This window comes from Centruroides sculpturatus, unplaced genomic scaffold (genome assembly GCF_000671375.1).
Source record: "Centruroides sculpturatus isolate CEXI.00-Female unplaced genomic scaffold, Cexi_2.0 scaffold523, whole genome shotgun sequence".
Taxonomy (NCBI): domain Eukaryota; kingdom Metazoa; phylum Arthropoda; class Arachnida; order Scorpiones; family Buthidae; genus Centruroides; species Centruroides sculpturatus.
The window spans coordinates 454,180-526,268 of NW_019384774.1; the positions used below are offsets into that span (position 1 = coordinate 454,180).

The following is a 72,089-nucleotide window of genomic DNA, read 5'->3' on the forward strand; positions in this document are numbered from 1 at the left end:
TATGAGCTACAATGTACTGTATATACTGCAAAATACATCTGTGCCTTAGTAAAATAAAAATTGTTTCAAAGCATATCATATGTAAATATAAAATGTCAAATAATGTACAAAAACAGTCAAATAAACCATTTTTACATGAACGGAAAAGTTTGAATTTTGTATAGGTAGAGAACCATTGTGTCATATATGACACATACATTTTTTAATGACCAGAACAAAAAAAATTTAGAAAAACAATTTACTAATAAGTGACACCTAAAGGTCAAAAGCATAACAAAACTTCAATAAAAAAATAGTTTTTTCAGTAGTTAATCCCAAGAGGTTAAATTTTGTGTAATGAAAGTATTAATTAGTGTAGAGCATTCCATTATTTTTATCTTTTGTTTGAAAGTACATAGTAGAGTTAGATCGACGTGCACTGAATGCATCTATTGTATTTTGAATAGTTTCTATGACAAAATTTTGTTTAAACTATAAAAAATTGAAACTATCGTGACATAGAAAGAGACCATTGTATTTTTATTTGTAGATAGCTCCATCTCTACATTTTCCGTTTTCTGGATTAGTAAAATTGAAGAAAGCGTCAAATTTTTATACAGACTGTGATCATATTTTAAGAAAAGTCTTTTGTCTAAACGAAAACTTAAAATATTAGAGATTATTTTTAACTTAAAATGATGAAAATGGAATATATATGAGAAAATATTGTTATTCTCTTATCTTCTGCTTCTTCCACTGGCAAGCAGAAAACCGAAGCCGCGATATATGGTTTGTTCAGAAGAGTGAACTGTACACTTTTCATATATCACATCGGATAAACTAATTACAAGTATTTAATAAATCTGTTTACAATTATTTTTTACTACAGACTTTTTGTCATGTTTTCTTAAATTGAAACTGCATTGATTGTACTAATTGCTATTGTTTCAAATGTTAATAATGTTAACCTTTATATACATTCACAACCTTTTTACTGATAAAAATCTTTATTAAATAAAGATTTTTATCAATAAAAAGGGATCGAAACACGATAACAGAATAATCTTAGCATATATTAATCTTATGTTAAGTACAGTGCATTGGAAATGATAAGAAACTTTATAAATTCCGTGCAATTGTCTTACTGGTGAAATAAATAAGTATTTATTGTTTTTCTAAGAATACGTAAAAAGTACGCTATACAACACTGAAGAAGGTTAGAGTTTACGTAAATTCGAAATGCATATGTAGATGAATTGAATAAATAGTATTTTTGGTTATTTAACCTGCTTAACGAAATATTATATTTATAAGTACACAATTACAGTAGAGCGTCGATTATCCGAATCAATTGGGGACTAAGGTTGTTTGGATAATTTATTTTTCGGATTACCGATCGTGTACGAAAAACGTACTAATTTACCCCATGTTGAAATTTTTTCGTTGCGTGTCGCTTCGCGTTGAATTTTTTCGATGTTAAGCCTAACAAAGACAATTGTATCGTTAAAAATTATTTTTTTATTTGATAGAAAATAAATATATTGAAAAATATAAAAACAATAAAAAAATTATACTTCAGAAGTTAATTTAGTATCAAAAACGTAAAATATTTGAGTATCCCAAGACGTAGCCAAAGATTGCAGCGCCACAGCACTGGAAAAAATTTAAATTTCCCAACTGAATTCTTTCAGATAATTGACGTTTCGGATAATTGACTTTCGAATAATCGACGCTCTACTGTATTTAGTCAAAACGTTATTTAAATATTATTTAAATAACGTTATTAGTTATTTAAATATTTTAATTTTCGAGTTAGCTTTGCTTTGATACTTCTGGATCCACAACCGGGCCTAAAAATTCTGAAACGGGTCACGATTCAAAAAATTCCTTGAATTACCAGTTTAAATTATTATGTCATATACATAATAATACTACATTAATATTAATATTGAGGCGTGTTTGTTAAATTTCCTTAGCTTTTTAGACAACGTTCTTAGCTTTTCCAATGAAATTCCAGACACATTAAACACAAGCACTATTCAATAATTAATTATTGTCGATTAGTGAAGTAAAATAATAATATACAAAATTTATACATAATGTTAGTTGAACATATTCTGAGTATCTGTCATACATTTTAGATCCAAAAAGAAATACGGTAAAATAATTAATACATCAAGAAATTACTACTCGATATGCCATCGAAATATCATGGAAAATCATTTCTGATGCTCCCACTGATTTCAGACGTATAATCCATTATCACTTTTAAAAAAGTAATAAGTCACAATCTGTTTATATCCTTTTCATTTCCAAATGTAAGCACTGTACTATTGATCTCGCCACTTTCTCCGGCCTAGTATTAAATCTTTTCTATAACAATACTAAATGTCAAAGTTTTGTATTCGTTTGTGGAACTATAATTTCCTGAGGATGGCTTATAAAAATAGGCTGAAAGAGTTTGAATATTAAATTGCAGTAATCTCAGCAAGTGTTCTGGTGTTTAATTTAGTTATAATATTTCAAATCTACTTAAATTCAAAATAGTAATATATAATTTCACATTAATAAAACATCTCAAATATGCAGTTCTAAATTATTTGTTTAATTTTTTCAGTGTAAACTAAATCTAGATAAATAAAAATAAATAGATATATAATAACAAAATTTTTCAAAGGCTATATAAAATAACATGGAGAATAACATGATAAAAAATGGGCTAATTCATTTATTTTAAACACTAGGGATAACTCGTCTTTGGAAAAACCAGTCAGCTGTACAGTTCTTAAAATCATGTTTCCAGGGAAACGGGTACTTATAATTAGCCCTTTTTGAAACTGTCAAGTCCTTCGCCTTTCCAATTTTAATAAACTTAATGACTATATTTAGCAGCAGCATTCTTAAATAGGAGCTTCTGAACACATTGTGACACATACGACTCAAGTGTTTTGCACATAAGCTGCAAAATTACTTTTAATAAATATGCAAGGGGTTTTTAATTCATTGGCCAGTGAGTGTATAAGTAATAAAGGACAAGAAGCACGTATCAAAATGAACTCAAATGTGTTAAACTGCATTTACATATACAAAAGAAATTAGTAAATGTTAGAATTTATTTATTATTAATTAATGTATCAAGAGTATTTTTTGAATGTATGATGTAAATGGGTCATACATTCCAGGTGCAGACTCTCCACTCACATATGTGAAGCCAGAGAATTTACCCTAATTAGAAAATTTGAAATAAATTCTAAAAGTGAACGGTAGTATTATTATATACTATAGTATATAGTGGTTAATGAACAGTTTCGTTTCGTTAGAACTTTTTATAATCGATCTTAAATTTCATATACACTGCATGAGATGTGTAATATGCCAGTTTTATTTAGTGTCGAGATAATTTGACAGTACAAACGTTCTGTGAGAAACTATTATACTTACAATGAATACAGACACATAAGCCACCAAATAATTTTAAAATAAGTGCTATAAAACATTTGTCTTAAAATTTCATTAGATACATTTATAAAAAGCTCCTATGCTACATTGGAGCTATGTACTGTACTTACAAGAATGATAAAACGCGCTACAACAAAAACGTTTGTCAAATTTCAAACATTCATTTTAAGAAGAATTCGTCTAAAAATTCTCCACAACTATTTCGAATCGTAAATTGTGACAACATTCTTTCTTTCTAAAAGAGGGTTACAACTGTACGTTCCCGTCTAACAATCAATTTTCCGGTTGCATTCTTCATTTGGAAAGTTTGGAAAAACCTTTAAAAGTCTGGTATAATGTAACGTGAAAGATAGAAACTTGAAAAATGATCAGAACTATATTAAATAAACGATGACAATGACCAGACTTCTTAGAATTAAAAAGTATATTCCTAAAATAAAAAAAAAGTTAATTCAAATAATAAATCAAAATCATCAATCAAATACAATAAACAAAAAAACAACTTACTTTATCCGTCTCAATATTTCGGTAATCCACAGTAATGAAATAGTCACCGAGAACAGCAAGAAAACTTGTACCATTAAAATACTATCGAATTCAGTGAAGAGATATTCACTTTTGATGAACAATATAATGTTGATCACAGATAAAATAGTGGTGACAGCATACTGGAAAAAGATTTTAATGAAATTAGTTTTCCTTAGTTGAATATATATTTCATATTGAAAAAACATGCTTTTAATGTCTGTGCAGTGTTCATCATCCGTATAGTTTTTCTCTGGAAATAAAGGGGTGGCAAACTGAAAAGTTTCTGTAACTTCAAAGCACACGTTGCGAGTAACACAAGACAATAATAAGATAATCATAGAAATCGCAAATATAGAAAAAATAAAACGACTACTAACATATGACACAGTAACAATACTTATACCATATAGAAGTTGTGTAACTAAAACCAACCACAAATTATTTCCTTCGCTCTTTTATTTTTTTCTTTCCTTTTGACTACATTAATATATTAGCTTAAAATTTAGTTTACATTACTTAAAATGTTATGGCACATTTCAATACTTACATTGTCAAGTCGAGACCCCGAATTAAATATGTAAAAAAATGAAAATTCGAATAATAATCGAATAAAATGATCTTCAAACTCCATTGTGTAAATAGTTTAAAAATTACGTGGTTTGACGAAATTCGTACTTTATTCTCAAAAGAGAGAAGCATACGATGATTTTATACGCCTACGAGGTAAAATTATGCAAAAATATAATTTTATTTTTTCTCAGATCATTATTGCTTTAGTCATAATTGATTTAAAATTTTCCTGGAATTGATAGAAATATTTTAAATTTATGTTAAGCGAATAATCAACATTCATGCTATATTCTGAAAAGTATTTTTTTTATAAAATTACAAAATAATTTTAGAAAAATTTTTATCGGGAATAATTACAAAATTTCGTACAATACCTATCCGGAGCAACTTAAGATTCCTGTGAAAATTTTTGTTTACGTTACTTATTTCCTGACAGATTATTTAATTTATATTTCTAAGTCGTCGAATTATGCAAATTGTTTTCCTCACACAACTCTGTGGACAGAATAAGGGCTTTTTCACCAAGCCCAATCGGCCAGGCTTACAATAGAGAAGCAGGGTGGTGAGTAATGGGACCGGAAATAACGAAGATGGATCAATTCCATAAGTTTCTGAGGTTTTTTCGGATTCGTTCTAATTCCATTGAGCGGTAGGCTAAAAACTTGACCATGTCGCAATTTGGCCATCTACTTGCATTGTACATTAGTGTTTGTGAAAATTGCAACACTATGATTATTCAATTAGAATGAAAGTTATACAACACATTACTGATATCACTGTACATAAGAGGTTACATTTTCAGAACAATAAAATAGCTATTAATTGATGAAATCAGTATTTTGTAACGTCTTCGAGAGTTGCTGTAAGTCGTGGCAATAAATTGAAAAGGCTTTGAACGGTGTCCCGAAAAATTGCTTGTATGTATTTTCGTAGTTTACTGGTACTTACTGCTGGAGAACGTTAATTAGTTAACTGACAGGTCAGTTCCAGACGTGTTCAAAAAGCCGTATCTCTCATGTCTCGAAAAGTCTTGAACATTCCTGGAAACACGTGGATGGCATTGTTCTGCTGGCATATACCGCAAGGAGTGTTTCGTGTGAATTTTGTCAACGAGGTTAATTTTGAGCTGTTTACAAGATGGACTCTTTGGATCATTTTATGAAATTAGTATTCGAATTTTATCTTTTCTACTTGTTTAATTCAGTTTCTCGAATTTACAAAGTAAGTATTGAAATATGCCACCGCACTTTAGAATTTAGTTCGAATTACTTAAAGTTAGTAAATTAATATAATAAGATAAGGAAAAAATGATACGTGATTGGTGTTAGTCATACTTATTGTTACACGTATTGTTAGTTATACGTATTGTAAGAAGTATTGTTTTTTTTTCTTCGTGTATTTCGTGATTGTGTAAAATATATATTTCTATCCATTTTATTTATATCGTTTTCAGTTGCTTCTTTCCACCGTTTTATGTATCATAAACACTGCAGTGTTAATCAGAAGCAATCATCTCTTGACCGTGTATGACGGTCTATTCACGGTTGATGTTCTTCTGTTGATCTCGCTGACTATTTCTTTATTATGGACCACTGAAACGTTGAGACTTATAAAGTAAGTCTGCACACTGGTCAGAACAATTAGGGGAAACAAAACATTTGTATAGAAAATCATGTCAAACGAGCAACTCTAAATGTCAGATGTTATTGTTTAGGTAAGATTCAGTAAAACATATCTTACTGTGTGAAAAATATGCATTTTATTTTTAGCACTAGTTGCAATATGCAACAATATGTGCACCTCACAACCAAACCGAATGACCTTTTTAGATTTTTGTGGTGACTTTGGCTAAGTGTATATACGTGAACGGCTGAAAATTCTTTACATCTGTGTGGCATAGAATCAGCATAGTTACTGATATTACGTAAATTTTTGTCATTCCTCATTAACAGCTGTCACATGTTTTTCTAATTGTTTTTTAAACAGTGCATTTTAATACTTATTTTCTTTAATTTTTTTTGATGTGGTATTTGTATTTTAGGATTACAATTTTTCCTTGTAAAAAGTCTTTTGGTCACGATGTCTTCAACGTAGTTCTGATAATTCTTCAAGTTTCTACATTTCATTACACATCGTATTGGGTTCTGACAGGTATTTGCGAAGTTTCCATAGCAAGAAATCGACAATTAAAGCAGATTACAAATCTTCCTTTCTACGAAGAAGAAGCGTTGCAACGCTATTTTAAAGTTATAGAAAAGCTTTAGTGTGAACCTAACCTGAAAATTTCAATTTTTTTTTAAATATACGCAATGAATATTAAGACAGATATTCTGTAGCACTCTTTATATATAATAATTCCTAATGAATATTCAGATTTGTATAAAAATTTATATGTACTTTTCAGAAAGTTCTACGAAAGTTCACCTTGATGAGTGCATCAAAATGTAATGACAATTGTATTAATAATATTTTATTAAAGTGCATTTTATAAACCACCTTTATTTAACTACTATGATATTCCTGAACAAATCATTCGCTGATAAATTCAAGTAAAATTCAATCGGAAATTCGAATTCTCATACTTGCCCTGTTGCAAAATGCTTCCCAAATACAGAATTTGAATTAAAATTATTTTGGATTTAGCTATTCAAATTCTCTATTTAAAAAAACTGCAATCGATTTCAAGGAATTGGTGATTGGTTATGACGACGTACGTACAGCTAGAATTCTTATCTATTGTTTATCAGAAGTCTAATTTGGTAGAACAGCATATGAAAACTGAGAGAGAAAACAAATATATTTCTAGAAAACGTCAAATTATGCATTTTACAAGTATTTTCAGTTGCAGTTTGAAAACTTAAATAAAGTTGGTTTCCCTTTCAGGTATTGGAGGCACGCGTATAGTATTACGCATCAATAAACAACATAAGCTGTACAGTCGACCCCCCTATAACACGGTAGATACGTTTTGGTTTTTATGAATACATCTTTTACGAGTCCAGCCAATCACAGCCCGGCACGTGTGCAGTTTACGGACTACGGCTGTTTAAAAGATTTCTTCCATAAAATTAATCGATTCTAGACTAATTCGACTCAACATTTCCAAAATACGTAAAATTTTTTGGGAATAATCCGTATAAACTATGCTATAAACAAAAAATTGTAGGATTACTTACCGAGTGTGCACCGTTCGACTACGCCGTTGCTTAGGCTTGTTTTCGTCCTGGAGATTGTCATCGAATGGCGCTCGCGTGCTTCCTGATAAATTACTTTTATGCGAAAAATTCCCTGAACTTAGAGACATCACTAATATAAATATAATTTTTATGGACGTTAAATAATAAATGTTTTTTAGTAGATCCGCTGCTCGTTTAAACTCAACGATTTGTACAATCATGTCGCGACACGAGTCAGCAATGACGTTTTACCGAATTATAGGAGTTTTTTAGCATGTTTGTACTGCTAAAAAACTTGTAAATACTAAAAAACGAATACTGTCGCAATTTTTTCGCCGTGATATAAGAATCCGAACTATAGGAACCCGTGTTACAGGGAGGGTCGAATGTATAACATCTACATAAAGATATCACTGTTTCTTCTCATCAAAAAGTGAATAATATTCAATTCAAAATTATATCTACTTACAGTAATATTCTGTATTGTGTTTTATTAAAATTTTTAAAATAAGATTTTAAAAAGCAAAGATAGTCAACACTCCTATCATTCAATCCGTTTCTTATTTTAGTAGTGAAAAGTCTTGCTACCGAAAATTCCCTTTCCGATTCAATTGATGTGAGTAGAATCGTGTTTAATGCATTTAAGAGAAGTTGTGTTTTTCACCTGTAGCATGGTAAATTTCTACTTCTTTTTCTCTCTAATATTTTTGATTTGTTACCTCGGCTGCTTTAAAAAAAAGCAACCGGAATCTCGTTTGAGTAATCCCAGCCAAGAGAACAGTTCGTGTGAAATTGACTACGTCATTGCTTAATACAAGAATTTATAGATTACCACTTTTTTTCTACATAAAATATTGCATAAAATTATTCATGAAACTCAACACGTATTCTCTAATTACAGGAATATTATCTTCATTTAAAGTCCTAAATTCTTCAATAGAAATAAAGCGATTTGTTACAGTTGCAAATAAACTAGGAAATTAAGAACTAAACGTTTAGATGTTTGGAATTTTATAGCATAATTCGTTCCAAAATCTTACTCGTAATGTGAAACTGTCGTTAAGCGAAACAATATTTCTGAAAAATTAATGTAAAATACTGTAATGCATTCCATGCCAAAAAAATACTCAAATATTTTATGTATGATGTTTATTCAAAGAAAATAATCATCGCAAGAATCATCTTCATGTTTTTTTTTTTCTAGCGCGGAACAAACCAATCTGAAATGCGAATTCTATTTGCAAAAACAAAAAAATTACAGATAATGCCTGATAAACACTCCAAACGATATGCCAAATTCTTGGGATACGTGAAGGCTATAATTTAATATTACAAATTTATTAATTTGACTAGAGGTAAGCAGGTATGCTTCCATATCTTATTAAATTTAATAATTAGAAATAAATAATTTATAATATTTAATTATAGCTTTCACATAGCCCTAGAATTTGGCATACCGTTTAGCGTGTTTATTATAAAACGGGCTATGGTTGTTGATGTTTATATGTAATATGTGTGAACACAAGTTTAGAAAAATGTGTGATCACAAGCGACACTAAGATTATAGAGGAACAAGCGCTGAACACAGACTGATAGAGCATGCATACAATGAGAAACTTCTCCTATCCTTGTCACTCGCTATGCGAAAAACCGCTCATTAAGCGAGTGATTTTTATAATTTCTTTCGCTTATTATGCGTGGTGCTCGTTAAACGAGATTCCACTGTACAATACTGTAAATACTAAACCAAACTTTCTCGTTAACTAATCGGGCTAATTAAGTGCTCTTATTAATGATTAAGTTATTAAGTAATTTCGTACTAGAGGTAAGCGTTAGACGCCATCTCTTATTAAATTACATAATTATAATATTCACAAATAAATTTAAAATATTCTGAAAGAAAAAGAACCAAAAGTTGCGGGTTTGAGACAGAATTCAGAATTACAGATTTTTAACGAATATTAAGTGTTTGGTTCTATGTAATTTTTTCCAGAGTTTTTTAGACATTTTCTCAGATATTTTTAATGCCATCTACTGGAAATTGCGTATGTAAATAACGAGGTCACTAGAAAGCGGCATTAATTAGTCGTATTATTTACATAAGATTCGCTTTTATATGTCATTTTGCATTGATTACGAGTACCCGAGAATTGTGTGAGTGCGTACAATAAGGAACGAATTGCACTGATCATCTGAAAACAATTTAAATACTTAATTAATTTACATAAATGTTTAATATTTATGTAGTTAATATCAATTACTCTATTTACAAATTTTTATCTACGTAAAAAACCAGCGATTGATATTCCAATTGGAGATCTTGTCTTGTATCAGCTAGTTGAGAATGAGCTTCTATGCTATATCGCCCCATGGTAAGTTGGGACATAATTGTCACGTAATAGCAGTTGTATGCATTTGTGACAGTGGCGTGCCGTGATATTTGACTATCTTTTTCTCACCGGCATAAAAATATGCCGGTGAGGAAAACATGTTCTGAGAGAGCACCCTTATGAAAAAGTCATCAAGGTCAATCTACTAATATTATTTTAAAAATTCGTATAAAATCAAATTTTTATAGTAGAAGTATGAAAAAAATAATACAAATATGCAAGTCTGTGTAGTTTTATTTGGTATATTTTTTTATTTTCTTGTATTTTGTAGTTTTTCTGAAAAAAATTCGTATTATCTCGATTACAGTGTCCACTTGTAAATTAATTACAATTTTATCTAATTTAATTTAATTTTAAGTCAAATTAATGTACTATTTGATAGTATACTATTGTTACCTTATCATATTTAAGTATTAGTTTATTGCATTTATCGTAAATTGTTTCAATTTTAATTTTAATTTATTATTTTAACGGTTTTTTGTTGTTGAACTATCCAGTCGACAGTGCTGTCACTTTACGTACGTATTTACATATACGTATATTCTTTCATATACGTAAGGTTTATTACAATATATAATTAGTTTATTTAATTAATTGATGGATATTTATAATATACAAATTGCATGTTTTCAGCGATATTATAATTTTTTAAAAATTTTATTTGTATTAAATTCATGTATATATTTTATTTAATATGTTTTTGTTTTAGAGAACAAGTAACCTCCGTATAACACGGCACTTCTATAGCACGGATTCACTCTAACACGGTTCGAGAATTGGTACCACCCCCCTATAACACGGTACTGTTACAGCACGGTTTCACTTTGACACTGTTGGAGAATTGGCTAAAACCCTCCTACAACATGAAATGTAATAAATTTTTACATACTTAAGTAATAATAGTTCACGAAAATAATAATTTTCGTCAACTATTTGTACTTAAGTACAAAAATTTTCTTTTCTCGCCTTCTGTCCATACACATGGTCCTTCTAGAAACTTGTTTCAATGTTGCCAGATTTCGACGCTTTGCTTCTGGTGTTGCCAGATGTTTATTCCTTATTTTATACTTGCTTTAATTTTCATAAGTGCTTAGCACCATATGAGGAAATTTATAAAGATCTTTTAACTAGAAGCAAGCAATCTAAAATCTCATACATTTTGCAAAAGGTAAAGCATGGATCTGAAGATAATGCAGAAAAATGCTCAGAGGATAAGGATAACTTCCCGTTTTCTTTTTGGCAAGTTATCCTCGGTTAATAGTGCTTTTAGTGATAACGAAGAAAACATTATTTAATTTATATTAATATGTATCACTTAAATATCTTTATTAAAATTTTCTTATCTTAATTATGAAAATATAATAGCATGTTTTTTTAATTTTTGGAACCTAACCCTCCTTTTCGTACTAGTTCTTTGTTTCGCATAACACGGATTCGCATAACACGGCAATTTTTTGGAACGTAACTATCCTATTATACGGGGGTTACCTTTATTATTAAATTGAAATTTTCATGTTATTACAGAAAATTTTAAAATTATAACAGTTTGTTCAGAATTTCCTTTGTCCTTTTAAATTAGACATTTAAATGTAACTGCTCCTGACGTAGGGGAAGTTCTGTTCACGTGACTGTTTTTCGTGTTTCATTCACGTGATTATAAAGATATTTTATTCTTTTATAAATGTTTCAAATGATTTATTTCTTAACAAACGAATAACTTATTATATATGTTTGTATTAAAGTACAGTATATCAAAAATATTTTTAATATAAATACTTAATTATTTAAACATGGAATTTGATCTATAATTATTATAAATACAGTAGAGCGTCGATTTTCCGAAAGTCAATCATCCGAAACGTCAATCATCAGAAAGAATTCCAGTTGGCAAATTTAAATTTTCGCCTGAGCTGTGGCGCTTCAATCTTTGTCTATGTCTTGGGCTACTCAAATATTTTACGTTTTTTATACTAAATTAACATCCGAAGTATAATTTTTATTGTTTTTATATTTTTCAATATATTTATTTTGTTTGTACAAAATAAAAAAATAATTTTTAACGATACAATAGTCTTCGTTAGGCTTAACATCGACGAAAATTCAACGCGAAGCGACACGCAACGGAGAAAAATTTCAACATCGGATACGTTAAACTATTTTTTCGTACATAAATCGGTTATCCGAAATATCACTTATACGAACAACCCCAGTCCCCAATTGATTCGGAAAATCGACGCTCTACTGTATGTATTATTGTTATTTTTCAAGAATGTAAGAACTATTTTTATCGTAAATTTCTTATCGTGACTAAATTTTATTTACGATTTTTCGAAATACGTTTAAATAATTTAAAGCATTTGCGATAGGCGAGTCATTATTCTTATACGAGATATATACTTATGGGTTACCAATAACCTATGCAAAAAATCTTTATTTTCATACGATCTTATGTAACTGAAAAGTTTTGAATACCATGTCCAAATATTTTTTTTTCGCCGATTCAAGTTAAATTATTTTTTTAAATAAAAATGAATTTTATTGTTTATTAATTCACATGAAAAAAAATTAGTAAAGTAAGCTTTTTCTGTGGTGTAAAGAAATCTTTATAGAAAACTGAGAGATTTCGATCAACAATGATTTAATTTGTTGGTAATTTAAATCGTTGTTTACAAAATTTTGTTTGTTTTTGTAATATCATTATCTATAATTCGAAATTATGCTGAGAAATTATTGTAAAATATTTTTAATAAACGTATTTCGTTTATATTATTTTGACACCTTCCCATTGAATATACATCGTTTTACATTTCTCGGTGTATGTGTAAACCGTTAAATAAGTTAGTAAAGTCAACACCAAAAACTCTACTTTAAAGAAAAAATTTATTTAATAATTTTTGTACAAAAATTTCAGAAAACTTTTTTTCTTTCGTTAAAATATATACAGTAGAACCTCGATTATCCGGACCTCTATTATCTGGATTTTCAATCATCCGGATTGTTCAAAATAAACAAAAATTTTACGAACTTGCTGATTTGCACTTGCCAAATTACGATACTGTTTATGTACTGTACCTGATAAATGCATAACTTTTTTTGTTTCAACATCTCATCCAGCACAGTGGTCGTAAACTCTTAAATATATTTTGCGTCATAATGAAAATATAACTTGGCATACGTATTTATAAATAATTTATATTCAAATTACATCATTTCTATGACCAAGGGCGGCGTATGGGCAACGTAGTCCCTTACCTACGTCTTGCAGTTTGAGGGGTCTCGCGCCTCGAATGTTTATGCATTACTTAAAAGCCGCGAACGCGACGAAAAAGTTTCACTCGTCATAAAACGATAAATAGTTTGTCAAATTTTAATTCATTAAATTGCAGTTTTAACTGGTTTTTATTTTATAAAATCCGTCTTCTTGCACCACCAGAGGGCCTTNTAAAATAATAACATAACTGAATGTATAATTTATTACATTGAATGCAAAATGGTATACTTTCTATTATTGAAAAGTACTCTGTTTTCTTTCCCATTCAGAGGCCCGCTTCTCTTGTTTTGACTAAAAAAACATGGTGGATAGAGTTTCAAGTTGCTTCGGTCTGGTGGCGTTTCCGCCTCTCTATGTTTACTCTACCTCGGTCCCACCAGTGGTCAATCGGTTCTGTTCCAAGAACACTGGGAATTCGGCCATGGGTTCGCGCCTCGCCAGGACGGGCTGGCCATGTGGAGTTTTCTGGGTTTTCTCCACGTCTGTAACGCCTGAACAGGGACCAGTTACCCTTAAACGACCTCTCGGAGGGTATTATTTCCCGAGTACCAACGAATATAAAATATATAATTACTAACCACGTTACATAGCAATTCTGTTACACTTTACTAGCGGGCAGCAAAACCAAGCAGCTCGTTACCTCGTTGGTTAACATACATTAACATACTGATAGATTTATAAAATATCTGGAATGTTGATAAATAAATGGACAAAAATGCAAACAAAATTATAAAAAATTTTTAAACATTTTTTAAATATCCTCAAAATATTTAATATTTATTGTTATTATTATATCTATAAAAACTCAAAAAACTTTTCGATAATTGTATTTAATATTTATAAAATATTAGTGTTGCAACGAATAGTATATTCGGCCGCAGGGCGAATACCGGCCAGGAGCGTGGCCGAATTGCCGAATATTCGGCCAAACTATTCGGCTTGATTAACGCACGTACGAAAATTGGCACGCAAACCTCATTATGTCAAGGACCTTTCTTTCTATTGCCCCCCCCCGCTGTCACTACGCTTCGCTAATCGCGTTAATTTTTGACAGTTGACAGACAACAGCGTCATGGCAGTATGCGATAAATGATGATATCAAATGTGAATAACAATGAAATGACCTATACGTGTAAATAACGGAAAAAGAACAGAGAAGGACCGCGAAGTGAAAATGGGAAAAGAAATATGAAATTGAGTAGATAACATAATCGAACAAGTCGAAGCAGCTTATTAGCGAGAAATTTGCGGCCTTCAATGACAAACAATTGTTGTCATAGACTTCGGAAAGCTAAATGCTTGTAATGAAAGTCACTTAGCTTGCACGGGCGAAACCCTGGGACCGTTCGGGCTACCAAGCTGTCTCGAATCTGTGAAATCATAATTGTAACATATACCGACGTCCTATCTGTCTCTTTTCTCCGTTATCACTAAGCTATGAGTCATGTAATTATAAAATGAAAAAACTAGGACGGAAAAGTGACGAATGGAAAGTATCGTGAGCGCGTATTATGATGTATGCATAGGCATACGTGGACTAGAGAAATGGAGGAAACAGAAAGGAAAGAACAAAGACGAGCGCTTAAAAACGATAGGCAGGGTCAGACCCTCACATGTGTGAAACGATTCTCTAACGAATGGTGTGCACTGTACGTGTGCTGATCTTTGTAATTATAAATTGTGAATACATGTGACTAATACAGGTAACCCCCGTATAACACGGCACTTCTATAGCACGGATTCACTCTAACACGGTTCGAGAATTGGTACCATCCCCCGTATAACACGGCACTTCTATAGCACGGATTCACTCTAACACGGTTCGAGAATTGGTACCACCCCCGTATAACACGGTACTGTTATAGCACGGATTCACTCTGACACGGTTCGAGAATTGGGTAAAACTCTCGTACAACATAAAATGTAATAAATTTTTACATACTTAAGTAATAATAGTTCGCGAAAATTATTATTTTCGTGAACTATTAGTACTTAAGTATGTAAATTTTCTCTTCTCGCCTTCTGTTGATACACATGGTCCTTCTCGAAACTTGTTTCAGTGATGCCAGATCTCGACGCTTCTGCTTATGATGTTGCCAGATGTTTTTCCCTTATTTCATACTTGCTTTATTCTTCATAAGTGCTTAGCACCATATGAGGAAATTTATAAAGATCTTTTAACTAGAAGCAAGCAATCTAAAATTACATACTTTTTGCAAAAGGTAATGCATGGATCTGAAGATAATGCAGAAAAATGCTCAGAGGATAAGGATAACTTGCCGTTTTCTTTTTGGCAAGTTATCCTCGGTTAGTAGTGCTTTTAGTGATAACGAAGAAAACACTATTTAATTTATATTAATATGTATCACTTAAATATCTTTATTAAAATTTTCTTATCTTAATTATGAAAATATAATAGCATGTTTTTTTAATTTTTGGAATCTAACCCTCCTTTTCGTACTGGTTCTTTGTTTCGCATAACACGGCAATTTTTTGGAATGTAACTACCGTGTTATACGGGGGTTACGTGTATTATGTTCTTTTTTATTTTGTACATGTTATAAGTTATAAATAAATATAAACAAACAACAATAACCCGACAACATTAAATCTAAATACCAAAATAATTAATTTACTGTGTTTTTGTTATTTCTTACTCCTGTTTTTAGGTATTCGGTATTCGACCGAATAGTGATTAAATATTCGGTTTTCGGCCGAATAGCGAAAAATAGGCCGAATAGTAACCGAATATTCGTTAAATCACTATAAAATATATTATTTCATAACGAAATTGTTAGGGGGCGCTGAACGTCTTTTCTCTTCTATTGGCGAAAGAAGATGGTATATTGCCAATGGACGAGTAGATCGGAAGCGGGAAATTTCTCTCTTGAGATTTTCTTTGTGCCCAATTTTTAACATTTTTGAACTACAAAGCTTGATATGAATGAAATGTCTAGTTTTAGAAGTGCTTTAATGGAATTATCTACATCCGGTTCGTTTATTTTCTACCAAATTTTTCATGTAGTAATTTAAGATAAATGAATTTAATTACCATATGTTTTTTTAAATTGCATATAACGTTAAAATTGTATTTTTTTCAAAATTACATTTCTACGTTTAATGATAAAGTTTGATATGAACAGATATTTAAAACATAATGGCAATTTATCTATAAGTTAAGTTAATTTAATAAAATTAGAATTATTTTATCAAGTTTGATGAGTTGTGCTGATTTAACAAATTAATGTGTTAACCTATAGTAATATCGTAAAAATATATTTACAAAATTTGTTAAACATAACAGACTCATTGTTAAAATAATGTTTTTATTTTTCAACAAAATTGCAATTAGGAGTTTCTTGTTCTTATTTCATGATTCTACTTTCCCATGAGCAAGGGGCCTCAGGATTATCGACCCTTCTATACAACAGTCTCCTGCTTACAGGAAACTAGAATTTTTATCAATCAATATTTACTCATCTTGTGCAAATATCATTTTAAGAAGTGGAAAAGAATTATTCCTTTTGTTTTAACTTGCATTTTTTTATATTAACAAGTTCCGTTTTATATTTGAAATTTCATACACAGTATATTCATCAGATGAAAAAGATGAGGAAATAGGGTTACCAATTGGAATTTTGGGTATTTTTAAAAAATTGTTTGGAAATGTTCTGTGTTTGAGAGAGAAAAGAATGAATCTATAAAAAATGGCACTACAGGACTTTTTTTTTTTTTTTAAATTCCTTCGCTAGCACTGTTGATTTATTCTTTTTTCTCTTGAGTGTGTTGGTGTGACTTTCGTACTGTTTTTATGTTATTTTAGAAAATGTTCTGATTAATGAGTTTGTGGGAGGTGGGTTTATATTTAATGAAAGTTCGGTATCCTTAATTGTAATTGCAATTAATTATTTTCATTTTGGCTGGTTTGCTTTTCTTTTTCATTTTTGTCTACTACCTTGTTGGCTAAGAGAATCTGTTTTAACCGTATTCGTTGTGGGTTTCGCTCTCCCGTAACTCGATTTCCGACCGGATGCGGTTGTTTCGACAACTATCTGCATCGCTTTCAGGACATTCAATTTTCAATGCTGAGTAAGCGCTGATCTTGATGTTCATTAAAAATTGTTCCTTTTTTTGACGTTGAAGTGGCACTGTTGTCAACTCTGACTTGACTCAACAGATATGTTGACCACTACTTTCCAATGAATTATGAGTAATTGGTGTGCCATTTGAATGAAATTCATTTTGCTGAGAATGGAATTATGGGAGCACCTTGTACTCAAAGTTGGAATGTCATTGATGATGTCAAATTGCTTGTTTCAACACTCAATACTTGTGTTGAAAATTGGAATGCCCCATTTGGCTTCCAGAACAGCAATCAGTGCTCCACCTGTAGAGTCCCAGATGGAAGTGATCACTATATTTTCCATTGCCTAATATTACGAAGAGAGTGACTATAAGTCTAGCTATTGAGTGAAAATAGTGGAACTGTCTGGCCATGTAGCCATAACACTCTTATGATAAGACAATTATATAAATGCATTCATCTGGTTACCTACCAAACTTTGATCTAGTACATGACATCTGATTGCTGCCCTGCAGTTATATACAGTTTGAGTACATTAAATAAAACTAAGAACAAAGTAAGTAAGAGGATTTCTAATCTAATCTACTAAACTAATTTGGTGAGAGAGCATTTACATAACAAAGATATTATATTACCTGACATTTGCATAGGTCTGAGGTGGAGATCTGAAAATAAGAAAAGGTCTGTATGAAATGAAATACGAGAATGAGATTGAAACACTTTCTACATCAAATTAAATACAGTGGGTGATCGGTTAATGAACATAATCTGATCCAAGACTTTGTTAACTGATTATCGATTTGCCATAGGTTTTTATGGGAATTTGATTAATTCATTGCAGAGACTTCAAAAAATAAAAAATAAATACTTTACTACATTTATATATATGTAATAGTAAAAGTACATATATATGCAGTCTTTCATTTTTATTAGTTGTGTTTTTTGTTTGTGGGAGTTAAAGAATCTGTCCAATGTCGATTGCTTTTCTCTTCAAGATTTTTCAGAAGTAATTAACAGTATTGTAATTGTAGAGATCCCCAACCCCATTAACCTTATTTTGATTTGGATGCCACTTGTATGATCATTGTTCTGACATCTCCCACTTCTTCAAAATATCTTTAGTAACATATGTCGACATCGATATGTCAACCTCTTTCGTCTTCCTCTTTTTCAAAAGAAAACACATCTTGTTGAGTTTCTTGATATTCTTCATTTGAGAGTTCTTGGAGTTCTTCTGTCATCAGATCAATTTCAGGTTCCATTATGAGCTCTAAAATGCTCTATTTCTTTCGTAGCTAAGATTGTGCCTACTGTAGATCTGTTCAAACCATACTGCCTAGCAACATCAGACATCTTGTGCCCACTTTCTACCTTGGCTATTAACTCTTTGGTTTCTACGGTGAGCACAGTTCTTGACACTCCTCGTTTTAGGCTTCATATTATCAGTTTCTTTTTTAAATAAAAAGTTCAGAAAAGCACTTACAAAAATTCAGAGAACAGAAATCAACTAGTCCACAAAAAATTATTTAAATGCAAGACCTGGATGAAATTCAAAATTTGGTATTAAAACGTTAACGAATATCTGATTGGACAGTTAAACTTTCACCTTTCTTAAATAAACCCCGATGCAGAACTTAACAAGTGCCCATCTGACAGTCTCGCAAAGACTATAAAAAATTATTTGTCAGAAAGGTAAACAAAAAGCTGGAATTACAAGTGAGAGTTTCAAAATTAGGAGGAATATTATCTAATCTGTATTGGGTTGAGCATCAATGTTGACGTCTCCTGTGTTCCAAAAGGTTTCGAATTGTCTATTCAGAGAAAGAGCCTACATGGTTAATATCTCCATATAAAACCGTGTAGAAGAAGAAGGTTTCGAATTGTTACCTGAAGACAAGGGAAAATCAATCGGTATTCATTATTTTCCATCTCTTCTTTTTATGTTTGTTCAGTAAAGTGTTCATTGTCCGATCAGAAAAATCTTTCGCGAAAGTGTTTGTTATCCAATTTGTTTGCTATCCAAACTGTTCGTTAACTGATCACCCACTATATTATAAATGACACCACTGTGTGATTCTACTTTGGTCTTTCCTTCTTACACCAAGTAGGTTATGCCTACACAAGTTTTGAGTGTTTTTGGATGGTAATAAAACTGTCTTGTATGTGAGACTAAGAGTAAGAGGATGGAGTAGGAAAGGATGAGAGTAAGTTGGAATTGATTCATTCAACACAATTTACTACACTTAAACATTTATTAGAAGGCATGAAAGTTGGTACAACATGTTACACAGGGTATTTATGGTTTTGCGGCAAGAGATATTACAAATTTTTGGTATCTCGCAAATTGGAACTAGTTGAGGATCTTCAGAATGTAATCTTTCAGTTAGCAGTTTGGGAGAAAAGTAGAAGGATGATGAGGAATCTGAGGACATAGAAGAGCACTAATCCAAAAGAGGCACATAAACACACTAAACTGAACAGATGAAAGAATGGACAACTGACTGGAATCAGCCATTTCTCATCATATTCAAAGCAGCAAATACCTTAGAGGTGACTAAAAGTCGTAGGAAAGGTGTCACTACCAACTCTGAGAAAGGATAAGTTGACACATTTTTAGGTCAGAAAATTGTCATATTAGCTTCTGATGAGGTCATTCCTGAGTTGTTTTCCTTTTACTTGTTTGATTCTCACACAACCGTAGTTTTAATTTAGTACCATCAACCATACATGAAAGAACAGAACCATGACCAGTGGTTTTCATTTTTTTTTTTTTTTCTTTTTTTTTTGATTCACAGTTTGATTCTCTGGCATGTCAAAAGTAATAGGCATTTTGTCCATGTACCAAATACACAAGTCATACATTTCATGAACTTAGTGCACTATCCAGCACTTGCTTTAAAACTAAAATTCCATCCTCCTTTGATTCCTTTTATGCATGGATTTGTATGACTTCATGAGTAACACTCTTTCCATCTTGATGATTTTCAAGTACCCACTCTTCAAACTTTTTTCTCCAATTGTGGCCATATGCGAGGTTTAACCTCTGTTAGCACATTTTCTTTTGGTATTATCTGAAGTTTGTTTGATATCTTTCTCCAGTCTCTCTGAAATTTCTTCGAAATACAAAATTGTCTTGCTGCTACATAGTTATTTGTCTTCTCAGCAACTTCAATAACTTTCAGTTTAAATGCTGCTGTATATTTGTTGTTTTTTCTAGAGGACATTTTTATGTAAAATGATGGAGAAATTTTAAACTTTAGTTGTAGATTTGTGTACGCATGTGTTCATGTCAGTGGTTCCTGGTCCTGACATGTTGTGTGACTCTGTTTGTGGCATCTCCACTGAGATGACTGCTACCACTGTCATACAAACATCTAGAGCCCTGGTAAATCTTAGTTCTAAGTTATGCTTCTATGGTAAACATTGCCAGTTATGTGAACAGTTATGGATATGTCAGTTTCAGGTTGTAATTACACGTGGGTCTTGTCTTTGTTCAGTCTTGGTTATTAATGGAATGCAATATATGAGCTTATCATTTGTTTATCATAATGTCAATGTTGTTGAACTCGTTACATGTTAAATAAAATGGAATGTACTTCATGTGGTTTAAAATATACTAGTACAATACTTGTGTTTTCTATTCATAATTATAAATTATAAAATGCTTTGTTCGAAATTATTAGTTAAAAGTGAAAATAAAATAAATTTATGAATTACCTTGCTTAAAAATGAATTATTCTATAAAAAATTATGGTAAGATTATCAGATGAAATTACAAAACATAAGGGGACTTAAAATTTGATATTTTACCACTGAGAGAAGTGCTATTATTAGTAGTAATTGAACGTTCTGTAATATGCATAAGTAAGTATACAGCCTAAAAAACATTACTGTTTGCATTAATTATAAATTCATTACTCACATAACATACATAACCATCATATTGTTGGATAATATTATTTTAGAAAGGATATTTATATGTCTGAATATTATTAGTTATAAAAATGTCATGTACCTTGCCAAAATGTGACAATATTTCTTATTTTTTCTGATATTCACTTAAACACAAACTACATTTAGATATTTTTAAAACTATCCTTGCTATAATCCTTTTTATCCTCTCTCATGTATTTGCTTAAACTCTACTTCTCATTGGTTTTCGTCTTATATTATGGAATACTTATAAAATGTACATATTAGATAACTAAATATTATAAAAAACACACCTTAAACAATCCAGCAAATAAAATTTACTAATATGTTATACGGTAGAGTCTCAAACTCGGCCTAATGTGGACTGAAGGGTGGCCGAGTTTGTGAAAATGCCGGGTTATCGGGAATGGGGTTAAAAAATAAGTATGAGTGTTTTCTCAGAAAATACCGTACTGTACTTGTATGTATTGTTTACTTGAGAATNACATAAAAGATTATTAATTAAAGTTCATACAACATATATATACAATTTATTTATCATTGTTTTTATTTATCTACAAAATCAGCCATTTTCTTTGGAAATGTGAGCAGTGGAGCGGCGATCAAACTTGCTTCAGTAGAAAAGGACTTGAAGCCTTTCCTTCTACACTTATTGAGCATGTTTGATTCAAAACTTTGAGTCCAAGCTGTTGCAGTGCATCTCTTTGTAAGTGACCAAGACATCAATGCCACAAATTGTCTTTAGCTGCAGCATGACACTCTTCTTTAATCATACTGTCTACTTCCAAAGTATAGACTACATTCCAACTCAAAATTATTTCCAGAAATTGTATATTTCTTCTCCACCAAGATCCAATGTCCTTTTGAGGTAATTTTAGAGAGTGACAGCAAGTTGTGCTTAATATCAGGACACATTATAACCACTGAGTACCTCAGTGGTTATAGTGTCCTGACATGTTGCCTGCAACTCTCCACTTTTAATTGTTTTTAAAATTTCATCATTAGCAATATAAATAATCACTTTGGGATTCATTGACAAAACATTGTACATGAAGGGTTATAATTCTTGTTTCACAGAAGGATTACTCACTCCTGAATCCAGAACAAAGATAAAATAAGAGCGTCAATTATCCAAATCAATGGGGATGGGTTTGTTCGGAAAATCGATTTTTCAGATAACCGATTATGTATGAAAAAATACATTATTAATATAATATGTTAGTATATCCCAATAATAATATTTTTCAGATAACCGATTATGTATGAAAAAATACATTATTAATATAATATGTTAGTATATCCCAATAATAATAATATTAATTTGTCCCATGTTTAAATTTTTCTCTGTTGTGTGTCACTTCGCATTAAATTTTCGTCGATGTTAAGCCTAACAAAAAGTTTTGTAATAATAATAATAATACTGGCTATTGTATCGTTAAAAATTATTTCTTTATTTTGTACAAACAAAATAAATATATTGAAAAATATAAAAACAAAAAGAATTATACTTTAGAAGTTAACCTAGTATCAAAAATGTTGATTGGCATTTGGATAATTGATGCTTTACTGTAATACTATTAGAATTGTTTTTCTGGTTACAGATGTTTACTGCATACTAAAATTTTCTTTTCTTTACCACAGGTTTGTTGCCTTTATTACAAATATCTTGAGCTCTAAATTTTTTTTTGTTCTGCCCTGGAGACCTATTCTGAACTCTTCCGATAACTCAATGAGAGCGATACACAGGACATTCTATAAGTCTCCTTAGCGAAAGGCAATTAATGAACTTTAGACAAATTGCTATTCTAAGCTCCATGTTAAAGTGGGTTTTGCTACAGGTAGTCAGTCAAGATGCATCTGGGTTCCATGCTATCAATAGCTGTTATGCTTTAACCAATCACAGTTTAGTTAACATTGTATTTTTGTCACATGACTGCAGCACACCGTTTTTTAAGCTGAAGCACGATTTTAGTATTGTCATGTACTGTACCAGCACTAGTTAAATAGTTTTGTGTTAAAATGTCATCAAAAAAGGGACAATGCAGCCAACGAACTACAACTTGTCAATTCAAGATATTAGTTAAAACACTTTGGTTCTATTTGAGGCCAGCTTTAGGCATTTTGAGGCCCTAAGCTGAACTCTGTGTGAGGCCTCTTACTAACCCTTTACAATTCTAGAAGTCAATCATATAAAAAAGAAAATTAATATAAACATATTAATTTTAATAATAATTGTTTTGTTGTTAAAAAGTATTTGCAGCATATTNACCTCTGTTAGCACATTTTCTTTTGGTATTATCTGAAGTTTGTTTGATATCTTTCTCCAGTCTCTCTGAAATTTCTTCGAAATACAAAATTGTCTTGCTGCTACATAGTTATTTGTCTTCTCAGCAACTTCAATAACTTTCAGTTTAAATGCTGCTGTATATTTGTTGTTTTTTCTAGAGGACATTTTTATGTAAAATGATGGAGAAATTTTAAACTTTAGTTGTAGATTTGTGTACGCATGTGTTCATGTCAGTGGTTCCTGGTCCTGACATGTTGTGTGACTCTGTTTGTGGCATCTCCACTGAGATGACTGCTACCACTGTCATACAAACATCTAGAGCCCTGGTAAATCTTAGTTCTAAGTTATGCTTCTATGGTAAACATTGCCAGTTATGTGAACAGTTATGGATATGTCAGTTTCAGGTTGTAATTACACGTGGGTCTTGTCTTTGTTCAGTCTTGGTTATTAATGGAATGCAATATATGAGCTTATCATTTGTTTATCATAATGTCAATGTTGTTGAACTCGTTACATGTTAAATAAAATGGAATGTACTTCATGTGGTTTAAAATATACTAGTACAATACTTGTGTTTTCTATTCATAATTATAAATTATAAAATGCTTTGTTCGAAATTATTAGTTAAAAGTGAAAATAAAATAAATTTATGAATTACCTTGCTTAAAAATGAATTATTCTATAAAAAATTATGGTAAGATTATCAGATGAAATTACAAAACATAAGGGGACTTAAAATTTGATATTTTACCACTGAGAGAAGTGCTATTATTAGTAGTAATTGAACGTTCTGTAATATGCATAAGTAAGTATACAGCCTAAAAAACATTACTGTTTGCATTAATTATAAATTCATTACTCACATAACATACATAACCATCATATTGTTGGATAATATTATTTTAGAAAGGATATTTATATGTCTGAATATTATTAGTTATAAAAATGTCATGTACCTTGCCAAAATGTGACAATATTTCTTATTTTTTCTGATATTCACTTAAACACAAACTACATTTAGATATTTTTAAAACTATCCTTGCTATAATCCTTTTTATCCTCTCTCATGTATTTGCTTAAACTCTACTTCTCATTGGTTTTCGTCTTATATTATGGAATACTTATAAAATGTACATATTAGATAACTAAATATTATAAAAAACACACCTTAAACAATCCAGCAAATAAAATTTACTAATATGTTATACGGTAGAGTCTCAAACTCGGCCTAATGTGGACTGAAGGGTGGCCGAGTTTGTGAAAATGCCGGGTTATCGGGAATGGGGTTAAAAAAATAAGTATGAGTGTTTTCTCAGAAAATACCGTACTGTACTTGTATGTATTGTTTACTTGAGAATACAACAGAGAATAAACTGCCCAAATACCCTTAAACAAAGGAAAAGTATATCCTTTATGAAGGCATAGAGCCTTTACTACATGAAAATGAAAATTAATGAATACACCGTGTACAGTAATTTACCTGATAAGACAGACCTCAGAAAAATACTTTGAGGCATAAAGCTGTCTATAATGAAAATTAATTAACTAAGGATTTTTTTGCCCTGCCAGGGTGTGGCCGAGTTATCCGGACTGCCGGGTTATCGAGTGCCAAGTTTTCGAGACTCTACTGTACATCATTCTCATTGAATTTGAGAATGAGGTATATTTATTTACAAGGAAGAGACGTATCTATGGGTAGTCTAACATCGGCAATTCTTTGTGAGTTGGTATTGTGACAGCTGGAAAACAACATTCTATCCAAATTTCAACACCATATTGTTTGGTGCGCTAGATACATAGATGATATATTCATCCTATGGCTGAAAAAAACCTAACCTATAGCAATTTTTGGAAACAATCAAGAATAACCCCTATGGTTTATTACTACAAGTGGACCAGGAGATTGATAGTAATGTAAATTTTTTGGACATTTTCATCACTTGCAAACAAGGGGAAATTTGGACCAGTGTGTACAGAAAACCATCTATGCAACCTACTTTAATCACGCATAAATCTGTCAGTCCTCATCACATCAAGTTAGTGGCCTTTAGATCCTGGATAAGAAGAGCTTATATGCATTGTACAAACATAAATGACACAATAACAGAGCTAAATTACACTTTAAGGATAGCAGAACAACAAGGATACTGGAGAGAAATGATAGAGAAACTAATCACAACGTTTCAAACAACAAAAAGTCAGCATAACAAGTTAGACCGAAAACAAAGGATACAGTAGTTTTAAATTATATCCCATGTTTAAGGGAAATGCATAAAAAAGCAGACAAATCTAATAATCTCCAAGTGGTATATTGACACAATCCTACAATTTTCAGAATCTTAAGAAATGATAAAAAAATTATATGATCAGAATTTGGCCACAGTAATCTACTCTGTACCACTGTACAACCAATGTTTAGATTCTAAACTTGTCTACATAGGAGCCACGATGCACAACTTGCACCAATGACTCAAAGAGCACAAATATTCAATTGATAAGAACCCCGACAATAACATGGTATCAGCTTACACAAGACAACAAGACATTAAAGTCCAATGGGATCAAGCGACAATAATCAATCCAACAACAAATATACACACGATAAAATTTCTTGATAGGTTAGAGATCTTTAAGGCACATAGGAGAACTGTGGCCGTATTCTGGTTGCCATCTCTCGTCTCTCACAAGCCAGTCGCTGATTGGCTAAGCCAAATGATTAGCCAATCAGTGACTGGCTTGTGAGAGACGAGAGACCAAAGACAGTGACCAGAATATGGCCGCTGGTTGCATCAACCATAGAGATGCAAACAAATTGGCTACTTTATGGCGGTCTTTTTACAAAGATTAATGTTATTAAGAGACATTGTTTGTTTAATTTTATTTTTATTTTATTAAGTGACATTTTTGTCTTATTTATATTATTTCTGCATTTATTTATTATATTATTCACATCCACATGTTTGTTTTTTTATGTATTTATTTCAAATTTTCATTTCATATTTGTTCTATGTTAATGTTCTATTTTGAGTTAACTGAAGAAGATTGGTTAAAACAATCGAAAATGCTTTTAATTTAGTAAATTTTATTTGCTGGATTGTTAAAGTTATTTTTTTTTTTTGTTATATTATGGAAGATAGCAACTGATCTTGTCTCTTACCCCATCAATGTCCATAAGTGTGTCCTTTCCCAAGATAAAAAATGTGAATGCAGGAGAGTATAGGAAATGCTATGAAACCTTGCATCAGTTGAAAACAGAAATACTGTACATGTTAAATGAACATTTCCACAATGAATACTTTAAGTTAATTCTTATTCACTATGAAAAGTTACAATGGATGACATTGAAACAAATTGAAGAAGGCTGACTTTTAGGGAAACAAACACAAACAAATAGTTCTGTAAGCCTTAAAATTTAAACAATGGTAAACTGTTGCTGTGTTTACTGTTGTAAAAATAATGCAACAGTGGAAAAACTGTGATTTTTTTTTATTTTATTTTTTTATTTTGTAAGTTTCCTAGAAATGCCAAGTTGGCAAAGATATGGAAAATTAAACTTAGAATGGGAAAATCTCACACCAAAAGCATTGTATAATATGTGACCAAGATTTTGAGAGTATCAAAAGCTATCAAAATCCAAAAATTCAGGTATGAATTAGAATATAATTTTACATGCATAATTAAAACATAGTTTACCTATTAATCCAGTAGGCTTATAATTTTTTCATTTCAGAACATTTAACATTTAAACCTCAGTTAAAATCATTGGCAATACCTTCTCAAAGTCTGCCTTTAAGAAAATTTGAACATAAAAAAAAGAAACCTGAATTTAATAAGAGATTTCAAATTAACAAAAATTTTAAAAAAGGAATAATAAAGCAGAATCTTTTGCACCTTTAACAAATATCATAATAGGAATATCTGAAGTAACAAAAGGGTAAAGTTTTGTTTTGTGTTAAATTTTGAGTTTTGAAATGAAATAAATATTTAAAGTGCACTTGAAGATTCTGAAGAAAATTATACAATAGCAAAAGTGTCCTACTGCCTACTGGAAGTGAAGTAATAGAAAAGTTTAAGAAAACAATGGATAAAGGAGTTATCAACACTTTATTAATCCATAGTTGTATCAACATTAAACAGCTCATCAATGATTTCTTTAACTGGCTTGCATTTTTTAACTTTATTTTAAAAAATTTTGATTTAATTAAAGTAAATTTTTCAAGCTATATTATGATTGATCATGAATGTATCAGATGAAGTGTTTTTAACATTCATAAAATTAAAATTAGGAATAACTTTCAGTGCTTTGAGTGCACTTTTCAGTATAAGTTGTGTGCAAACTGCCAGTCATTTTAAGCTCACACTGTTACAATTAGTATCAGTGCTTGAATGTGCCATAATGTTTTGCAGAATTTGCGAATAGTAGAATGAAATTTGATTGCACTGAAGTTGAAATTGAAACACCAGCTTGTTTACAGTGCAAAATAAAAACACATTCTCATTATAAAAGCAGGAATATATGCAAAATATTGATAGGAATGGCTCCAGCAGGAATCATTACATATGAGTAAAGTTTCTTGGAACTGGTGAGCTTCTGGGATATAGCTAAAATCCCACCTAAAAGTGTGATTTTAGATGGATATTGATTTACAAATGTAGTGGGTGATTAGTTAATGAACAAATCGGGTAACACTTTCATGAAAGATCTTTATGTTCAGACAATGAACACCTCACAGAACAGACACAAGAAGAAGCGCCGTAAAATAATGAATTCCGGTTGGTCTTCCCTTGTCTTTGGGCAACAATTTGGAAGTTTTGGAGCATGGAAGACGTTGACATCAATGCTCAACCTGATATATACTGATTGGATAGTATTCCTCTGAACTTTGAAACTCTCTCTTGTAATTCCAGCCTTTTATTTTTCTGACAGAAACAATTCTTTTATAGTATTCCTGAGACTGTCAGGCAAGCACTCGCTAAGTTTTGCATCAGTTATTATTTTCGAAAGGTGAGAGTATAGCAAAGGTAGAGAGTGGGCAGAAGATGTTTGATGTTGCTGGGCAGTATGACTTGAACAGGTCCGCAGTAGGCCACAGTTCAGTCTTATCTAAGAAATATACAATATAATCAAGAAGATTCAAGCAGCTAAAAGAGTAACAAACATCACATCTGAGAAATAAAGAATATTGAAGAGCTCATAATAGAACCTGAAACAGATCTGACGACAAGAACGCCAAGAACTCTTGAATCTCAAGAACAAGAAACTCGGCAAGATGTTTTCTTCTGAAAAAGAGGATTAATGCCGATATCTGCTATTAAACATCTTTTGAACAATGGGAGGATGTCAGAACAACAGTCTTAGAATGGCATCCAAACAAGGTTGAGGTTAAATTAATAGGCTTAGGGATCTCTACAATTACAATGCTATTAATAATTCTGAAAAATCCTAAAGAAGAGAGAAAAGCAATTGACATTAGGCAGATTCTTTAACCTCACAAACAGAAAAAAACATGACTAATAAAAATGCAAGACTGTGTATATATGTGTTTTTATTATTACATATAAATAAACGTAGTAAGAAGTATATATTTTTTATTTCCTGGGGTCTCCAGAACGAATTAATCAAATTCTCATAAAAACCAACTGAAAATATCTATGGTAAATTGATAATCAGTTAACAAACAATTCGGATAGTGAACAGTCTTGGAATGGATTATGTTCGTTAACTGATCACCCACTGTATTAACATGATGGATAAATTCTAGAAGACCTTTGTAATGAAAGCAATCTTGAATTCATCAGGCCACCATTTTAAAGAAGAAAAATTTTCAACATAACAAGCATTATGGTCTTCCAAAACAGCTACAACTATAATTCATGTTGAATGAACTATTGGTAGAATGATATTCAACTGCTTAAATATAAAATTACCCATAGATTTACTGCCCTATGCAGATTCAATTTTAATTTCAGCTATTATAAATTGTCAAAATTAAATTTGACATTTTTTATTTACATATTTTGATAAGCTTTACTTTGTAATCAAAAGTTAGAACCAGGGTTAGGGAGTTGGCATTTTTTTTCTTTACTAATTCTGACTCTGGAGTTGATATTTTCAGTTTGCCAACACTGACTCTCTACTACTAATATATTATCTACCATTTCATCAACATTGACATATAATTTGTTAGTTTGATTTACTAATTAGCAATGCACTAGTGATCTAATAATAGAGAATTGTAGCTATGGTTTTTTTTTCATTTTATTCAAAAGACAAAAAATTACAATGCTCCACATATAGAAATAACCCCACCAAGTTTAAAAATTTGAGGTTTATCCAATCCTCAGATACACAGTGCGGCAATTAAATTCCGGGACTGAAGCTATATCTCAGCAACCAGTAGCGACATCTGTTTAAATTTTATGTCATATGAAGTTTGAACAGATGTAGCTACTAACCTAAAACTTTTATTTAAATCGGTTGACATTTATCGTTGTTTTTGATATTTTGTTTATCAGTTTATTTTGTTACATGTTGGCAAACAATAATGGAACAACATGCTGTTATTAAATTTCACGCTAAACTTGGCACAAGTGCCACAGAAACGTTCAAAATGATGCAGAAAATGTATGGAAGTGAGTGTTTATCACCACCTCAAGCCAAGAAAACATGAAAAGTTCCATCAAAAATCAAGACGATGTTCATTGTTTTCTTCGATAGCAGGCATCATCCACCGTGAGTTCGCCCCACAGGGTCAAACAGTTACTGCTGCTTTCTACTTGGGAGTCTTACAACGATTAATGGGAAGAATTCGTCGAATTCGACCAGAATATTGCAATTCTGATGACTGGTGTTTGTTACACGATAATGCACCGAGTCACACATCATTGATTGTTCGTCAATTTTTGGCATGAAATCAAGTCTGTGTGTTGAATCATTCGTCGTATTCCCCTGATTTAGCACCATGTGACTTCTCTTTATTTCCAGAAATGAAAATGAAGTTGAAAGGACGCATTTTAATGATGTTGAAACCATCCAAAGAGAGTCTACGCGCATATTAGAGGCAATACCGAAAATTGAGTTTGAGCAGACATTTGAATCACTATTGAATCACTGTAAAAAGTGTATTGAAGCAGCAGGAGAGTATTTTGAATAATTTAATAAAAAGTTTTGAATAAAATTGTTCTGTTTCATTTTTATAGATCCAGTCCCGGAATATAATTGCCGCACTGTGTATAGTGCAAAATGGACACCTATCCCATACAATATTTTTTTTCACATGGAGTGTCAAAACATCGAAAAAATGCAAATTTGACCATTTACTATACTTTCCCTTTGTTATATTCTATAACAACCAGAAAGTAAAAATTATGAAATACAGTCAGTTAAGGAGTCAGCAAAAAAATTTGCTGATATCAGCTTTAACTACTGACACTGATTCCCAGCTTTTGTTAGAAAATAAGAAAATTTAATGTAAATAATGAAATTACAGGTGCCTTTTTATGCATGTAATATATAAAACAAATAGATTAATGAAATTACATTTAATTTTATCAGTCAGTAACACAGAAAATTGTATGTTTTAGTAAACATTTTTTATATATTATGATCATTTTATTGTTTTTCACTCTACTTCATATATACAGAGAAAAAAGTAAAATAAATTATTTACATTTTTGAAATAAGAGTATCAATAAATTTGTTTTCCGAGAATGTTAATAATAATGTAATGAATTCGAAGACAACAATAATGTAATCATAATCTAATTTAGAATATTACAAAATGGCAATTATTAAATCCTGTTATTGCCAGACTCATTTTCACTTGGCCATAATTATTTGCTTTGGTCTTAAAGAAATTATCTTTATTTTGACTTTTTACTAGGTTTTTTTTTTTCTGATCAGAAACTTCACCAGTATAATAAGTCCTATTAATAAACGAAGTCCGAGTAGACAATATAAATATAAACACAGAAATGTAAAAAGTAAGGACAAAAAGGTAAAAGAATTAGTTTCTTTTAATTTTAGAATTTTCACTTTTGTCTTCTCTTCCATCTTTTAGCTTGCTATTGTAGTTATTTCTAGTATTCTTTCATTGTCTTGCTATTCTTCCTCAATACTGGGTATAATTACAATTGGGGGAAACTACTCTCTCTCCTATTTGTTGGTCTGGCTTTTTTGTTCTCTCTAAATTTCATATAGCCTTCATCAAACTGTATTTCTGGTGATCTTGCTATCATTTCTTCTGTTGGGACCCACAGTCTATAGCTTCTGCCACAATATCCTATCATAACTGCAGGTTTTGCTCTTGGTTCTGGTTTTTGTTAGGATGTACAGTACCATGCTCAACATCCAAATATTTTCAGCTTGCTGAGATCATCCTATCCATGCCACAGAAGTGGTGGTGTTTTCTTTCTCTGAAGAGTGTTTTCTGGAGATTTATTTAGTTCGTATGCTGAGCTCTTTAATGCTTCTCTCTATAATTCCTTTGGGATTCCTGAGTCAGTGAATTTTGTATGGATCATGTTTAATAAATTCTTATTCATGTATTCAGCCTTTCCTCCCATCTATATGCTGTAGCTCTTAGTGTATTCCAATAGTATGCCATTGTGTTTTGCAAATTCTTTAAAATTGAACTGAATTTGCCACTAAATTTAGTTGTCTTACAGTCCTTAATTATACTTTATTACAAATTGTCTATGTGGACATAACTTATTAATAGGACTTTATACCAGTATGTTGGTTATCGACACAAAGATGAGTTCATAATCAGAAAAATCAAAAATTCTTTATTTTATCATCACAAGAAAAACTACTACAGGTGATAAAATAAAGAATTTTTGATTTTTCTGATTACGAACTCATCTTTGTGTCCCGGGCTGGATCATCTCATAGACAAATGAGACAAATGTCTAGGCTCGGTCAAACTGTCTATTTTGTAAAGATTTGTAAATAAGATAGTTTACTTTTCTGTTGGACAACTGTATATAATAAAAATTTAAGATTTGTTTTAGTTTTTCACATTATTTAGTTTTGTTTTATTTATTATTTTATATTTTTTATGCGCTCTCAATTTCTTGTGGGAGAGGGAAGGGGCCCAGTAAGAAGAAAATGTCTATGATCCCACAGTGGATTAATCCGGCCTGTTTGTGTCAATAACCAATACACTGGTAAAAAATCCTATTAATAAGTTATGTCCATTTAGACAATTTGTAATGAATTTGCTACCATTACGTAACTGCAGTCTTTTCACAGTAAGACCATGTTGAGTTTTCATTTCTAAAATACTAGTAGTCCAGGACGCCCCCTATTGGGCATTGTTTACAAATTTCCATGAAACACAGTTCCTTTGACTTTTTTGTTCCTATCAATATGCTCTACAGCTCTGTTAGTCCCAATGGTAAGATTAGGTAAAGAAGTGGTGACCCCCCCCAAACTGTAGCCCCCTGTGCGAACAATAAAGGCAAAGGAACCATACCCCTACTCGCGACCCTTCGAGAGATATAAGCCCCTGAAATAATAAATTCCTATTACAAATACACTGAATTATTTATATTGTTATATTGACCAAATAATAATTTATTGGCCAAAATGAATAATAATAATTCATGTTGTTAATTTAAATAAGAATTAAAATTGTTAATTTGAATGTTTGAAATATGACACACGATAGGGGCGCCTCTAGTGTCCGTTATCAAACGGTTACGGGACAGACGGACAGTTGAATGGGTTATATATATAGATATCTTAATTTAAGCGTACAGAAACGTTGCTGTTGTTCCAGCAAAAATCTTGATTTCACTTTACCGAGTGCCTAGTAGGTAATTTGCAGATTACCTAGATACTCTGCACATAGGTAATTTGAGAAATGGAATACTTTTCGCAGCTTTAACGGATCACCCTAGTTAATNTTTTTTTTTTTTTTTTTTTTTTTTTTTTTTTTTTTTTTTTTTTTTTTTTTTTTTTTTTTTTTTTTTTTTTTTTTTTTTTTTTTTTTTTTTTTTTTTTTTTTTTTTTTTTTTTTTTTTTTTTTTTTTTTTTTTTTTTTTTTTTTTTTTTTTTTTTTTTTTTTTTTTTTTTTTTTTTTTTTTTTTTTTTTTTTTTTTTTTTTTTTTTTTTTTTTTTTTTTTTTTTTTTTTTTTTTTTTTTTTTTTTTTTTTTTTTTTTTTTTTTTTTTTTTTTTTTTTTTTTTTTTTTTTTTTTTTTTTTTTTTTTTTTTTTTTTTTTTTTTTTTTTTTTTTTTTTTTTTTTTTTTTTTTTTTTTTTTTTTTTTTTTTTTTTTTTTTTTTTTTTTTTTTTTTTTTTTTTTTTTTTTTTTTTTTTTTTTTTTTTTTTTTTTTTTTTTTTTTTTTTTTTTTTTTTTTTTTTTTTTTTTTTTTTTTTTTTTTTTTTTTTTTTTTTTTTTTTTTTTTTTTTTTTTTTTTTTTTTTTTTTTTTTTTTTTTTTTTTTTTTTTTTTTTTTTTTTTTTTTTTTTTTTTTTTTTTTTTTTTTTTTTTTTTTTTTTTTTTTTTTTTTTTTTTTTTTTTTTTTTTTTTTTTTTTTTTTTTTTTTTTTTTTTTTTTTTTTTTTTTTTTTTTTTTTTTTTTTTTTTTTTTTTTTTTTTTTTTTTTTTTTTTTTTTTTTTTTTTTTTTTTTTTTTTTTTTTTTTTTTTTTTTTTTTTTTTTTTTTTTTTTTTTTTTTTTTTTTTTTTTTTTTTTTTTTTTTTTTTTTTTTTTTTTTTTTTTTTTTTTTTTTTTTTTTTTTTTTTTTTTTTTTTTTTTTTTTTTTTTTTTTTTTTTTTTTTTTTTTTTTTTTTTTTTTTTTTTTTTTTTTTTTTTTTTTTTTTTTTTTTTTTTTTTTTTTTTTTTTTTTTTTTTTTTTTTTTTTTTTTTTTTTTTTTTTTTTTTTTTTTTTTTTTTTTTTTTTTTTTTTTTTTTTTTTTTTTTTTTTTTTTTTTTTTTTTTTTTTTTTTTTTTTTTTTTTTTTTTTTTTTTTTTTTTTTTTTTTTTTTTTTTTTTTTTTTTTTTTTTTTTTTTTTTTTTTTTTTTTTTTTTTTTTTTTTTTTTTTTTTTTTTTTTTTTTTTTTTTTTTTTTTTTTTTTTTTTTTTTTTTTTTTTTTTTTTTTTTTTTTTTTTTTTTTTTTTTTTTTTTTTTTTTTTTTTTTTTTTTTTTTTTTTTTTTTTTTTTTTTTTTTTTTTTTTTTTTTTTTTTTTTTTTTTTTTTTTTTTTTTTTTTTTTTTTTTTTTTTTTTTTTTTTTTTTTTTTTTTTTTTTTTTTTTTTTTTTTTTTTTTTTTTTTTTTTTTTTTTTTTTTTTTTTTTTTTTTTTTTTTTTTTTTTTTTTTTTTTTTTTTTTTTTTTTTTTTTTTTTTTTTTTTTTTTTTTTTTTTTTTTTTTTTTTTTTTTTTTTTTTTTTTTTTTTTTTTTTTTTTTTTTTTTTTTTTTTTTTTTTTTTTTTTTTTTTTTTTTTTTTTTTTTTTTTTTTTTTTTTTTTTTTTTTTTTTTTTTTTTTTTTTTTTTTTTTTTTTTTTTTTTTTTTTTTTTTTTTTTTTTTTTTTTTTTTTTTTTTTTTTTTTTTTTTTTTTTTTTTTTTTTTTTTTTTTTTTTTTTTTTTTTTTTTTTTTTTTTTTTTTTTTTTTTTTTTTTTTTTTTTTTTTTTTTTTTTTTTTTTTTTTTTTTTTTTTTTTTTTTTTTTTTTTTTTTTTTTTTTTTTTTTTTTTTTTTTTTTTTTTTTTTTTTTTTTTTTTTTTTTTTTTTTTTTTTTTTTTTTTTTTTTTTTTTTTTTTTTTTTTTTTTTTTTTTTTTTTTTTTTTTTTTTTTTTTTTTTTTTTTTTTTTTTTTTTTTTTTTTTTTTTTTTTTTTTTTTTTTTTTTTTTTTTTTTTTTTTTTTTTTTTTTTTTTTTTTTTTTTTTTTTTTTTTTTTTTTTTTTTTTTTTTTTTTTTTTTTTTTTTTTTTTTTTTTTTTTTTTTTTTTTTTTTTTTTTTTTTTTTTTTTTTTTTTTTTTTTTTTTTTTTTTTGTAGAAAATTTTGCACTTTAGACTTGAGGCCCTAATTTTCTCTCTCTCCAATTGTTGGTGAGTGATATCCGTACATCTAAAGTCGCCATGTTGTTCTTTCATTATGTTCCTAAGACACCTTGAGAATGATTGATAAGAAAAGCTTAGTTATTGCATGTGGCTATTGGAACCGAAAACTAAATGTACGGCTTGGAATAGCATTTTCACAGTTGATTAAACATCAATCACATGGTTTTGATAGAAACTGATTTTTATCATATTCATTAGTTTAATGATACAACTAAGAATAGGTTCCCTGGGCATTGTGCCTGAAAATGTTATTTTCTCCCACATATGTAGCAACCTCTATTGTTTGCCTTGATACTGACTTCATTGGTTTCCGGGCATAAATTATTTTCTTCATGAAATTTTAATTTTATTTTCTTATCTAGTAATCTTGCTTTGACAAAATCCATTTTGATTTCTGCCATTGTTTTTAAAGCAGTCACAACTGTATCATACTTGGAGGGCAGGGAAAGTAATAAATGACACATATCTTAAGCAGTTTCGGATCTGAGATCTTGAAGGTCTATCATGATTGTATTAAACTTTAGAAAACAGTCTTCCAGGCTTTCTTTCTTACAGAAGCGTAAGTTCAATAGTCATCTTCACAATGTCAATTTAGCGAAAGAGCTTTTTTTTTGAAGAGTGTGTCTTTCAGAGCTAGTAACTTTTGCAGTTTTATAATCCTTAATTATATCCAAATGTTTATCTGAGATTCCTTGTATTATTACTGACTGTGCCTTTGCATCTTTCATCATATATTTTTCTTTCTTTCAGCTTCCTTGTCTGGTGGATCACTGTAAATCACATCCTTGCTCTGTTCTCTTTTTAGAGTAGATATAATTCTAAATTTCCAGTTATTGAAATTATTTATTTCTAATACTGGCATGACTGTTGCAACTCTCTTCATTTTGACTACTTGACTAAACAAAGTTACACTAGATAAAATTTAAGTAACTTACTGGAACATCTGGGCCCATAACCTGTTAAAAGTGAAGAAAGAATGTACAGTGGTACATTGCTTTAACTGTAAACTGTTTAATAAATGAACGAATACAGAAAGAACAGCAGAACAGCACATTCCTTCTGTGCTACAGTACGGTGAAGTACAGCAAACAGTGTGGGAAGATTCAATGCCCCCTGGCAGTTGAGAGGAGCACAGTATGAAATTTACATTCCTTGACAGTTTTAATTTAGAAAATCACGACTTTCCATCCAGACTGGAAATTCATATATAGTTAATCATTTCCTCTGGCCCCTAAACCTTCCAGTCTTGATTTTTATCTAATTAACTAACTGTTCTCAAGATTAAGAAAGGAAGACAGTAGTGAGGTTCTATAGATCTGGAATTTGAAAACCGCAGCCCAATAACTGTTGGCAGTGATTTGCCTAATAATGACAAAGCAGTTTTTGATTTGATTTGTAAAACAAAGGCTATTAATTTAGCATCTCTTATACGAATTGGAGCCTATTGCTTGCATATTGTTCAATGTATTTGTGGTAAAGTTAAAAGAGTGTGGACAGCAAGCTATTTAACAACTAAAGTGAATTTCCTCATATTCCAATACCAGAACATGAAGCTTTCATAAGAATTGTTTATAATGGTGATGACATATTTAACAAATATGGCAAGCTACTTCCTGTTTCTTCCTTAACTAAGCAATCAATGGCTGATGTTTACTGGTTAATACCTAAGTTGATTCCACAGACTGACTGTAATTATTGAAAAGCTAAATTTTACAAAATGTGAAATAATGGAGTTTTGTGATATATTTTGATTTAAGTGGATAAATGTTAATTATGTTGTCCTATTTTTAACTATATAATCTTTCATATGCATCTACATAGTTTCTAAATTAATTTTCAAAAACAAAAACTTTCAATATTAACTTATTGAAGAATTCAAATTTATCTGTTTATATCAGGTTTGGAAATTAGAAGTCTGTCGTAAAGTTCTCTAAGAATTAAATTTTATTAATAATAATAACATTATAAATTTATTTTATAAAATTTTATTGGTTTATTATTTATTCAAATATTTTTAGCATTGAAAAATAATAATCATATGATTTTTAAATTAAACAGTGACACCTAATAATCAACAAAATATGTTGTGGCATTCTAATTCCACATCTCCAGAAGAAGAAGTAATTCGTCAAAGAGGTCGACGTAAGGCTGCCCAAATAGCAGCTGGTAAGCCATTTAAATTATTTAAGTAACTGAGGTTTAATTAAAAGAATTTCATATTAATTCTTTTAATTAAACCCTACTTCTGAAAACAAAACAGATATTAAGTTTTACATAATAGATCCCTATTTTTACAATCTGCCAGGTGTCTGAAAAACACTGAAGTAACCTATCCTATTTCCTATAGACAGTATTGGCAGAAATTGCCATTATGTGTAGCTTGAGTAAGTGAAAAAATACTCTCAGTAAAAGAGCATTGTTAAGTATAGCCAGTTGACCCAGCCCATGCATAAACGATGTCTACAGCAAGAATCTTTTCATTGGTGAACCAACACTGATATTTCTCAGTGATTAAACAATATTAAATCATATACTGGTAGTGCAATCTCTGATAATGATTCTTCATGCCTCCTTGTCAGATGCAAAATACTTGTCTTTCATCGGTAATAGAAATAACATGTGACCAAAACTGGCAAATATAGGGATGTGACAGACAGTACCTTAACTCTAATTATAATGCTGGCTGCACAATGTTCGTAGTTCGTGGTTTACCATTATCATGATAATGGTAAACCACGAACTACGAACATTGCTAAAGTGAAATCATTTGCTAAAGTGAAATCATTTCACTTTAGCAAATTCTGGACATTTTTCAAACAGTACAATGGAGTTTGAGAATTTCAGTGTTATCTCTTGGAGCACAAAATGTGTAAATAGACAATTGTATTCTTTAAATACTTAATTTTATCCTCAAGGAACAGAAATGCTTTAAAGTATCAATGACAAACTATTCAAGAAACAATTGAGACTGATAAACTTATTGGGTCTTATCATGAGAATTCAGAGAGGCTACAGCTGAAATTTTTCCATTCACATGGGGAAAAATGGAAATGATCAGCTTTTGTATATTTAGATGTTTCTTGAATTTTCATGTGTTTTTATTTTTATAGCAAATATGCAAGCTCTGACACCACCCAAGACTCCTAAATCTCCTCGAAATACTAGAACACCTAGTAAGTTAAATTCTGGAACTCCAGTGAAAGCTCTTCCAACTCGCACTTCACCTAGAAAACGTTTGAACCTTGGACATGATGTATTATCAACTGAAGAACTCTATAGTCAATCACGATCTAAAAGACTAGCTAATGTAAGTATATTTTAAACTGTAACTTGCAAATTACAGAATTCAAAAATAGTAAATAGACAAACAAAATTAACAATCAATTACAAATTTATAATAATTTTTATTTCTAAATATGGAACTTACACAGTACCTTAACTCATATAGAAGGGTTGGTCAAAATTTATAGCTCAACCTTGTATACGTGAAGCAGAAAAACATAACCATTGAATGAATATACAGTACAGTGGAACCTTAATCCGTTCCTGATGGACTTATACCGAATAGGATGTATACCAAACCAACCTTTCCCATAAGAAGTAATGTAAAAATGATTAATCCATTCTCATGTAAAAAAAAAAATGGCTGGCTTTAACCCCTTTTGCAATGTTAGCAGATTTAATAATGTCTTTATTTTTCACAATTGTCGATATCGTTGTTCTCGGAATGCGATATGCAACAGTTAAAATCTCGAACATGCCACCTTCATATTTCTCAACAATCTTTTTTTCAGTTCCATTGTGATTGTAGTTATTTTTTTAGTTTTTCTGTTGCTTCTCATTTGCCTTTTTGCAATTCATGATTAATAAAAATAATAAAATTTTACTTACAAATTAAAATCAGAAGAAATTTAACAGTTATAAACTGTGGCACCGCAAACGTCTAGTCTGGTCTAGTACACCAATAGAGCTACTTGTTCATATATGGTACGTATAATTGAATTAAGTCGTATACCGAGCAAAATTTGTTTCGTCCAAACAGGATGTATTTTGAATTGGACATATTCTAAAGAAGATGTATACTGAGGTACCACTATATTTGAAAATAACATCAGCGTACAACCAAAGATAGGCCATTTGCATATCATAATATTTAAGTCATTTCCTGAATATATTAGATAGGTGGTCACCATTACAAGCAATACATTCTTCCAAGTGTTGGATGAAAGCTGCATTACATGATCCAATCTATCAGAGAGAAGGTTCTGCATGGATGCATTGCAGATGTACTGTACAGTTAGTTCTTCAGGTCCAACACTTTCGCAAGAGGAGTTTGTGTAAATCTTTTTACACGTGCTCCAAAACTTCTCTTGTGAGAGTATTGGAAACAAACAAACAGGGCTGTAATTGATTCTCCTGACACTCCCAGGCTATTTGCATTTGCCAAAACCCACTAGGATACTCCTTCTTTGAGACCTGTCCTTGACAAGGCTAGATCCCCAACTAGGGCTTTAGAAACTGCTTATACACAAATGTGTATAGTTCACAGCTTGAATTATTATCCATGGACAATCAAGAACCCCATTGAGTTAATAGACACTTTGAGACCCCTTACCATAACTGAGCAGACCCACATCACTATATTTGATTTTGTTTCATTATACCCGTCAATAAAAATCCAACCTTTCTTTTGTGCAATTAGGGATCTACTACTAAACTATCATGGTACTACAGCACACAGTAAACACACATTAGAACTGGCCGACATTCTTTGCTACACATCCTTTTTTCATTTCAACAACAAGACTTACATTCAAAAATGTGGTCTTCCTACAGGCAGCCCACTATTCAGGATTTATATGAATTAGTGATTAGACAACTTGAACAAAGAATCATACCCCTATTTATGCCAAACATCCTTATATATAAAAGATACATGGATGACATCCTTATTTTATGGAAAACTGAGTCCAATATTAACCATTTCATGGGGGCAATGAACAATAACCCATATGGCCTTTGTGTCAAGTTAGACCAGATGAGCAATGCAAATGCAAATGTTTTGGACATCAATCTGCAAATGGAAGGCAGCAAGATATTAACTACTAAGGTCCATTACAAGTCATGCTACACTCCATTATTCATCCCAGCCTGTTCAGCAGACCCCTTCTCTTATAAAATAGCTGGCTTTCAGGACACTAACCAAAAGAGCATTCAACTACAACTCTAATTTTGAAGACACTCTTTTTGAATTACAGCACAGCCACATGACACAGATATGATAAAAAATTAATTTATAACATTGCATGGGTCTATTCTTCACAATTAAACCCTAATAACACATATAAATAATACAAATAATCGCACTCACAACATAGGTAACAATAGGTTCCTGGCTGTGGTTGAATATAACTACCACCTTGACTCTATTTACAGAGAAATTGCAACACATATATACATGAAAAAAGATTTCTTACAAGAGACTTAATACCTAAGAGACCTAATATATAACCTTCTTCATAATGGCAAGGACAAAATAAAGAAAAAACTTGCTCCAGAGGTATATTCTATACCTTTATGGGATACAAGTTTCAAAAAGAGCTTGTGTATGTTGGGTGAATGAAATGATCTCTCAACAGGTGTCTGCATGAACACAAATATGATATTGATCACAACAAAGATAATACCGCCCTATCCACTTATGCCTCGACACCTGGCATAAGTGCTGACTTTAACAATGCCAAACTGATCAGACTCTCAAACCATTTGGAACACTTATGATCTCTAGAAACCCTTGAAATATATAAGGCCAGATTACATACTAACTGCATCAATTCCAAGGATGCTATTAATATATCTCATGCTTGGAAGTTCAGGTACGAATGTGACGACAACCCCACACAACACGGTTTAACTCGCACATCCATCTGTTTATAATACACACGTGATATATTAGTGTATTTAGTATGCACATTTACTTTCATTTGTACGTTGCGTGATGTCTATAGCAACGTTATGTCTGCATCCATGGCAACAACAGTTTTGTACGAAAGATTCAAAAATTTCTAAATGTTTAAATCGTATCATGAAACTGTTCTTAGAATCTCAGTAATTGTAAACCTGATGAAGACCGATATTTAAGGTCAAAAACGTTTGTTATCTCAATTAAATGTTTTTACTGGATAATCAAAGGTTTTAGTGAGTCACTTTCATATAATTTCCAGTATCCTTTATAAGGTGATGATGAATTTACCTCAAACTGATGTGTACACCTCATAACAGACTTTTCTAGGCAGTTCCAACAGAAGTACACTACAGGGAGGATAACAAATTCAAACTCCAGCAGTAGCCTACAAATACAGGAAAATTTTTTAATCAATGTGGATTTTTTATCATCATCCTTTAAAATATTGTATTAAAAAAGTTAAATCAAGCACAACTGTCAATTATTTTAAGCATTTACTAAAGGCACAAATGAAAATAAAACTGAAGAGAAAGTAGAGGAAAACAATGGTGATTTAAGTCCTGACAATGTCGGTGTCCAATTTCAATGCATGGATGAAAATTGATGAAGGCATCTATCTACACTGAAGAACTCTTACAGAAGAAACATGTTCTGTTATTACAGCATGGAAGAAGTAGCTACGATGCACAATACTGATATGGCTGAAGAAAAATTGATGATGAGGTTGATATAACTAACAATCCAACAATGAGAGGCTGAAAGTGTGAAGGTCTTATAAGGTGGAATGCAATATCAAAGAATTTTGTTCCAATATTCATATAAACGGTTTATCATTGACTTAATATGTAAAGAATGTAGTCAAAAGTAAATGAATCTTTTATTGCTTGGTACAATATAGGATGTTTCATTTTTTTTTTCCAGTTATTTAATCATCGACTATTATGATCACTTGGTTGGGACCCAACCACCTTACTGTGTTATCAAATTGATGAAAATTTTATTTTTGTTTTATTAATACATTTGTAAACGTGTAGTAATTAATTATTTTAAACTGCTAATATAATTTTAAAAATTTTAGATTGGTTCTCCAAATAAACGAGCTCGACTCCAACATTCTCCAAAACCAGTTGTTAGTCCTGAAATTGCTATTAATGCATTAAATCAAACCCAATTAGTTCAATTAGTTCATGAACTTATTGAGAGACAACCAGATATAATACAAGTAAATTAACATAAACTCTTATTTTTGTATATTAATATTTTTTTATATTTTTTAATATTAAAAAAATTATAATTTTCTAATATAATTTTTCTAGGTAATAAATGACATTCTTCCAGCAGTTGATATACAACCTCTAGAGGCAAAACTTTCCTATTTACAAAAGAATATTTTAAAATCAATTCCCAGAAATGTTTGGTCTGCAGATAAAGATGTTTATTGCTATCGCCGTGTTTGTACTCATTTGGATCTTTTTAAAGTAAGTATAAAATTTTTCTTTAACTAACATCAATTTGAACATGTTACAAAAATAAAGCATTTTAACAGTAGATTGAGAAATTAATCTGATTAATTTCAATTTAGAAGAAAATACTATTTAAAAAACACCTACTTTCAGCTGATGACATTTTATTTTTCAAACATTTACAGTTCATAAGTGATATTATTTCATTCCATATGGATTATTATATTTATAAAAGAAAAAATACTAGAGAGCTTGTGACAAAGTTCAAACTTTAAACTTGTATGACAAACAGAAGTACAGTACATGTTTGATGTTTGAACTCCAAGTAAAACTCGTGCCACACATTTACATTGCGCACTGATTCATAGGATATTGTTGAAAAATGGCGGAAACATTTAAGAATGACGAAGGTTACCAACAAATGTAAATAAACAAATTAGACTACAGTAGAGCGTCGTTTATCCGAATCAATTGGGGACTGGGGTTATTCGGATAACCAATTATGTATGAAAAAATATATTAATTTATCCCATGTTGAAATTTTTCTCCATTGCGTGTCGCTTTGCGTTGAATTTTCGTCAATGTTAAGCCTAACGAAGACTATTGTATCATTAAAAATTATTTTTTTATTTTGTACAAACAAAATAAATATATTGAAAAATATAAAAACAATAAAAAATTATACTTCAGAAGTTAATTTAGTATCAAAAACGTAAAATATTTGAGTAGCCAAAGACATAGCCAAAGATTACAGCGCCACAGCACTGGCGAAAATTTAAATTTGTCCACTGGAATTCCTTTGGATAACCGACCTTCGGATAAACGATGCTCTACTGTATTTTAAAATATTTAGAGGATATTTAATAACACTAAATAATTATTTTTAACTTAGCATCATTTCTCCTACCTTACGATATAGTAGGACAATTCTGATGCGTTTTGCCTGTTCTCACAACATACTTTTGTTGAGGGAAGTAGTGACTTGTATAAATTCATATGCAGATGACAATCCGAATGCAGCTTGGGAAATTATTTTTAGAAATTTACAAATGTATTATGCTGTCAATGGTAGAAAATGCCGTGAAAGAACAAACCTATTTCTATAGTGTTATGAACACAAATATATAAAAATTATATAGGCACTTCATATCACTTGCAAAAAAATTAAATAATTTCTGGATTAAAATCATCTGTTTTTTAAAATGTTATTCATAAATGCTTAAATAATTATTATTTTAATAAAATGCATCATAATTTTAATGCAAAACATAGAAAAATGCAGACATTTAAGCCAAACTTCTACTCACCATGCTCGACATTCCAAATGCCATTGTCAAACTTCTAGTATTATAAGATGGTGGCGCTCAACATCTCTAAAACATGAATGTCAGAACATTCATGTTTTAGAGATGAAAACCTTGGCCGCAACCTCTACCATACACCAAATTGCCAGACAATGTTCTGATAAATGTGTGCCACCAACAAAAATATAAAACAAAAAATTTATTCATTTATGTTTAAAGTTTGGAATATTAATGTTTTATTTGATTTGGAGTCACCTCCATGATTCTTGATAAGAGCAAAATGTGCAACAAAAACAAATATTAACTCTCAAAATGCTTTCAGATTTCTTTAGTCTGACATTGGGATGAGACCATAACAAATCAAAATTGAACAAACAATTTGAAAATTAATTGAAGTAAACATTCTGGAATGCTTTAATAAAAATTAAGGCATTCCAAGTTTCATTAATAAATTAAATTTGATATGAATTATACAGTTTCCCTCTATAATAAGTTCCAACTATATTTTTTTCATTATCTATTCTATAAAATACATTTCTGAATTTAAAAAGTTTGTATCTTTATTTTTATTTTAGAAAGAATGTATAGAACAGTGTAGCCATCTGATTAATGGTCATCAGTGGAAAGCAGTAATGGATTATGTTTTAATGGCTTGGAAATATGTTTGTAAACTGCCTAATTGGGAAGACAAATCTCATAACAAAATTAAAGAAATGTGTTTTAAAACTTTAGCAAGTCAATGTATGAATGCATTAAAAAAAGGAAGTTTTGATTCTGATGAATTGGAATTATATGAAGAAAAGTAATTATATATCTTTTTTTATAGCTTTAATGTTATTTTATAATGTTTGAATATAATTTAATGACTTATATACTTAAATCTGGAAAATAATAAGATTTGTCTTTTAAATTCAAAGACTTTAATATACTTTCTAATGAATAATCAATTGAATATTATAGCAGGATTCAGTTGCTTGAGGGAAAACCTGGAATACCAGGACAGTTTAGAGAATATCAAAAAGATTAATTGGAGAATTTTCAGGCAAAATGATTTTTGTATATTATGAAACTTGTACTGTAAAGGAAGATTTTATTTTCAGGAAAATATTTTAAAATATCATCTAACTTTTTAAATTTCCAGTGTCATTATCATGATGCTTTATGTTCAATTCAGCTTTTCTAAGTATTGGCCATTTGGAAGTTAAACTAATAATAATTAATTAATTATGTAAAATTAATAACTAAATATAACAGTATTTACAATATATATATACACAGTTGTCACTTGATAATCTGACAGGTATGGGACCAAAGGGGTGTCAGATTACCGAACGTGATTACATATTTGGCATTGTTTTGCTAGCAGTAGCCTACAATATTCCTACATTTTGAGTAAAATGCTGCCTAGGTTAATATGGAAATGAAACACCCATTTTGGTTAACTAAAACATGTTTATTAAAAGAAATATGGAAGCCAATAAATGTACATACATTATGTATAGGCATAAATAATACAGTACATACAGTAATTTATAAACATTATAAATAAATGCCACAACATAGGTATGTAAGTATGTACATACTGTGCTCACACTTTGAAGAAATCTTTGATTGTCTTTTGCTTTTTCTTGTTTAGACAGTCTGTCATTGCTTGTTCTTGTCATTTTCTGTCATATGCTCTCTCCTCACACCAATGCATCAAAGTGTTTGCAGCCAACACAGCATCATTACATTGATGGTGAAAGATTTTTCCTCCTGTGCTTCCTGGGTCGCATTGTAAAGTACTATTTTTAGCTTATCACTCTACAACGAATTTCATTCCGGAAAGAGCCAGTACCCTGCGTAAAGTACCCGTTAGGTACTTTACGCAGGTTCGCGTTTGTTAGTTTGCCAGGCCTGGACTTTCGCGTGCACCGAAATAAAATTAAAGACAAGTTAGTCAAATCAATAAAAGTATTTAATAAAGATCTAGGAATAACTATTTACAAATATTTATAACAAAACAACAAATTTATTCAAACAAATAAAATCCAAAGGTCAACCCGACAAAATTCAATCTTATTCTAACTTAGAACTATTCCCCTTGGAATTCCGACAAAAATCAATCCTTAACTTAAGGTACAGAATTTCTTACAACTCTAAATCCTAACCGTCATCTCAAGTATACTAGGAACCTTTTTCCAACTCAAGACTTTCNGAGTCAGATGGTTTAACACGATAGTTAGTTATTAAGCATCAAAGTGGTTGAACTAAATCATGTCCCCATATACATTCTAGCATCTTAGGTGAGAACATCTTAACGGGTTTTACTGTACTATTATAAAATGACAAAAAAGCTTACTTTGAGGGTAGAGACGAATTTTATTGTTTTATTTAAATTTTGAACGATAATAATGAGTAAAATATTCATTAAGAGATATGACACATGACCACTTTTATGTCTTCACCCTGTCGATCCTTTAATTATGAACCAAAATTTAATAGTACAGTAGAGCCTCGAAAACTTGGCACTCGATAACCTGGCACTCCAGATAACTCGGCCACACCCTGGCAGGGCAAAAAAATCCTTAGTTAATTAATTTTCATGATAAAGATAGCTTTATGCCTCATAAAGTATTTTTCTGAGGTCAGTCTTATCAGGTAAATTACTGTACAGTGTATTCATTAATTTTCATTTTCATGTAGTAAAGGCTCTATTCCTTCATAAAAGATGTACTTTTCCTTTGTTTAAGGGTATTTGGGCAGTTTATTCTCTGTTGTATTCTCAAGTAAACAATACATGCAAGTACAGAACAGTATTTTCTGAGGAAACACTCGTACTTATTTTTTTTAACCCCATTCCCGATAACCCGGCATTTTCACAAACTCAGCCACCCTTTGGCCCACATTAGGCCGAGTTTTCAAGGTTCTACTGTATTAATGCCTCTTTATACGCAAGCTACAGTGTCACATTTCGTTTCTTAAACTTTACCCATTCTGAGATAATGTTTAATATCTCAGAATGGAAAATAAAGAAACTAAACAAATTAGACGCCAACACACACAGGCGCGCGAATTTTGCCCTTTTATTGACTTTTTTGAGGGTTCGGGAGGTCTCCAAACATGTAGTTTTGTAAAAAAGAAAAAAAATTGGAGGATGAAATTTGACACAATTTCAATACTATTCCGTTTTATATACATAACAAGTTGGGAAGTAAAAAAAAAGAAAAGGAATTGGAGTCGGCGGATTTTTTGACGACTCTGGCTAAAACACCAAAACTCCACGACTCAGACTCCACAGTCCTGATTGGCAGTTTTGATTTTTAATTCATCCTTATCAGGATGTCCTGGAACATTGTCTAACAAGAGGTGAGCTTTCTTTGGCAGTTTTTTTCTTAGTTCATCTTTAACTTGCAGGACAAAGTTGTTCTTGTACCAATCCAGAAAAACTTCTTTTGTCACCCACGCACAGTTTTGGTACATGTACGTAACTGATAGTGTCAATATTTTAACACTTTTGAGGGCACGAGGTTTTTTGGACATACCCACAACTAGCAGTTTTAACTTGTGGGTTCCTGATGCATTCGCGCATACTATGAGAGTGATACGTTCTTTCTGAAGTTTTCTACCAGAAACTTTTTTTTCTTCTGGAGTGATAATTGTCTTTGTTGGAAGTTGCCGCCAGTTTAGACAAGTTTCATCAGCATTATAAAGTTGTTCAGGAGTTAGGTCTAATTCAGTGATCCTCTTGCTTAAAGTCTGAATAAATTCAGATACCTCAGACTCATCTGCACTCAACTTTTCTCCACTCATCTGCAAAAATTGTAATCCATACCATTTTTTGAAGTTTTTGAACCAGCTGTGACTAGCACGAAAATCAGTTTTCTTTGTCAATTCCTCAAAAAAAATTGAGCTTTAATTTTTAAAATGTCACCTAAAATAGGAGCATGTCTGCTTCGTTGTTGCTTAAACCAGATGTACAGAGCTTCTTCAACTTCAAGGAATTCACTCATTTTAAGGGTTTTTCTGTCCCTAGAATCATCTACAGATTTCATAAATTTTTCGATTTTGTCTTTGTTTTTCATAACGTCATAGACTGTAGCTTGTCCAATATCATAGAATCTAGCTATTGCAGTTGGAGTTTCACCACACTTGCGCCTCTTAATAAAGTCCCATTTATCTTTTATGCTTTCGTTTTGAACTTGTGCTCGCCATTGAACTGAACTTTCTAAACGAATTAAATAAAAGTTTGGCACTAAAACCTTTTTTTTTTTTTTTTTTTTTTTTTCTTTCTAAGGTGACGGGTGAGGAAACCTTCGTCCTAACTAAACATAAGCCCCAAACAAAATATAATGAAAGCAAAAGAAAAGCAAAAATAAAAATAACGCTCGGACTTGGTTCCTTACAGCGTCTTCATCAGATTCTGTCACTTCCTTAATTATTTCTTCATCTGTTAAGTCAGCGTTGAGATTGTCATCTAAAATCCATTTTCGTAAAGTTCATCTGATTCTGATGAATTCACTTCGTTGCAAATTTGAAGGGCAGCATCTAGTACAACTTGCAAGGATTGGTCGTTGGATTCTTTGTCAACTTCTATTGGAAGGAGTAGGTTACCGGGCCAAAAATTTTTCCATGATTTAATCAATGTAGTAGGTTTAACTTGCTGCCAGGCAAATGCAGCATTGATAATTGCATCTTTGATGTTAAACTTTTTCAAAATTGATGTGATGTTAGCATTAGGTTGACTGACAATATCCATAAGGAGTTGCTTCTTGTAGTGTGCCTTGAGAGTTTTGATGACGTTTTGATCCATGGACTGAATCAATGCCGTAGTATTTTTCAGTAAGTACATTGCCTCGATATATCCATCGGCAGCAGGGGTGTGGAGTCACGTAAAAATTTGCCGACTCCAATCTGACTCTGACCAGGGGTGGATATGTTACCAAAAGATACCTGGAAATTCTGATGTCATCACGTGACCTCAGAATAAAAGATTCAATAAATAGAGTTCTAATAAAGATAGAATGTAGAAGCTTTTTATTCCAAAGCTAAAAGACTCCTCTAAGTAATATATAAATATGTATTCAATAATTTTTGCTTTTTCAGCTGTTATATATAATAGAGGGAAAGTGTAGCGATTGGTCAAAAATTGACCCCTCCCAAATTTTTACATTTTTGGACTCGGAACACCTTGAAATTTCAAGATATACAAAAGATTCTAGGATTTTTCTGTGTGTGAATGTTAGGCTGTGTGTGGGGGGGCATGATTTTGTTCACCCTGTTTGAAGCCTAATAATTTCTGTGGTCAGAATCGGAGTCAGATGGTTTAACACGATAGTTAGTTATTAAGCATCAAAGTGGTTGAACTAAATCATGTCCCCATATACATTCTAGCATCTTAGGTGAGAACATCTTAACGGGTTTTACTNATATCAGTTTCTTATTTCAGATATATATAAAGGAAAGAAGACCATTATTGATATTTTAATATAAAGAAAAATGTGTTGGTTGTTGGTAAATATTCCATAATACTTTTTAAAGCTTTTATGTGTATGTATTTCTTATCTCCATATTCACAAATGTGCCTTATACATCTCTTTTTAAATATAAATGTACTAAATGATTTTAGATTTTTAATACTATGTTGAAATTTCATTAAATAAATCATCATAAGTATGGCACAAAGTTTATCAAATAGTAATATTTTTGTGCATTTTAAATTATAAAATAAAATTTATTAGCTTATAATGATGATTTTTTTGTTATGAACTAATGAAAATTATATAAAATGATTTTTAATATATATTCATGTTGCTTCAAAAATGTGGAGTTACCAGATTCATAGCCAAGACCATCTAAATATATGGCCTGTGGCATGAGTTGGTGATGTCATCATGGAGTGGATGATCATTAGCTGGAAATAGTTTGAATAAATGTTAATTGACAGTAATTTTTTTAAGGTGTCAATGTGGAAAGTTCATACAATATGCAAAACTCTGTATTGTTTAAATAAAGTAACAAAGCACTGTATTAAATTTATAAAATAAGAATGATACTTAATATCTAAATTTATGTTAATACACACACATTTTAACTAACAAATTATTCAGGTGTTATATTTATTAATCAAAATTGAAACACATTCAATTTAAACACTACAATTTATAAAAAAAAAAATTTATTTAATGAACAAATAACATTAATTTTTTTATCGTAATAAAATGTTATGTCCAAACAAAAATGTCAAAATGCTATAAAAACATTAAAATTTATTCAGTTTTTTTAAAGCACTATTAATATTTTATTGGTATTGAAATAATTTAACAATTTACATAATTGCGAAATTTATTAGGATACATTTAAAAATTAAAATTTAATTGGCTGGAGTTTAATTTTCTATTGATTTTAGATTTTTGTTTACAATCATCATTTTTCTTTCACATAATTATTTTAAAATATTTTATTAATAGTACAAATTGTGGATTTAAGTAATTCTCATAAAGAATGATTGATTACAAAGAAAAACTTGTTCAGTATTACTTACACAAACATTTATTAAATAGTTTTTCACAAATCCAAGTTAAATTTCCAAGTTGATTATTGGAATGATAAAATTTTTTCATACAGGAAATAACTACTTTAAAGACCCAAAAACATATAACTGCAACAGTAACAGTTAAATATGTTGGTTCTTTACAGCCAATTTTGATGTATATATCAATAAAACTCAAACTATTTTTGTCTAAGATTACTTTTTTGCATTTTTAACAACTAATTTTTGTTGTTGTTTTATTTCAAGCATAACCTGCAATATATAAAAGTAATGGGCTAATTCTGGGTTATATTGAAATTTATATCCACTATACACATTTGATTTAATAGAAGTATATTATAAATTTCTGAGTAATTACTATCTTCACAGAATGTAATTACTCAGAAATTTTTTAAATTGTGAGAGACATTTTAAATTTTCAGATTTGGTTGTAAAACAAATAGTAAACTTGACTTTTTTTCTGATTTTAATAACAGCTAAAGAAATGTGATAATTATCATCTGATAATAGGTATCTTTCTAAAGGATCAGTTTGAAACTTACCGAAGAAAATATACATTGTTTTAAAAGAATCAAACATATAAATATACTTATCAAATAAAACAAGTATTTAGGACTGGTCTAAATCTCTCATTTTTGAAAGGACTTTTAACATTTATTTTTGAAAAATAGCGGAGAATAAGGAAGTTGGAAGCCTTTCCCATTATTTAAGTTTTAATATTTAGGATTCATTTAAATTTATATAAATGAATCCTAAATGAATCAAATTCATTTAAACTTACCATGTTATCTCTATTAAATGCTTTAGAGCTAATTTAACAATTTTTAACTCAATTTTGATAGGATGTAATGATTTTGATGTTAAGCATTTGCTATATTTTAAAATATCTTTTTCTAATTTATATAAAAAACAGATTGATAAAACTTGCATTTTGAATAATATGGGAATTGTCAATCTGAAAAAATGTACTTATTATGGGGAAAATAGAAACATTGAGAAAAAGAAGAAACGAAGGATTTGATTACTTTGTATATAACCTACTGAAGTTGATAGAGGATAACACTTGTGGTAAGTTGTCTTTAAAAAGAGACATTATTAATATTGTTACAGTACTATTAAAAACTAGTATCTAACACCTTAACCTTTAGATCTTTTCCAAGGCTTTGACAATCATTGTAAATTTCATTTTGCTGATCGACAAATGGAATTTTGGATCTCTGCCCTGAATATTTAGCTTGACTTTTTAATCAATCAAACTTGAGGGACACATCTTAAGTTAGGAGTTTTTATAAGTTCTTAAGAACTTTGTCATAGGCTTTTGTTCTAGTTTTGATGTCCAAATATATATATTTTAATTACCTTCAAATTATCTTGACTACCATCATTTCTCTCCCTGTCTACAGGGATATAAACAATTATCCAAGTACAAAACCCAACTATTGTATATATTCTCCCTCCATACATCGAAGAATATTACTACCACCATCCTCTTTCCCACATAAATTTCACAATTCCAATTGTCAGATGTACAGTACAGTACAACCAATTAGTGTCATACTCATGATTTTTTACTTTTGTAATTAATTTTTGTAATTTGTAATTAATTACTTGGGCCATGTAATCACCAATCCTTTCACACTGCAGCTGCAATATTGTAGCATGAAATGGAAAATTCTCTTGACAGCAGTAATGCATGTGCAGTATCATGGCAGTTGGACATGCTCTACACAAGGGTGAAAAATTAATTTTATCCATACAATGTATCTATCATAGCCAAAAATTAGTTTCTGGCAGCAGTGATAAGCAAAAAACACTTGCAACATCATTCAAAGTGGTATGGTATGGCTTCACACCATCCTCTATCATGGTCTTTTTATCCTTTAATTAATCAGGGTCAGTATCATGATCCGTTAATACTGTGAGTTAAAGATGTGCTCCATAACTGTCATTCCATTATTGCAACAGAAATTGTCTGAACACGCCAATCTGTATGCAAGATTGGTGCTTCCCCACATATTGACTTAAACTGCAAGTCCTATTTTTAAAACAATATTTTTCATATAAGACTGATTAGCAGATCAATTTCAATGTTATGACCGTCGTGTCACCCTTGTGTCTTTTGGTTTTGGGATAATTAGCCTGGTTTATCAAGGCAATGTCCCAACTTAGCTGCCTGAAAAGACAGAATTTCACTTGGGTAAGAACACAGATCAAGCGTTTTGTCCTCTAGTGTGACAGTTTCTAAAGTCAATGTTTCAACAACTATTTTTACTGTTTATACGATTATTCCTATGAAAAGCAGCTACTGTATTTGATATGAGAATTTCCGGTACCTTTAAGAACGTTTGCCGAAAGTTAAAGAAATTTATAAATCTTTCATAGCAAAATGAAGTAAAAACATTAAAATTTTAAATAACATAACTATTGGATAGAATATTTAAATATAATGTAATTAAGAATACATTTCAAACACAAACGTAAATTATAAAAAAGTATCATATAACTTCAGGTTTGGATCAGTTTTTTTTTTAATTGAGATTCTACAGCTACACAAAAAATATGCAAAGTAAGGAGACAATAGCGCCAAATTTTGCATTAGCGGCTGGTTTTACATTTTTTCCAGAAATCGAACTGCATAGGTAGGTTAATGTGTTTACCAAATTTGATTGATTTGCCCAATAGTTCTACAGAACTCTAGAGAGCATTAAATCGTCTTAATGATCATCATATATATATATATATAGACCCTAACAGATTTAGGGCTTTAGTTCCTTCTCAAAAGTAATCGCAAACTCGAATCATTTTAAAATTATGAAATCGTGGGATACGTTCGTAAAGTCGAATGAGTTTGACTGTTCTAATTCGTTTAAGTACTACCGCTCAAATGCATGCTCATAAGTTAATGCTATTCTGAACGAAGTTCAAGAAGGAAAAAGTTAGTTCCATGGATAGCGCTACGATGGAATGCATTGATCATTGCATGATTTTTAGCACGCTCCACTATAGTGATGAAGTGCTTATGTTGAGACTTTTGTAGGTCGGTCAGATTTCCACGCGCATGCGCAATAACTTCACCTGTAAAAACCTTTCAGGCTTGTATTTCTATCTTAGAATCGAAATAAGTCAATTGAAGTCTTTGTATAAATGATAACATTTCTTCACATTCAATTTTTATTATTTTATATATTGAGCTTTAACTGGGTTATTGTAAATTAAAGACAAAAAACCTATTCCAGCAACTATTCTTAATTTTATCTAACGCTTTCGACTACCTGTGTAGCCATCGTCAGGATCGAACACTTTGAATAGAATTCTTTAACGTTTAAATATTACGTTTTAAACCAGGCCTGGCCAACCCAAATTGTTTTGGGGCCATTTTGATCACGCGTAACGATAAGCCATTTTGATCACGCGTAACGATAGGCCACAATTTAGGCAAACATGCTTTTAAAAAGTAAAATACAAAATGAATAAGATTTTATTGTTATACCAAGAGTTCGTACTCGCACTTGCGCATTATAACAATGACACATGCAAATTTTCATTTATTTAATTGTTTTAGTATACACATAACGGAAACAAAAGTTTTAATAGATATATAATATCGCATAGCGGGCCACACAATTTATCGTAACGGGCCGCGGGTTGGCCAGGCCTGTTCTAAATCATTGGTTTAGAACGTAATATTTAAACGTTTACGTCCGTAAACCACATACTTTACTGTATATTCTGTGAAAAATTCTTCTGAACAACTACTTGATTCCAAGAATTTATAAAATTTATTTTAAACAAAATTGATTCGCTTTTCTGGGGCGTGCTAATATTAATCAGATCGGCTTGATCAATCTTGTTTTAATATGAATTGAATTCGTCGAATAATTACACGTTCTCACTAAACTTTTTCCTCGTCTTCCTGAAAAATGGTCGCTAAATTTTAAAATTATTTTCTTTGATAAAATACACAGATAACACTGCCCGGCGCCTCATTAATTAAAAGAATGTTCCATTACACTCCGACATTTCAAAATGGTAATTCTAGCGCAGTTACTGAATTACTTTACATCTTGAAGAAAATGACGTCCAGTGATATTAATACAGTAATTTGTAGTACCCAATTTGGTTTGGCTATAAAAAAATAACGGTTAAAGATATAAATTCACCAAAGATTTTTGAGAGAGAAACACCGAATTTCATTGAAATAATCACATTCTATGTGGTCCAGTAGTCAATGACGACATTAGACGGTAGGTAATTTCTTGCTATGTGTGCTGCAGCATGTCTCATAGTGGCGATGATGCGCTCCCGAAGATCTGAAGTATAACTGAAGTTGCATAAATCATATCTTTCACGCAATCCCACAAAGAAATCTACAGTAAGCGGCTCAGATCGTGAGATCTTGGAGGTCACGCTATCGGGCATACCAGATCACGACCTACTCTTTCTCCTGGACAAAGCCATGACCAGGGATGACAAACGTTTTAGAGTTCGCATGCCATATATAATGAGCATCTGAACAATATGTTCACGATTCGACTTCTGCGTCGTCTTGCTGTACGAAAAAACTGTGTAAAACTTTTTCCATCAGGTACTGCTTGTTGCTTTTATATATCTTAAAACATTATTTTAATTCGTCATTAAAAAAAAAGAATACTTTTGAGCGTTTCATATTTCTAAATTCACTCTAGTGTACAAATTGCAGATTAAGTTTAAAGGCGAAACGATGCAAATAACTCTTATTTGCGTCATACAGTGTAGTACAACTATGGAAAAATTAACCAAAAGTAGGAATTTTGGAAATGCTGTTTGAGTCACGATTTAAATTTAATAACTATTTGGAATTGACAATAAAGGATTTATTCACAATTGGCAGTTGATATTTCTCTAAAACTGTCAGAATGCGAGTGGTTGCCTTAAATCTTGGACATAACTTTGAGTGAGCTTTGTTTCTATTATAAAACTGTTCACATGGTGTAATTAATAGTAATTATTTGATGATTTGATTTCTGTAAGTAAGTAGAATACGATTCTAAATGTAACTTTTTGAAATTCGTTTAAAACTATAACTGCTAAATGAAAGTATAAAAAGATGACAACAATTTATTATATTTCCAATTTACTCCAGCTGAAATTTATGTAGTTTCAATATTTATGCTATTTGTATCTACAGAGTGCATTGTTTCCACACAGTGGCGTACCGTGGGTATCAGCCGCCCGGGGCGGAGGAAAATTTCGGCCCCCCCCTTATTTAGGTATTTCAATTTAAAAGACCAAAATTCAGTTTTGTCACAGAACAAGCAATGAAAAATTCGGTGGTAGTGCAGTGACTTGTTTAAAATAGTTCTATTGGATATTAGTGGTGTATATGAACGCGAATGAATCGTACTAGCAAAAAAAAAAGTCAACAGGTTTCGCAGGATTTCCTCGGATAAAAAAAGATACTAGTTCACCCGGACGGCGAGCGATTCCCGCACTGTCCGGACGATAGCACTATCGTAGGCGCGATGCAAGTATAGATTAGGATATTCAAATTTTTACAAGATGATATTATTTATTGTGAAATTTTGCCGCCCCTGCCGCCCCCACTACGGTACGCCACTGAATTTCCACACTTGTTCAGGAATCAGTTTTTACGGAATTTATTTTAATACAGTAGAACCCATCCAGCCGATTGCAGAGAGGGAGTTTACGTTAAGCGACGTTACAGTGGCTAGAAAATATAGTGTCGAAATCGAGCTTATTGTCTGCCCCTATAATGAAGGTTGCCGCAAGAGGCGCTGCTGTCAATCGTTGTGCTACACTGGCTGTATCATCCTATGTTTATATTGGTTTTAAGTGGGATTTTTAAGCATAGTAAATGTGCTGTAGCCAAGTAAAAGAATTTAGATCGATAATAAAATTATATAGTATTACTTTATTAACATTTATGAAGGAATTCATTTTATTAAAGCTAATTAAGATTCTTATTAAATCAAATAGCCTACACTGTATTGTCTATTTTTACATTACAGCTGTTGAGTGCTGTACAAACAAGTATTATTTAGAGTACAAGAGTAATCTACTCTTGTTATTACCTTATTAACAACAAGGTTTATTCATATTTACTAAAAAAATACAGAATTTATCATATTTTTAATAATAAAATGTAAGTTTTATATGGCTTTGTGAACCTCTTCCACTGTGAGAGCCTAAAATAGAATTTATTACGCAAATGCCATCAGTTACATAATACTGTATACTGTTCACAGTATTATGTGACATAGTATAAAGCAATATTAAAATTACAATTAAATTCTACACAGTATATAAAATATAAAGGCAGAATGTTACTTTATTGTCCCAATATAAAATTACAAAATTAAGTATGTACAAAAAAAAGATTATTATTCTACTGCCAAGTACCCATGCATATACACTTTATATTTGAAAAATCTCTCTTAAAAAATTACAGATTAATATGCATGTAGATTTCTCACCCTTTTCGACAAAAATAAAAGAATTAAAAATTACAGTAGAGTAATATCTATAAATTAGAAATACACGAGTCAGTAAAGTTTCTGTTCAGCCATTTCCTAAGGATTTATTCACTTTACAAGCACAAATTTAATCGCTTTCGATGTTCTTGTAAGTAAGGATATCACGTAGCCAAAGCGAAAGTAGCACTACGATTGACATCAGCGCCACCTTGTCTGTGACGTCACTAACCTCGATGTATGGACCGAACGGTTATAATGGAGGAATATAAGCGCTTTCGACACTATATTTTCTAGCCACTGTAGCGACGTTTAACAGCCTAACAGCGTGTAGACGCGGCTGGCTGAACCGCGGTTTAAAATGCGTTGCAAAGACAACGCTCGTCTATTTCTTAACGCCGTCTAAACGAACCGCGACAAAACGTTGGCTATTACTTTCTTCGCTGTTACTTCCCCCTCTCAGGAGTCGTTTAACCAATCAGGTCATTCGTTTATAACATCAGAAAAATGACGATGAACAACGTGTTGAAATCATGCTGGAATTTTTCCGAAGAAGTGTCCTCTCAGAAATAATATAAAAACTATCCTGCAATTGAGGAGAAAGTTACAATCGTATTCTGGGGATGTAAAAAAACCGCATGTGAGATGATACAGAATGAATTTTTGTCGTCGTTTCCTTGTAGATCTGCTCGCAGCAAGACCTTATTATAAACGTCTCTATCATTTTACAAGAAACTTTTTAAATTTATTTAATGGTAGTTTGATAGACCTGCATACAGGACAGACGTGAACTCCGATAAGATCACCGGCTACCTTCTGGAAGCTTCCGGTGGCATAAAATCGTAATGCCATCAACAACTGTTGTTCAGTGGTTAGTGGCAATCCTCTTCCATCTAGATGATTTAAATTCATCTTCCGAATAGATTTCTAAAGGATTACTCCGATCTCGTTTACCCTTTCTCTCTTCGTAATTGTCGACATGAATAATTTTCTTGATTCGTCCCGTTTACAATATTCATTATAACATAAACTTAAATTGCAACCAATAAACGAATATGGCGACTTCTACTCAAGTAAAACGGTATGTACATCTGCTATAGAGGGAGTCTAGAATGTAGGTTAAATAACTTGCTTCTAATCGCTGTCTAAACTGTGATAAGCGAGAAACGCCGTCTCTGCAATTAAATTTTTTTGAACCGCGATGTAGATAATCTCTAAATCGTCGTTGGCGTCTAAACGTTGTCTCTGCAGTCGGCTGATTGAGCTCGACCAGGTCTACAATCGGTCCGCCGGGTGGTAAGGAACATATCCGGATGGACAATCCCTAAAAAGTTCTTGGGGTTTTTTGATCCCAGGTTTCCAGAACGGTAGACTGCCAGCTCAATTGCTTGGCCATCCCGCCGAGGCTAAATTTAAGTTAATAAACTACATTTCTTAAACTGTAATTCATAAAAGAATGTTTAAAACGCAGTGGCGTAGCGTAGTGGGGGCGGCAGGGGCGGTCCGCCCCGGGCGGCACTTTTTAGGGCGCGGCAAAATTTCACAATAAATAATAATAATATCTTGTAAAAATTTGAACCATTTCATTTCATATCTTCGTCACACCTACGATTCGTACCGATTGAAATGAGCACGAGGAATAGTGTTACCATCCGGACAGTCCGGGAATCAACTCACCGTCCGGATGAACTATTAATTTTACCCGGAGATACCGTGCAGAACCTATCGACCTTATTTATTTATTCATTTTTTTTTTTTTTTTGCTTGTACGATTTATTCGTATTCATATACACCTCCAATATCCAATAGAGCTGTCATCTATGTTACTTACGTTACTCCTACCCGAGTCTCCCTAGTCGCTAACTGTATCTGATTTAGAACCAACATGCACTGCACATTATTCTTCGCATTGCAAAATGACATACGCATGCGTCAAGAACTTCTGTTCGAACAAACCTCACTTGCCGTCCGGGTCAGCGATTTTAAAAAGGTGGCAACAATAGCACGGAATTTTTCATTACTTATTCTGTGACTAAAGTGAATTTTAGTCTTTTAAATTGAGATACCTAAATAAGGGGACGGCGAAATTTTCCATTGCCCCGGGCGGCTGACACCCACGCTACGCCACTGTTAAAACGTTAATAAAAATGAAATTTGACATGTATTATAAAATTATCATTTAACTTCAATAACTACAAGGTACAAAAATAATTTAAAATTAACTACAATAATACATATTTTTTTATCTTAACAATCACACTACACCTAACACACTTTTTCAGCACAAATTTAATTAAAACAAACGTTTTAGACCCCGTTCAGAGGTCTGCGTCAGGTTAAAAACGTATTAAAATACAAATTAAAGAAAATAACTCATTTCTAATGATAGTTTGTCATTCAATCCTACTGATGTTTAGATCAAACATCCAGCACTCAAACACGAACAGTAACAAAAAAAAAACTTTATTAGAAAAGTCAGAACAGTCACCGACATCCTCGGGCAACACCCGGACAATCCAACGAACTTTCGTGATCTTGGCAAATGTTGCCAGACAGTGTTCAGGATCTCTGGCGCTGGCGGCCACAATAGAAATATAACTGCTATTTTTAAATTTACAAAATTCGAAAAAACAAACAATTTAAGTATTTTAAAAATTCGAGAAACAAATAATTTGCGTATTTTTAAAATGAAAAAATTAAAATAAATAAAAAATAAAATAATTAGGCATGTGACTACTTAACAAAAATTTTAAGTGGAGCCTATGTCGTTCTCTTGCCTCATCGGTTTATCAACTGGAGACTGCCATGCTTTGGATAACGTTTCTTTCTCCTTGAAATTAATGCATTCACTATTTCTAGATGCTTGGAATATTTCAAAAAGTTCTATTCATCGTAAATTGTTGATGTCAAACACCTTTTTTAATAATTTAGTCTGATCCCAACATACTGACACTCCCGGCTCACTCGCAAACTGGGCAAGTACTGTAATCTGATGAATTTGAAAAATAATAAATGCCGTTATTTAGTGCAGAAGTTGCAAGCCAAGTTTAAGATCACATCAAATAAGCACATGTTTCGAGTTTAAATTTCCAATTTTTGTTTAAAAACTGCAGCCTTCTATTGTAAGATCTTAAGAATGATGATTACAGTAGACTAAGTGAAAAGAAGATACGACTTGTTCCTCTGGGAATGTAATTAATTGTATTTATTTGAATTATTATTGAAAGTAATTTTCAGTTTGAAAGAAGTAATATTTTTACTTTTTTTAAAAACTTTCCGTCCTGTGGGCACTAAGAAGGCCTCCGTTAGCAAGCTCATTATGGGTTCGGTCAGGCCCACAATGGAGCGATCGGATGGTGAGGGACTGGGCTCGACATATTCAGACAGACCACTCCCCCGAAAAATTCCTGGGGATTTTTCCACCCGTCCGAATTCGATCCTAGATCCCCAGAGCGGTAGGATGCCACCTTGACCGTTCGGCCATCTGCCGTGGTATACTAGTAGTGAGTATGTAAAATAGACGAGATTACTTTCAAAAAATCCATAAACTTCGTATTATTTCATACATTATAATCCTTTATAATACTAATTTGATGAAAACAAAATTAAATAAGAATAAGTACAGTACTGTAAAATCAAATTTAATCAAATTATTTCTTATTTTAAATTTAACACAGATATTTTAAATAAATATAACGGTATAGACATATATAGACTTTATGTCTTTATCATGTATTAAATACGTTTATTAAAGACTAGCAGATGAGCCCGGCGTTGCTCGGGCGAAAAGTAACGATAGCGAAGATTAATATTATTAGATTATAGCCGATCTTACCCGTTTTCATCGGGTGCAATAATTAGGTTCACCCTTTTTCGAGATCAATTTGAGAATTTTTAGATGGGTTTAAAAATATGTTCGATTTCTTGCAAAAAATCACATTTAAAATAGTACAGTAAAATCCGAGTTCAGGAGAAGCCTCTCCCTCTCCCCCCCGCCGGAAAGAATTTCGAAAAATCTCTTCTTAGTGTACATTCTCGTGACGTACCCTAACTGTGTACCAAATTTCAACTTTCAACTCCTAACCGTTTGGACTCTGCGATTATTATTATAATTATTATCAACCCATCTCGATTATATTATAAGATTTTTACTGTTAAAATTGAAAATAAACCATTTACACGTATTTTTTAAAACTGCCCTGTAAACACTAACAGGGCCATTTTTAGCGAGCTCATATGGGTTTGGCCAGACCCATAATGGGGTGGCCGGGTGGTGAGGGATGAGGTTCGGGCGTTTATTTCATTCGTATTAGCAGCTAATATAAGTTTGTTAATGTATCTTAATGTAAGTTGTATAATATAAATGTTACAATAAAAACTTATTTTAATTAGACTGTAGATTGCGTGGAAAAAAAGATCACCCAGACTTACTGCACATACCGTACATAAACATAAAAAGTGTATTTCAAAAAGTAAAAGTATTTTTGTTTTTGTTATATTTTATTTTTTACTTTTAATTAAGAAAGCATATGTCTATGATAAGAATGATAATATAAAAGTTTAACTAAATTGATTTTGTCCATATATAAAGTTAAAAGATATTGCATTTCCATAAATTCTTTAATGTATATAAATAAATATCATTGAAAAAATTTAATATTTTGAATTGGTTAGTTATTGTAGTGTCATTCAACTCTTGACATCAATTGAATCCAACCGGTTATCATAACGACATAAAAACTCGCTTTTCTTATACAATAATCACATCTATTTCAACTAAGTTCTGCAAATATACATAAAAATTGTTATTTATAAAGATAACAGGAATTTTATTTTTACATCACATTTAATTTAGGAAAATCAGATAATCATTCTTAAAAATATGACATTTTTTAAAATTAAAAAATTGGCTTAGGGTGCCAATAGAAAATCAATACTAGATATTTAATTACTAGAAATTTAAATCAGAAACTCAATAATTTATAATTATTAATAATATATTTTTAATAATATTTAATTACGTGTAATTAAAATTAAAATTTATACATCTTTAAAATAATTTGAAATTTTAAAGCATTAGTTAGAAATTTATTTTGAAAATCAAATAGTGTCGCTTCGATCGTTTATCAGCTGGGACTGTTTACAAACAGCGAAAGGTCGATTATTAGGTCAAGGTAAACGAACGACGTTTTCGCGATTTGAAAGAGAATTCATTTGAAAACTACGAAATAAATAAAATTTCTGACGTTATTTGACATTCTTAAATTCAAATCATTGCAAGGAACAAGTAAGTTTTTGATTTAAATTAAGATATTTTGATGTAAACATTTGAGAGGGAAAAAGTTGCTTGCAAACAAAGGAGCACTTTTTGTTTCAAAATACGAAGTAATTATATTTTGATGGCGAAGATATTTAATTAGATTCTTAGATAATTGTTAATAGCAATTAAGGTGATCGTTAAGATAACATAATCGTGCAAAAATAAAATAAATTAACCGTTAAAACTGTAAAAAATTATATTTTCGTATATTATAATTTGGAGATAAAGTATGAATATGATATAAACATATGGTTTACTTTAAATAATAATTTTAAATATTTAAATATTCATAAGGTTAGTAACAGTACGTGAAAATTCTGTTATATAAATGCATTGATGAGCATATAAATAATGCAACTGTTACTTTTCCTTTGGTTAAAATTACTGTTTACATTTTTTTTTTTTTTAAATAACTTTTCTTATTAGTGAACCTATAACTAACTGATTTACTTATTAAATGGATATTTGATATTAGATTTCTTATTATATTTTATTCTATTTATGATATATTTTATATTAAATTAAAATTATTCAGATATTAGGATTGTAAATATATATAAATTTTTAGTATTAAAACCACACTGTTTATTATAATGCTGTTGATACATTTTGTTATTTTCCATTTATAAACCCAGTTATCGGTTTAATATTAATAATGTTACTTATTTAATCTTGTTGATTATTATATCTTTTTACTTGATTAATTTGGAACAGATAAGAATAACTGTATATAGTATATACATATATATATATATATATATTGTATGAAATATAATTTTTCTGATAATTAAATTGTAATTTTTTGTAGAAATCAAAGGATGGTGAGATATTAAAATTCTTATATCAAATTATTTCATCTCTTTACTAGAAGTATGTTAAATTTAAATTTTGAATTAAAAAATATTTTTTTAAAATAAAATAACTGATTAATTAAAAGAATAATGAGTAATTTATTATTTAATTGAGAAAATTATATGCAAAATTTAATTTTTTCAACATCAATTTGTCATCATACTTTAATTTTTAAATTAACTTAAATTTTTTCTTAACAAAAAAAAAATTATTTAGGTAGTGAGTGTAATTAAATATTATGAAGATATAATAAATTTAGAAGTAAATTATTTTGAATTTTTAAAACAAAAAAATAAATGATAATACTCTTTTGTTTTAAGAGTTTATTTTTATTAAGACTTGATTATGTATATGTATTAATTTACTAGTAAGTATAAATAACATCTTTCATATTTGTATACACATATATTTGGTGTTTGTTTATATTGAAGTAGAATTATCTAATTTATCATTTGTGTTTTTAAACAAGATAAATTTCAAAAATACAAATGTTAAATATCAATAGTACCTAATAGTGCATTCATTTATGCTATTTATATACTGTATCTGAAACCTGTGTGTAAAATTTTAAAATTGATTGAAGAGAATTCCATTTTATTCATTTAATGTCAAGTATTGAAAGGCTTTATTTTAGAAAAAATGAGCCTAAAGTATATTGACATTATTTCTTGTTTATAAAATGTATTCTTGACATATAGGCCTATTATGTAATTGTTAAGAAGACAAAATGAAAATGAAGTAATTGAATATTCAATGTATATTGTGTAAGAAGGAAAATCTGAAAATGAAACTTGTAAACATTCCTTTAGTTTCAGCAAAATTATAGCAATTGTTTGAAGTGATTTTTACTGGTAATGCACACTTTAGAACAGATGTAATGCAAGTCTTTTGAGCATTATTTCACTTTCTCAACAATTACATAATTTACATCACACACATGTTTTATGTTAACAGAATATGATATCACCAAACTTCTGCTTCATTCTTTACACAACAAAATTTATGTAGTAATTTGTTATTTATGGTAAATACTTAAATTGATACTTTTTGTAATTCTTATGATTTAGAAATAGGTTTGAAGTCAATCTATAAATGATGTTTTAATATTTACATGTTTTAAATATTTATATAATTTTATTTTACAATCTTTTTAAAATTGTAAAATAAAAAAAACACTGCTTAAATCTGTATTTATGAATTGAGATTTACTTTACTTATTTTTTCATTATAAGTACTCTGTAAAAAAATTGAATATTAAAACATTAAACAATAAATAAAGAGAAAATCATGATTTTAGCAAAAACAATTAGAGATAAGAACAAAATAATTTCAAGCATTCTAATATTTTTCTGGTTAGTGTTGTTAGAATGGTATTGGATTTAGAATGCACCTTGATGTAGTCAGTATAAGTAATATAAGAAAATTTTATTGACCATGGAAAAAACTGTAAAATAAGATAAATAAGATAAAGAATAAGAACTTTAACTTAAATGTTTACAATTTAATTTATTTGTGAAAAGAAATATTAGAATATTAAGTAATAAAAGCAATAATTGTATAAGTTTAGCTTAAAAGAAAATATTCTTTCTGCGTGTCTGGGAGGCTTTTTAAAAGGTATTCCATGTCCGGGATGAGCTAAAGAGCAGTGAGAAATTAAAAGAAAATAATACTTTTAATATTCAGCATAAAATTTACAAAAGAACAAACATTTTCTACTATCTTAATAGCAGTCATCAGATTTGTAAAGATACTATTTTTTATTGTGATGATATCTTTCTGTATTTGATTGAACCTGATGATGGATAATTAAATTATCCATAAACAATTGTTCTTGTGTAAATTTTTTAAAGTATAGCGTAAGTTAAAAAGTTTTTAAATAATAAGTAATAATGTGATTTTTTTTATTTTTAAAACTTTTTAATGTATACTAAATATGTGAAACATCCTACAAATATCAAAACAAAAATGCAAACTGAGAAACAATTTATTTCATTGACATACTTTAATAGAAAGAAATATTACAACAATATAAATAATATTGCTAAGTATTGAGATTAAAGAGAAAATATTGTAATCTTTCATAATTTTTAATCATAGTATATAATAATAATTAGAATATATTAAAATTCTATTTTGATAATTTAGATTTGTGAGAATACCTGTCCAAAAATTACATCTTAATTGCATTAATTTATTTTAATTTTAAAAATAACATTTTATATAAACTAAAGTTTACTCTTAAATAAACTTTATTTTTTTTATGTCAATAAGTAATGCTTAGTTGGCAAAAAAGTATTTGTTTGATTTGATTTGATTTGAGATTTTCTGTCTTCCCTTTATTTTTATTTTGAGTTGATTTAATTAATTCCCTTATTGGCTTAGATCAAGTTTATTTCTTACACAAATTTAAAAAGATGGAATATGTTTCTATTTTATATTTAAATAGTTTAATGAGGTTATTTAAAACTTCTAAATCAAATACTGGTACACTTAACATTTATCACTTACAATCTTAGCTAACTTTCCAAAATAAACTTACTTAAGTTTAAGTAATTTCAAATACTCAAGATAAAGCATAATGAAAAAAATTATATTTTTTTTGTTTAATATATTTTTGATTTTGATATTTGTTTCTTTAAAGTTTTTTTAAAATTGATCAGTGATTCTATTGAATAATTAAAATTAAATGTTCTTAAACTTATAAATATTTTAATATTTAATATCAAGAAATATCTAATATGAAAATTTTTAGGACCAAAATTGTTTTAAAATATTATATGAAAATTTTATTTAAATTTAAATAATATAGCATTTAGTAGATTTTAAATAAATACAATTACATGCTAAATTATGAAACATGGTGTTTGTATTTTTGTTTTTTCTTGTCATTTTTGCAATATTGTTATGTAGTCTTTCTAAAAAGTTGTTTAAGCAATGGAATAAGATATTTAAAAAATAATTGAAATAAGAATATTTATATATATATATTTGTTATATTAGTTAAATATTTTTATACCCAAAACACAAAAACTGTTTTTCTGTAGTTTACATCTTTATAATCCTAATGCTTTCTGGGTTTTCAGGGACAACCAACACAAAAATAGTATAACATCAAAACAAAAAATCACACTTCAAGAATTTCAGTTGGAAAACAAAAGAACCATCTGTCTGTTTAACACAAATTTAACACAAACACTTTTTCTCTCCTAAATTTATATTTTTACATATAATTTCTATACAGAGTTGATAAATTAATTATTATTGTAAATTATAGAAGAAAACAGGAAAAAACCTTGAAGAATTATAAGCAGAAATATGAACTATGGTATTTATGAGTATAACTTAGAAATAATTAATGAAAATGCCTAAATTGGAAAAATTACTTCTGAAGAGAATAATAACAATGAAAGAGAGATTTTTAATCAGGAGTATAATTTATAAGGAGATAATTTCTTGCTTATCAGACCATTATTATTTACAGTTTTTATGATATAAAATAAAATAATATGGAAACTCAAATCTAAGAAATATTATGTAAGAACTACCATATATCATTAAGACCAAATTGTTAGTGCAAAGAATTTACTGAATTTTATCAAAGGGGATGATTAAAAGTCAAAATTTCTATTTAGAAGACAGATCCCAAAAAATTATAGAGAAGATAGAGGGTTTCTTAGAGTGGTTACAGTGCAAAAAATGTTAATAAGGAAGTTTGAAAAAGAAGTAGACTCTTCAATATCTAAAAATACTACAGTATTCATAAAAAAATCAAAACTATTCCTAATTATACAAAAATAGTTATAGAATATTGCTTTTAATTTTGAAGAATTAACAGACAAAGTTAACTTGGCAAAAGGAAATGTGGTTATCAGAGAGAGAAAGACAAATGATCATCAGATTATCTGTTGTATTTAAATAATGAAAAATATAGAATTTGGATGTGTATGAAAATTGAGTGGTTTAATGGCATGATTTAAAAAATAAATTATAGTATTCTTCAGCAAGCAACAAAATAGAGGCTCAGTTATAGAATGGAGTGCCTTTTAATATATTAGACTATTATATTAAAATGTCCCATTAAAGTGTCCCATTCTAAAGATACAATTTTGAAGTATGATAACTTTGCTTAAAATATTTAACTATTACAGTTTTAGCTTTCATCAATGAGAAACAGACATCTCAAGATTATTAACAGATATTAATACTTCATTACTATTTTATTATACATGTGATGTTTTCTACTTTATTTAAATATGTATTGAATTTAACAAAAAATCATTTTTATAATATATTTATTTATTGCTTTACATATAATAAACACATTATTTCATGAATCATAGTAATATAAAATGTCCACAAAACCTTTGTATCTCCAGTTGTAAAGTTTTTTAATTAGTGACTAACATTTACAATCTTAAACAGATCTGTGGACATTTTTTTATTACATTAAACCCAGTTCATTTGTATTGACATAGAAATATAAATCGTAGTATTTATCAAATAATATTTTGCATTAAGATGTTAATGATTAAACTGTAAAAAAAACTCTACTATCAAGTTAGAATGTATTAGTTTCATCTTTGAAATTATAAAAAAGTAATTGGATCTTATCAAATCATACAAACTGAGTGAAAGTGATAAATTGGCAGACTATTTTTATTTAAATAATATCTTACAGTAACATTTTTTTAAAAGATAAAATAACAGAAAAACTGCATTACAATTTTTCCTATAAGCTTATGATACGGCCAGAATAAAAACTTAACTTTTTTTAACTTCATTAGGAATTCATGTGATGAATTTTATGCCATAAATTTTAGTTAGAATTCATTGCTTGATTTTTGTTAAAGCAGTTTAAAATAAATGAATTTTTATTCTCATTGCATTATAATCTAGACATGACAAACTTAATTAGCATTTTCATTATAATTTTTTATAGAAGACTTTGTTGGTTCATTTAAGAAATATTTAATCATTTTTTATTAAATAGAAAGATATAGAAACTTACAAACATAAAACTAATTTTAATAACTGTATTTTAGATATTTATTTATTTTTTATCACATTATCAACAAAATTATATAAATTACAAAAGGAAATTTACTCTAAAATAAAAATTCCTTAATTTTTTTTATGATCAACTAAATGTACTAGTCACCACATTTTTTAATAATTATTTAAGTATTTTTTCCTTCAAATAAGTTAACTTAATATTTTAACACTTCTTTAATCAGTTAAAGTTTATATTATATTTATGAAATTTAGCATTTATTTCATTGATTTTTGAATATGTAAAATTTATGACTTAATTTAAAAACATAATTGACTGTCTGCAGTCCTAAAAATATCATCATTATATTGCAGTAAGTAAATAATGTTTTTTTATTATACTTATTAGATTACTAAAATTTATAGGTATCATTTATATAGTAAGTAAACAAAGCAACATACCACATAAGTTATAATTCAAATAATGCAATATATTTTAATTTAAGAATAGATGAAATATCAGTTACTTCATCATTTTATATTTGAAAGCTGTGTATAATTAATATTTTGAATATTACTTCATTGAAATATGGAGATATTTTTTGAGGATGAAGAAATAATATACAAAAAAACATTTTAGAATAATAAATATGTTATTTAAATAGTTAATTTAATTAAATATAAATTAGTTAATTTGAATTAATAATGGTTTGTAAGAAAAAGAATTTTCTGTTATAATGAAATTTCTTTCATAGCAAAAACAATTATTGAATAGGTTTTAGTACACTATAAAATATCTTAAAATGTAAGTTTATATTTTGAATTGTTGTCTGAAGAAGCAACAATAAATTTCTGAAAGCATAAAGATTTTATATTGTTCTATATATTTTACATCAATTATTGTTTAAATAAGAAATGAAAAACTTTATATTTACTAAATAAAAATAACAAGTTACACTTTAAAAAATAATTCTTTGTATCTAACCATTACAAATTTTTGGCAGAGAACCAAAACAGTAAGCAAGTTATTTTCAATGAGTTGAAAACATTCTGAAAATGATTGAAATTTACAATAGAGAGTTGTTTATTATATAATATTTTTTTCTATAAGAAAGAAGTAAATATATTTTTTATTTTTTATAATAGCTGAATATGAAATTATTTGTGCATCTTTACTTTATGAAATATAACAATAATTTACTGAATAAAAATTTTATTGCAATTGTTGTTTTAATAGAAAGTACTTATCACTTTAATTTTTATAAAGCAGACTTAGAATAAATTGTGTGTTTTAAAACAAAATATTGGATTAATGTAGCAATCAAGAAATTTTATACTTTACAAATGACTGATAAATGCAAGCATTTATTTAAAACTATGAATAATATATCACTTCATCAATGTTTTTAGATTTGATGTGAGTAAGTTCTAAATTAGCCTTTACATTAGTAATTGAACATAAAGATTGATTTATAATAATGATAACAAAACTTGTCACTGTAATGATATGAAATTAAACGAATGAGAATGCTTAGTCTTGAATGCCAAAAACTTTAATATATAAAATTATGACAGAACAATAACAGGTGTATGAGACCCTTAGATGTCTGGCTACATGCACATTACATTGAAGGAATCAGCATATGTTTATCCATCTGGCAGGATTAGATAATCCTATATGAAATGTTTCCAGTCAATTATATGATTATCATACAACTGCACATTTAATAAAATAGAATGATGTAAAATATAATTAAAATAATAATTACTTGTTTAGAATTCATGTTCTAAACAAGTAATTATTGACTTAAAATTAAATTTAATAAATGTAAAATATTTTTTAAAATAAAAGGAACAAGAGTTTGAACTGATATTTAAATATTAATAATCAGTTTTAGTTTCAGCACTAAGTACAGTAGTTACCTCACTGTACATGACAACCAACCTAAATTTGTTTGTAGATTTGATTACGATTTTTATTTTTTACATTATGAAACCAAATTTCAGGCTGATTAGTTAATTAATATTTAAAATATCTAGTAAGGATATAGAAAAAAAAGATCAGCAAAAGCAAAAAGTGAGCAGTTAGATCTAGCATAACATATTTAACTTATCCAGTAGGATTTACACAGTATAGATAAATTAAGTAGAAATCTTTTATAAAGTGAACATTGGTTCAATTAATTTGAGAATATATGCAATGTATTTGAGAGAATACACCTACAAATGCCGTAAATGTATATTTTAAGCAAATACACCTACAATTGCTGGCAGTTGTAGGTGTATTTGCTTAAAATATCAGGTTTCGATTGATGTGTATATTTTGTATTTGAGAGAACCATATTCTTTTAATTTTGAAGTTTTTAAAACTACAAAATTAAAGCATTAAAATTAAAATTCCCTGTATCCTTGAGCTAAAATTTTTGGTATTTTATTGTCATTATCTTCCAAGTACATTTGTTCTTCTTAAAGCATGTTTCTGCTTAACAATGGCATCAGGTAGAAAGTTGTTCATGACACATAGTTAGGACTGTTTTGTGCAACATGGAGATGCATGAACAGAAATTGTACAATACTGACACTGCTTTTGATTTTGTGTTGAATACTTATTGAAATAAAAAATCATTCTGTACACATGATTCAATGATCAAAAATACCTATCTATATTGTGTTATATTTCATTCCAGTTTCTTAAAAAATATTCCAGAGTAACAATAAAATACAATTCCTTTAGAATTAATACCTGAAAAAGCCACAATAATTAGCAAAAATACTGAGGGTATCTGATAGATACATTATGTGCACTCACATTAAATTTCCTATTGCATTCACTCCAGTGTTAAAAGAAGATAAAATATTTTAAAATGGATTTACTCAAGTAGATTTTTCTCTGAATAAAGCATTTTCATTAAATTATATAAACGTTTATTTAAAATCAGATATATTGGACAATGCAAGAACAAACTATTTTTTAAGCTTACATTCAAAATTTTAAATAAAACATTATTCAATAGCCAAATGTCAAAAAAGTTGCCAACATCCTGCATTCGGGCACATTTTTTTATGCTCGAGAAGTGCTTTACAGCAAACACTCTGAAACCCATTTCTAAATGGCCAACGCTGCTCGTGACGTCATTTTGCTACACTCTCACTGCATAAATAAACACGGCCTTCTCTATAGGGTTGCCAACTCTCCATGACTTGCCAGGAAACTCCTGGAATTTGGCAAAAATTTTAAAAATTTCATACTTCTAAATTGAGTCTTATTTTATCTATATTTACTCAATATAATGACCACCTTTTGGGTTATATATTAAAACAGATTAAAGAATAGGTAACAGTGTTTTGATATTGCTGAGAGTAAAGAGAGTCAAATCCTCAATTTTTTTTTTACTTTTGGTAAGGAAAACTCCCAGAATCAACTCTTTGAAAATTGGCAATTTTTTGAAATTT

At 29.4% G+C, this 72,089-nt stretch overlaps 3 protein-coding genes across 6 annotated transcripts in view; 2 read left to right on the top strand and 1 right to left on the bottom strand.

Moving 5' to 3' along the window:
- Positions 1-16,193: 16,193 nt before the first annotated feature.
- On the top strand, positions 16,194-45,515 carry LOC111629066 (tethering factor for nuclear proteasome sts1-like). Its single transcript, XM_023372933.1, has 7 exons — positions 16,194-16,365; positions 37,800-37,907; positions 38,852-39,048; positions 42,785-42,928; positions 43,023-43,184; positions 45,049-45,275; positions 45,434-45,515. The coding sequence occupies exons 1-7, from the start codon at positions 16,314-16,316 to the stop codon at positions 45,498-45,500; spliced, it is 957 nt and encodes a 318-aa protein (XP_023228701.1). The 5' UTR covers positions 16,194-16,313; the 3' UTR covers positions 45,501-45,515.
- A 2,152-nt stretch (positions 45,516-47,667) lies between these two features.
- LOC111629069 (jerky protein homolog-like) lies at positions 47,668-48,620 on the bottom strand. The gene has a single exon (XM_023372934.1). The coding sequence runs from the start codon at positions 48,263-48,265 to the stop codon at positions 47,741-47,743; it is 525 nt and encodes a 174-aa protein (XP_023228702.1). The 5' UTR covers positions 48,266-48,620; the 3' UTR covers positions 47,668-47,740.
- Positions 48,621-62,599: 13,979 nt separating this feature from the next.
- Positions 62,600-72,089, top strand: part of LOC111629055 (tubulin-specific chaperone cofactor E-like protein) — an 18,686-nt gene continuing 9,196 nt past the window's right edge. For 3 of the 4 annotated variants that reach the window (XM_023372923.1, XM_023372925.1, XM_023372926.1), the window contains exon 1: positions 62,600-62,762. The gene's annotated coding sequence lies outside the window, so the exon portion shown is untranslated. Of the gene's footprint in view, positions 62,763-62,787; positions 62,861-72,089 lie in introns of those variants that run through there. The other variant, XM_023372924.1, reaches the window with a different exon arrangement.

What these genes read in the sequence shown, in the direction of transcription:
- LOC111629066 (XM_023372933.1), top strand. Translation starts at nt 16,314, where the DNA reads ATGAATGAAATGTCTAGTTTTAGAAGTGCTTTAATGGAATTATCTACA. An exon ending in GATCTAAAAGACTAGCTAAT is followed by an intron (nt 39,049 to 42,784) that starts GTAAGTATATTT and finishes TAAAAATTTTAG; the next exon opens with ATTGGTTCTCCAAATAAACG. An exon ending in CTCATTTGGATCTTTTTAAA is followed by an intron (nt 43,185 to 45,048) that starts GTAAGTATAAAA and finishes TTTTTATTTTAG; the next exon opens with AAAGAATGTATAGAACAGTG.
- LOC111629069 (XM_023372934.1), bottom strand. Translation starts at nt 48,265, where the DNA reads ATGAGTGGAGAAAAGTTGAGTGCAGATGAGTCTGAGGTATCTGAATTT.